This window comes from Erithacus rubecula (assembly GCF_903797595.1).
Source record: "Erithacus rubecula genome assembly, chromosome: 4".
NCBI lineage: Eukaryota > Metazoa > Chordata > Aves > Passeriformes > Muscicapidae > Erithacus > Erithacus rubecula.
The window spans coordinates 60,964,496-61,036,584 of record NC_136686.1 but is presented as its reverse complement, the minus strand read 5'-3'; positions in this window follow the sequence as shown (position 1 = coordinate 61,036,584).

The window sequence follows — 72,089 nt, the reverse complement described above, 5'->3', positions numbered from 1 at the left end:
ATAAATTGTGAATTGAAGACTGTGGAGTTGTAAATAGGAAATCAGAGTCAGTAAACACTGTAAAGTATATATAGTGAAGCAACTGGTAATTATATATTATCAGGGAAGTCTAGTGATGACTTGAACATGAGTTGGAAATAGAAAAATCAGTTTTGTATTCTTACCACCAGCCACGACTGTTTTTTGTGTCTCTGGATAAACTGCAGAGGCACAATTTTTCATAGGAGCCAAGTAATAAAATGGAGATTAGAGAACTGCTCCACTTTGAGAAACTCTGTGAGGTCAAAACCACAAAAAATTTGCGAGTAGTTTGGAAGGTGACACCTCAGGTCAGGATTGTGCATTTTGCATTCTTAGATGCTTAGAAGGCAGCCTGATTTTAAGTACTTCTCATTGTCAGGCCTCAAGGTAAAGTTTTCAACAGATAATTATGGCAAAAATTGCCCAACTCTTTCTCATTCTGAATTAGAATCATGTGGAGACCAGAAGTTACCTTCAGGAAAGGATTTTGAGGCATTAAAAAGTGTATCACTGGGAATCAGAATTATCCCACAGAAATGCTGGTGTTGTTTGGGAAGAATAATAAGAAGGGATTATTGTCCTTATGTTTTCTGGTTGAGAAGTTCTCTGTTATCAGATTTCATCAGGAAAGTATGTTTAATCACTGATCATGTCACTGCTTAACTTTCAATTTTGGAAACCAGACTAGTCTTCTGATTTAGTTTCTTTTCTTCAATAAGAGATGTTCTCCAGTCCTTTAATCATATTCCTGGACTTCCCTGAGCCATTTATAATTTTTCATCATCCTTCTTTAAACATATAATTGGACACAATAATCTAGCACTTAAGGCTTCATTGCCAGCACAGATATAACATACTCTCTCCACATACACTTGGCATTTTCTCTACTAAGACTTTCAAGGACTTTTGTATTCCACAATGAAAACTCATGTTCAAGTAATTATCCATGCCGACCTCTAAGTCACTCAATATTTCTCTCATTCTTTAGAATTCCCAATCCTGAAGAATGACTTACATTCCTTCTTCATAATTATGTTCTTTCCACTTGCCAATGTTAAAATACACATCATTTTCCCACAGTGTGTTTACCAAGAAACTGAGTTCATTCTGCCTATGGGACATAGTCTTTTTGCTGCTACTGATTCTCTTGATCTTGGTGTCACAAGAAAATTTTATAATAATATATTTACATTGTCTTTCCTCAAGTGATTAATTTAATAAGTTAAATAGTATGTATTCAAGAATTAAAATCTACAGAGTGACATTAAAATTATTACTTTGACAGTAATTTTTAATTTAAAACATATTTAGTTTAACAATTTAAATGTGTCATACTATCAGTCATCAGCATGTATCATCATATATGTTTCCTATTTTTTTGCTAAATATCTAATACTATCAGATCTTCCTCTTTTCTATCATAATTTTTAGGTAATTAACTGATAATCTCAGTTTCCTTCCATGTCTGTTGTAGCTAGCAGAGCTTTCTATCTCAGCAGAAATTTTGACATTTTTGCCACTTTATGAATTCCCAATTATCTGTCACATTTAATTACTTTCTCCCAATAGACTTTGCTCATAATTGTTATCATGTTCATGAAGCTAGCTTATAAATTTTAAATGAACTGTAAATATGGTGGAGGTTGGGATGCTTCAGACATAATTGATTCCTTATAACTTACACTCTACCAGTTGTTAATTTTTTCCCTGAGATTAATGGCTCTTTCTATGTGAAGACAATGTACATTGGTTATCACATTTTTTCAGATAAAATTTTGTGATTTTATAAACTGTGAAAGTATTGAGGCCTCCTTGCATTTGACTTCCCATGTGTCTTGGTAAGAAATTAAATCCCTGACATTAATACATCTTCTTCAACCTCCACTTGATGTATCAGACTTCAAGAAGTAGTTCATCCCATTCTTTAGTGTGATTTGGTGATTTGCAGCCACACATTTACTGCTTCATTCATTACCACAGTAAGTCCTAATTGGCAAAGTTTGTTTCATAATGCTGGTAACTTTGAAACAGTTCCAATTATTTTTAACATATTCCCTTATTTTTTCCCCACACCAATTTCTTCCTCTATAGGTTATAATCATCAATGGGATGACTCCATTCTATATGACTCGTTCTATAATGTGAATTTTATGAGTAAAGTATTACAACCCAAATCCACTAATTTTGAAGTAGGAAAAATTCAGACATGAGAAATTCCATTTTCTCTTGTTTATTACCTAGAGAGAAATTAAATAGTTTCTCCATTTTGTCCATCTGAGGCTTGGTGGTGCAGGATCCTAATTTCATGGTTTAGTTCTAAGGGCATAGGTGTACATTTATATTTTTTCACCTCTTCTCATGTTTATCCCTCCTGGCTACTTTAACCATACCATTCATGGAAGATTGATTCCAGGAACCTCTAACAAGAGCACATCCTTCTTTTGCTGTCTGTATGAGGAGGTTATTACTTCTTCTGACCCTTGACTGCTTCTGCTCATGACATGGGATGAATCTCTGGGAAATGCTTTAATGTTTTTCTCCTTCAATCCCCTTGGAGGTCTCCAGAGTCTTTTGCAATTAGTCATGTATTGTGCTATCATTTGTAGCCATGATCATGTTTTTAGGACCACTTAGAGCTGCAAGAACTTTTCCTGGCTACCTCCAAAGCAAACTGGAGTAATTCCAGTCTTGTGATTGCATCTTCTGTCCTGGCTCCAAGGGAAATCACAACATTCCTTTGATGGCCAGCTCATCAAAGGCCTGACAAAACACCAATGTCAGGTGTTTTCTTTCCTTGGGTCACTGAAGACCTTTCTGAGTCCTTTATAAACAGCTTCATGCCTGTTTGTAACCCCCCAATTCCAATGGTGGAGAAGGTCTACAAAGTTCTATCTTCTAGGTAAAATATAGTGCATTCTCTGCTGGTGTGTTCTAGTGAGGCCATGGGACACAGGTTTAACTGTGAAATAGTAATTACTAATTGAGTGATGCCTATTCTGAGCAACACATTAGGTGAGTTCTGTGGTAAAAATAAAAAGTGACAGGAAATCCAGACATAACTATATAAGAGTACAATTCAGGTAAATGTGGGTTGTACTGAAGACTGACAAACACATACATGAATAAGTGGTACTTGAAGGATCAAATTAAGATAATCTTGCTTCTTCAGTTTTAAATTCTGTATTCCCTCATTTAATAATACTAGTGATACTAAACTGTAGATTTTATTTATTTAATAGAAATTAAATATAGTTATTAAAATAAGTGGTTGTCATAGTTGGTATAACTTTAATCAGGGTCACACCTAGTAATTTTCTTCTAGAATCATTCCTTTCTTCTGTGGAGGGGGGTCAAAATTATGAAAAGTACTAACCACCTTGAGATCATTAAAACAAAAAAAAAAGTAGAGAATGAAATTAAATATTTTCACACATGAACGATTCTCTGTATAATTCAGAACTCCCTTTCACCATATAGAGTCTCTAAGGCCCAGCATTTCATATCCTTTTCTTTCATTTTTGTATGGCTAAAACAGTGCATTGCACTGGAGAATACCCGGTGATTCATCATTGCTGGTTTAATCAGGGAACTGCTCTTTCAGATAAACTGTTTGCCTGAAATGCTGTCCCTGATGTACTATTTAGTTAGATTGGAAAAACAGTGGCAGGTTCTGTGGCCCTTTTCAGGTTAAAAACCTGATAATTTTCCATTTTTTTCGTAAGTCCTTTTCTAATAAATTTCCATGTGTGCTTCTCACATTACTCACCAGCTTAACATTTTGTCCAAGAAGGTGGCTTAATTACTTGAGGAGCTAAAAAGCTGAATAGGTGTTCAAACACTCAAAATGTTATTCTAACAATATCAAATTTTACAGGATGCTCTCTAAAAGTAGGCTTCCTCTGCCCAGTCTTGCCTGAAAATGCAGGGGATGAAGAAGAAGAGGCAACTTAAGGGTACAGGTTTCTAAAACTTTCATTTTGTTCCATAGATAAGTAAATCTCAATGAGGACAGAGTTTTTCCCATCTTGGTGCATGCCCTGTCACCTTCTTAGCAAACTACTGGCTATATAAATCTAACAGAATACAAACTTCTTTGGTTTATGTTGCTTTCCCTTATGTCCAAATTTTATCTGCTGATACATACTCACTAAAGCCTTATACTGAACACAGTCCTGATTCACATTTTCCTCAAAAGAGCATCAAGTGGATTAAACTTCCCCATATAATCTTATTTCTCTAAAGTTCAAAATCCCCTATGAACACATAAGTTTTCTACTTTTACTGCTGTAAGTGGTTACAGAAATTTCAGTTAAATGGCTAAGAAAGCATTGGTCCTAAAATGATTAGTGAGTTAAATGATGTAAGGAAGAGCTTGGAGAATTTCCCTTGCTGCTTTTGAGCTACATCTTGGTTCTCAAGGCTGGCTTAGTAACAAGAAAATGGATGTGATCCTCTAGGTAATGAAGCTTTTAAGCCAAACTGTTAACTAGTGAAGTCTGGGAAACAGCTTGTCAAGTCAAATAAACCCAGCTGAATTCCAATTGCACACCCATATTCTTGCTTTCACTGGGACTGATTTTGTTTTAGAATTTAAATCAGTCCTTCTTTCCTAGCTCAGCTTTTAAAGATTTCTTTCAAATTGGTGTAAGTCCCTTATGTAGACATTTTTCATAAGTTTTAACTCTTGACTAAATTGGTTTAATTTGAGACAGTCAATTAGGAAATTAAATTGCTTAAAGGAATAAAAAACTCTTTAAAATATATTTTCATATAGAATTTCCTGTAAAGTTGGACAGTAAGCTATTAGAGAGCTTCCAAAGGAGGGTCATGAGGACAGTGAAGGGTCTGGAAGAGCAGGGAAGCTTTAGGAAGAGCAGCTGGGATCACTTGGTTTGTTCATCCTGGAGGAGATGAGCAGAGACCTCATGGTAATTTTTAACACCCCCATGAGGGAAAGTGGGGGAACAGAGTCAAGTTGGTCTTGATGATGCTGATGGGTCCCATCCAACTCAGAATATTCTATGATTCTATGAAATCTCACTTAAAATTATCCAGCTCTTGCTGAATGAACAATAACTAAATGAGGTGTAACTTTGTGGCACCTAGATTTAGTCACATATGTGAATGATTTAGGATCATGATGAAAAACACTTGGATTTACTTTTATTTTTGTTTTAGATAGTCCAGAAAATACAGAAAATATGCATCAAGTCAGAAGCACAAAACACGTGCCAGATCTTTCATGCTGTGTTGAATAGAAAACAAGCATTAATATCAGGCAGTGTGGCTTTCCCCAAACCTCCAGTAGCATGTCTGCCACCCAAATTGAAAAAATGTGTGTGTGGATATCATTTTAGACAGCAATGCTTTGCCTGTAAAATATTATTGCCTGGGAATTGGTTTCAATGATGCAAATAGAAAAAGTCATAATAATAGTAAATTAAAGGGGGAATTAAATTTTTCTAGGAAAGTATCTAAGAGATGCTTAAGTCTCCTGTGTCATCTCCTTCATTAATTTTCAGTGAAATAGTTTTTCTTGAATATAAATTACTCTTATCAGCAAATTAAGCTGTTACTAAGGAATGGCAAAGGTGCACAGAAAGGAACATAAAGCCAGGAAAATAAGAGTCTTGTCATCTGTCCTAATAAGATGGGGTAGAAATTGGTCTAAACTAATATTAGTTTGATTTAGTCACAACTTTATAAATGGATCAGAAAACATATTGTGAGTTATGTGGAGAGATGTCACACTGAAATTCTGCACAGAAATTAACTAAAATATTTTGTAGGACTAAGTTCAGGGAGAGATGGCACTCACTAATCTAGACAGAATTACACCAGATCTGAAAGTGATAGACCAGAAGTTATCAGCAGAATATTTTTTAAGCACATTGATTATTATAAGATTTTAGTATTATACACAAGAGGAAACTTGTATTTTTCTTAGTGTTCTCTGAAAGCCTAAGTATCCTCACTGCACTGTTACCTATAGAATGAACTTTAGACACCAGAGTGAAAATAATTAGGAAACTTCTTTTCATCTCTGGGCTTTGGGTTTTCATTTCACTGTCTTTGTTCCCATTGACACTGCACTGAGGAATGTTGTGAGACCTCAATGAGCTGTGAATCTGGTGCACCAGTTCTAATACCCTTACAAGCATATTCTTTGCATTAACCTCCATAATCCCCTCTGAATAGGTTTTTTTTTTTTTAAGTCTTTGCCTCCTACACATTCCCTATCTGTTCCAGCAGCACCAGAAATACACTGCTTGTCAAAGTGATCTGTCAAAGTAATGGTAATGTAATCATGGACTAATAATTTCAGATTGCTACAAGTAACACTGTTTACTAGAAGTCTTCATTCAAAAGACAAAGGACAAAAAAAAAAAGGAAGAAAAAAAGTTAGTTAATATGATAAAATTGGGTGATGACAAGTTCCTTCCTAGCCTGCATACAGCCCTGCTCCTTGTCAGGGAAAGTACTTTCCACAAGCTCCCTCACCTGGCTTTGCTGGCATCTCACTCACTTTCCTGGAGGATGTGTGGGAGTTGCTGTCCTGTTTTCTGCAGAGAAGCTCAATACAGCTGCTGAATTTTGTCTCCATGGATGAGACTGCTAAGCATTCTATGCCTTAGAGTTGTGCCTCAACAGGAAAAAAGGAATTCAAAAGTGTACCAAGAAGAATGCCCTAATGTCCTTGTAACACTGTTGGTTTTCTCTTCTGCCCCTGTGTACAGTTATTCAGGTGCTGAGGGGCACTGGATGACTCAGACTCCAGGGAGGAATGCAGGAGTTTCACACCTACTATTTAAGGCAGCAACGTAAAAAGTGATCTTGATACCTTGTGCTCTCATTTCTCTCACTTCCTATTTCTCTTTCTCACTCATTTAATTTCCTCCTGCTTCTTTCAGCTTGATAGGGCATGACTGGCTGGGAAGTGTGCATGAAGGGTGCACATGAGGTGCTGAATGTCCAGTGCATAGATCACTGCATGTCAGTGAGCAAAACTCACTTCTGGATGTGAATAAGATCTTTGCACAACAGAAATACTGCAGCAGACATACTTTTAAATAGATTTGTCATGTTGATAAAAACATTAAAATATACCCAAATATACTATATTTCAACAAGAAAAACATATGGTTTTATACTTTTAATGTAATACTGAAATACAACTTCTGTGCTTGTATTGTGACTTAGTTCAGTTCTGCAATTCCTGCTAATGTTATGTAGTTATGTGTTGTTAATTTTTAGTGTGCTTCCAGCTGTAATCACTCCCACATAAAAAGTCAGCTGCTACAAAGCTGGCATGCTTCTGCTGTTAGTATTATGAATCCTAACACACTCCACATGGACTACTCCCCTGCTATTGTTGAATATTTGTTCACATCAGAGCTGTGTGTTTAATTATTTTTCCAATGCATCCATAAAGCTTGAAAAGGAATCCTTCTGGAATGAAGTAGTGTGAGTTTTTCTTTGTTATCACCAAACCTAACAAATTCTGGCTCAGATTCTGTACTTGGACAAAAAAAAAAAAAAAAAAAAAAATCTAATTTATGACAAAAAAAAAGAACTAATTGAGCATATTTGACAAAAGAAAAACAGTTGTGGGCTTACACAGAGCTCACAAAATAACTTTCAAGTTACAAAATAGCTTATAATTGTAGGATTTCCCTATGCTCATGGAAGAACACAGGTTCAACATCCTTCTCTGCTTCAGGAATTTTAAATCTAAGTATGAGAATGTTCTCAGTCATCCTGCTTTATATCTGAGATTGGGCTATTTTTGTTCTTTTCTGTTTAAATTATTTCATTTTGTGTAAACTGCTTGGATATTCTCTAAATCTGAGGCTGTATATCACATCTCTAGGATCAGTACCCTAAATACTGTGTGGCAGATAAATTATCTCACAGTCCTGTCTTGTGCTTCAGTGAACATCTGAATGTTCTGTATGGATGAATTGAGGTAAACAGCTTATAAATGTTACCCAAGACAGCCTGGCGAGTTAAGAGTTCAAATGACTGCTCTTACATAGACACTAAATCTGTAATTGCAGCCTCTTTTAACACTTTAGCATGAATTCCTCTTAGTGGGAAGATATTCAGATGTGCATGAAAATCTGTTGACTTTGATATCCACCTGGAATATAGGAAACTAGGTTTCCACTCTATGTTTCAACTATAAAGAAATGTCAGCAGAAAAAGTTGAAACTGAGGTTTTTTTCCCTCTAATATAGGCATAACTCAGCCCTATGTACATTCTCTTTTTTCCCTCATATGGTTACGAAGTTGTACAGCAATGTCATGGAGAACAGACAACACACAGGCTCTATTCTTGCTCATGAATCCTCCTATGAAACCCTTCATACAAATATAGAATGGTTTCTTTTTATCAAATTTAGACACACAACCCTGAAAGTTTACACTCTGTTCCCCCACAATTTCACTACAGAAATCCATGTGGACTTAATCTTATCTGCCCATGGGGATGAAGGGGATGATACAGTTTACTTTACTTCTTTTTTTTATAGGTTCTCATAAAAGTAAGCACTGTGTCAAATGTTTGAAAAACCTGGGATGCAATCCTGTTGTAACCTATATTGGTGCAGATTTGGAACCACTTTGCTGGTGTTTCAATGACAGAACTGTGCCTATAAATTTCTCTAAGTGTCTGAAAAAGTATGTTGCTTAAGAAAGAAAAATACAGTCTAGTCGACTAATCCTCCACTGTTGTCTCCTCTGAAAGAATTCTTTGTTTGCCTATATTATAGTAATAATTTAAGTAATATTCAGAAACATTCTTAGACAGTTGAATGTGACAGTCTTTATTTTCAAGCTCTTAGAATATTTCCTGAGATTATTTTGGAAGGTGTCAATTGTCCACTCAGAGAAATTCCAGGCCTGTTCAGAAGCTGGAACTTCTTGTGGACTAATTTTAACAGAGAGAGCCAGTTTATTTAGAGGAGGAGACATGGATTAACACAGATAGAAGTTGTTTTGGGTCACACAACCTCTGTTTCAAAAAGGATTCCATAATGTTTAATTTATTAAATAAATGAACATGATAAGGTCATATTCTACATTCAAAAGTCAATTTTAAATTTGCCTTCCTTCATTTTCAGAAAATTTAAAGAGAAAAAACCAAAAAGCAACCCCCAGAAGTTTGGTATTAGGTATTTTCTAAAGAAAAATGATTGTTTTATAACTGTGTGACATGCAAGACTTTATTTCTACACAAAAAAGCAGGGTCCATCCATTTGCAAAGCAATTTACATCACAACACATGTCATGGGCAGCCTGTGCTGCTGCCTACAGAGGTGTGAGAGTGCTGAGACTTCCACAGGCATCACATTGGTGTCTGAAAGACAGAACAACACCCCTCAGTGATCTCCTGGATGAGTCTCAGTAAATGTGCAGGATAATGTCTGAAGGATAACAGTTCCTTCTCTTATCATTGTATGAGATAAATTTAAGAGAAATATGTATGAATGTGTTTAATTTATTCTAGTTTGCCACCTTCTGTTGGATTTCCTTACAGCCTTCCATTGATAAGGCAACAGTGGGAAGTGAAGGGAGAGTCACTGAGAGAGGTGCTAACAAAAACATTTCTGTAATGCTTCAGTCCCACAAAAACACATGAACAGCTCATAATTCCATGATCCATTCAGCTGTTCCTTTTAATAATGCACAGTCAGAGAAAAAGTCTTAATTTTGTGTTAACAACTTGGCTTACATCAACCAGAAGAGGAAGTCGATGTATTTTTAGGAATAAAGTTGCATTTTGGTTCCCCCAAGATGAGTATAAAATATCTTTGTGAACATCAAATGTCTGATTTACAGGCGTAAAAAAAATGCAGAACTCACGATCTGTTGAAAAAGTGAGTCTTTTCCTGTTGAGTAAAGAAGTGCCCCTGCACTGCCAGGACATCAGCAAACTTCAACCTTGCCTGGTTACTCCACCTGTTCTCACAAATACAAATTATGTAGCTCTTTTGTGATTTTTATTGTGTATTTTGTTATTACAAGGCACTGTCACTGTACCTTGGATGAAGGTACCAGCGCCTTTCATAGAGAAAGGACTTTTTGTTATACTTGATCTTTTCTGATACTGGCCATGCGACAGATAATTTTAAAAATTGGAGCAGTGGTAAAATATTTTTGATCTTTTTGATAATTTTGATCTTTTTGAAGTGATATTTTTGAAACACAGTTTTAATGGGTTTGAAAAATGGTTTTTAGTCCTTCTCTGAGTGTCAAAGCCCAGGACAGCAAAAAATTGAACTAAATTGCATATATTTGAAAAATGTGTATTCAGGATTCATTGAAATGATCTAAAATTCCAGGTATCCAGTTCTAGTTGACTTAATTTGGAACTTAAACCTAACCTTAAACTCCTTCATATTTAGTTGCTGTTGGTTTTTTTTACCTTTAAAGGGGATCCTGCCCAATTCCTCAATACTCCCAAATCCCTATCAAAAAATGAAATAAAAAATTGGATGGGCCAAGTAAAAAAGCTGTAGTTACAGCACAAAATAGTAGAATGTAATAACTTTCCCTATTCCAAGATTGTCTTTGTTTTTATGCTATTTTTGACAAGGCAATAAATGCTTCTAACCACCTACCAAAATTAGTAAAATTGTAGGATTGTAAAGCAACAGTGGTGCTGAGAGATCTTTGCAGCTTTTTCTCTTTATGGCCTTTATCAACCTCCAATTTTTCAAGTCGTATTGGAATGCCAAAAATGAACTGAACAGTTCCCTTTTGTGTTTTATTTCCACTTGTCTTTTCATATAGTGCTTAATTTTCCCTAGAAAGCCAAAAAAATTCAGATGACAGACAGAAGACATGGACATTAATAAAGATAAATATTGCTAAGACAACTGATTGGGATACATTTTTAGCCAGCTCTAATGAAAGCCACAGCAGTCAGAAATAGAGATCTATGCTTACACAATAATTTATGGTTCTAATAATGCCACTTATATGAATAACATGTTTCTTATAAACTGGATAATAAACTCTATGCTAAGACCATAGCAGGCTGATGGCACATTAGTTCTTGCATTTTTAATCAAATGTGACTCTAGAGACTAAGCACTACAATCCTGATTTTACCTCCCTTCATGACTGGGCAAAGGCGGGGGGGGAATCCCCCAAATCATAAAGGGAAAGTGTAGAGCAATATTGCTTAGCCTGGAAGCTCACTGAATCTTTCATTTCTATGTCTTTGCATCACAGGAAGGAGAATATGAAGGAACTGTCATTTAGAAATGAATGACCTTTGCATTGAAGTAATAAAAGCAAGGTTCCTCAGAATCCTCCCAGATGAAAGATGCTGTATAAAAGTAGGATTGTTAGTGGTGGTTTGCTGTTGCAGTGACTGCTTAGTTATGAGCTACAGAGAAGCTGAGGAGGGATTTAAAATATTTGTGAACTAGTTTGCCACAAGCATTTTTGGATATTATTGCTTTGCAAATCCAAACACATTAAATCCATTAATAAATTCTTTAGAAAATATTTCTGGAAAATAATGGCTCTGGAATTTATTTATTATTCTATAAGCCCATGTATATCTGTAAGGAAAAAATACGAGTCGTTTAGAAATGGAACACGTGTTTTGTGGAATTTTTCATATGGAAACAAATAAAAAGTACTCAGTCCCATCTTAATGCTCTGAAATAGTTTTAATTCTGGTCCTAAGCTGCATTTCCTCAAATTTAAACTGACATAAATCATTTAGCTGTAAAGTGAAGTATCTTTTCTTTACAGACTCTTTACTGAAAATCCACTATTATTAACTAATTTTCCTATTTCACAAAGTTCATTGAGAAGAGTTTGATCAAACTGATAAAACATTCTCCAGGAAAACCTTGATTCTGATGAAGATTCATTTAAGAGAGGAAGGAGGAAAAAAAATGCAGCTTTTGAAATATTGCATTAGTAATTTCTTCATTATTGCTTTAAATTTTAAAATTTCAAAACAAATGAAGCAAGTAAGACCATGAAAATAGTTCAATATATGTAACTGAACACAAGGTGACAGCTAAGTGTGTAATCCACAGGGATATGTGCCTTGTTAGGGTTAAAAATAATATCCATAGGTAAATAAACCTATTTTAGAATTTTTGTAGCATTTTGTAGCTCTAAACTGAAGCTAGAAAAATATGACTGTAGTGCATATTGCTTCTAGAAATTTCTTGCCTGACCTCTTAATGTCATTTCATTGTAGTTCATGGGAGCTCACAGTTTGTACACAGAGTAATTCAGAAATAGCCAAAAATTAATATTGCTTTTTCTTAAAAAAGGGAAAATATGTTTTGCATTTTTTTTGTACTTCTTATTGAAAATATTTTTTTTTAATCAGTTGCTGACTATATAAGAATTCTTAAAAATTTCCAAACTGCTGTGGATAATCTGTCATCCTCCATCTAAGCAGCTTTCTGAACATATGAAGTTTTTTATATCATGATTGTCTCCTAGAATCTCATGATTTCACATAATAATCAACAATATAATTGTTGTAATTGTTACTCAGTTGTTACTTGATTAAATTGTTCATTTCTTCCTCTGTGCAGTAGCCACTGTGCAGTTCTGTAGGTTGGTATCTTCTGAGCTCTCTGAAGCCTCACAGAAGCATAATTTGGTTAATTTTTACTCTTTTCTATCAGATACCTGCTGCTCTTTTCCAGCATCTTTTTTCTGCTTCGTTACCCAAGCAGCACTATGAAATCTGTATAGAGACAATAAAGTCAATTGGTCAGAAAATGGTTCTTAATTTGCCTAATGCTGCAGGTAAGACCAGAATATTTAATTACAGGATTGTCAAAGTGCCATGCTAGAAGGACAAGAAAGCACAAAAAGAAAAAAAAAAGTTTAAATATTTAAACTCAGTTTAAATATTATCTCTCAACTTCCATTACCTCTTCATTCTTCTTAAACCAAAATATTTTACCCTAGTTCATTCATGACTGTTTCAGATTTTTTTGTAAGAGTAAATAGTATCCCTATATCTGAGCTAATCATGTCAGCAAGTGAAGTATATTATTCATAAATTAGAAAAGATAATTTATGGGAAATGAAAGTTCAGAAATTGTGAAATTTTCTGTTTCAGCAGGATGCCTTCCACCATAAAGTAGGTTATTTTGCAGGCTGTAGAAAGGCCAAACACATGGGTTTGGATTGAATTCCTGCACCAATAATTGCCATCCTATGTTACTGAAAACTCCCTGACTGGAGATAATCATTCATTTGCCATTATTTTCCTTCTCTTTTGTGTGTGACACATCATTACTGGAAGCCTGTTCCCTTTGCTTCATAATTCAGATTCTTGGCACACCATGTTGAATTTTATGGTTAAGGGTGGTACAAATCATTCACAGCTGTCTGTTGGTTAGGTGTTCTTTGGGCTTCAAAATAGACAACTTGGTGCTGCTTCAACCCAAAATTGAGGATTACAAGTCTCTGCCTTAAACATGCCAATTTTCATACCCAATTTTCATCTTTCTTTACTATTTTGGACATGTGGTGGACACTTTGCAGGCAATGTTGTCCAACCACTGATGCCTGGAGCCAAACTGGATCTGAATTAGTAGTCAACAGATATAGCCCCAATGGGAACATTAGTTTAATTTTCCATTATTGTACTCTTTCTTCAATAATATAGACTTTTATTTCCAATGAAGGTAATAACCATAACAATAGAATTGAATTAATGGCGTTTTAAATTTGGAATAGTGCACTTATAGCACTTATCCAAATAGATGATTCCTCTCTTTTTTTCCTTGTGTTGGCAAATTGTAAGCACTATTTCTAAGCACAGATATGATAATATAGCATCCACTTACCATCTATGAATCAATATTTTGGCATCTGTCTGGGTGTTGAAAAGTCCATTTGGACTTACATATCCAGGATATTTTGTCAGGCCTTATTAAACACATTCCAGCTTGTCCTTTCTCTGATGTTCAGTGGAGCTGTTGGTTCCTCATTTCTGTGCCTGAGATCCAACACCAGAAGCAGTAAAACTCTGGATCATTTGGCAAGAGCCCACAGCATGCAGGATGCCAGCTGAGCATAGCCAGTCTGGTCTGTGGCTGGAGATATCAAGAAATAAAACCTGCTTAGAGGCTGGCTCTGTCAGATCTGTGCCTGCTGCAGAATCTGAACTAGTAGCAGTCTGAATGGAGATTTATGGCCAATATCTACTACCTTGACAATCTTCAGGAAGTGCAAAGGAAATTACATAAGGCCAGAAATGACTTCTCAGTCAATGAAATGAGGTCCCATGTTCACTCTTTCTTGGTGGCTCCTGGTTGAGCTTGCTCAGATTACATGTTAAAGAACAGGCTGAGTGGTTTTGTGGGTATTTTAAATTCTCTGCTCTACCAGCATGGTCTGTGATATAAAAGTCAACTTGTGGTCTCTCTGGTTCTCATATCTTCTGGAGTTATGAAAATTCTTGGGCTGAAACTTAGTTGCTTGAGGTTTCTGTGCCAGAAGAAACATCTGACTTGTACCTTCTTTTTAGAGAATCTCTGAAAAATTTGTATTCTGGGGGACTTCTGTGTAATTTGAGACTGGTGAAATATTTTGCTTTTGAACACCTTGTAAATTAGCCAAGTTAACAAAGTTCCTTACAGACATCTTTCAGGAACCTAAATAAGAGCAGTATATGCTGTTTCAAGAACTGATTACCAATTCATTTGTTCTGCAAAGCATCTCCTACAGAAACATAGTGAATTGTAGCAAATGTGTTTTTAAGCTCTCCTACTCAAAAAAGCCATTATAGTCAGAGCAAATATTTATTGACAGCATGATTTCTTTTGGTGCACGATTTATAAAAAAGACAAATTTCAATAGCAGAAGAAAAGAGTGCCTTTGTATATAAAGTGTGGAGAAAGATGTATATCACTCTAGGACCATTCCTATTAATTTTCTCAAGGGTACCTTTTATCATAGCTTTTCAGTACCTGCATTTGGACCAAATAAATCACTTGAAAAATTTCTAAAATGGAAAAGTTATTCCACTATTGCGTCTGTGTGCCTAGTGAGGGCTCATGCTTCAGTGAATTTCTTATTGAACTCTTCAGTTGGTAGTTGCCATGATTTAGAAAGCCATCCTTTCATTTAACAAAGCACATTTCAAATATGCTACGGTCTTCAGGATCATTATTAAAGATGTTGACATCCTGCTTTTCTTTCTCAGCAGATTGCTGACCTCTTAATGCCTGACAAGCTCTTTTGCTTTCACGGGTATGAGCATCCTGCTTTAGACCATAAAGTGTAAAATATTCTAAACAGATGGACATAGAAGTAGAATGATCTATTGAAGTCCAAAAACCTGAAATTTAGTTTTATTCTTCTGAATTGGAAAGTATTTATCAATTTAATCAAAAGTTATGTTTATTCACAACCCAGTAAAAAGAAAGATAATCTGGCTGCCATTAGTTTACACAATGTGCAGATCATTCAACTTCTAGAAATTAATCAAAGAGAAAGAAATAATAAATTTGTAAACATATTAACAGTCAGTATTGAAGAAAAATGCAGAACTAGTTTGGAAAAAAGGACACGTATCAAAATATAATTCTTAAGGCAAAACATTCACAGAAGGTTTTTTTAAATTGAAAATAGTTTGAAAGTAGGGATTTGCAGAGCACTCATTAATAAAAATATATTTAGTCCCAACACATTGCAAAGAGTCTATTTAATTTGTAAGAATAAAAAGATCACTCTATCTCTCTCAAAATATAAATTTTTCATAGAAAATAGGTTGTGATGTATATATGGCAAACAGGTGACATTGTTATCAATTCAGAGTAGAAATTCAGTCTCAACATATCATATCCTCATTTAGAACTTTGGTCTAGGGGTCAAAGAGGTCTCCTAAGTATTGTAGACCCAGGATCTCGTGCTGCTTTTCCTTGTAAGTGCAAGTCAGAACAATGCAGAGAAACAAGAAAACATTCAAAAGTGGCGGGGGGAAAGAAAGAAAAAAAAATAAGAGAAGAGGGGAAAGAACAGCTTTGAAGCATTATCTTTCATCCCCATGTGGATCAGGATTACCCAGAAAATTATCCTTTTCAAGCTTCACTCTTACTCAAAGCAGCTGGATAAACAAACTTTTAAGTCATGAAAAAGGAGGAGAAGGTGTATCAGCAAACTTCTTTAATCATCAGAGTTGAAATTAGCTCCCCAATAATATGAGACAAAAGAGAACACAAAAAAATTATATTCCCTTTCTTGTTATTTCTTCTAAAATCTCGGAAGGCATATCTTTGTTTCTACCTGCCTGCAACTGGAGCTGAGGATTGGCATAGAAAATTCAGTGACACTTTGGAAAGAAGTATGTCAATCATTTCAGAATTTAGATGAAATCAACATGGGATTTAAAGTTTACATTCTCATAAATCCTAACAACCATTTATGTATTTATTTTATATTGAACAAATAATTTCAAGTTCTCAACACCATCCCCAAAAAGAAGAATGATAATAAATGGTGCCCTCAATGAAAAAATATTTTGGGACTATTGAAAAAACTCTGCTTCTTAAAATGGTGTTCTGGCCCAGCCCTCAGCTGATTCATGGTGTTTTACTGTTGCCATAAATATGATAGTGCAAAACAGAAAAGTTCAAAGAACAGCTGCATATTTGTGCCCTGATCCAGTGATGGGACAAAGGCAGTCACCAATCAAAGCAAATGAAGGATGGTTAGTATATTCTAAAGGACTTGCTCAGATTCTTGAAGTATCAGTCTTCAAATAAATTACTGTGATAAACCTGTAACAGGGACCCTCCTTAACAGTTATATCTCTGTGAACAGCAGAGAGAATGGCAGAGCATTAAGCTAACAAATGTTCCACATTAAAGCTTCAGGATCAATAACATTTTTAAGATGTTATCAAACAAAGAATTCAGTGTTGGAAGTAACAGCTTCAGCTGCAGATAAAAACTGCAGCAGCCTCAGTGTCTGCAGAACTGCAGTTGCAGAGCCAGAATTCCCATTGTTCCTTAATGCTTATATCACACTGTATTGAGAAGATGCTCAGTAGGAACTAAAATTAATTGCAGATGGACTTAAAAGGAAGAAAAGATACATAAAGTTCCTATAATAACCCTATTCTGCTTTGTGGAATGAAGAACTCTCACAAGTGTGGAACACAGGTCTTTCTACTTGGTGCTCTGAAGGGAAGAAGGAGACACTTCCATGGCTGGGTTGGATGGTCACTGGAATGCTGAAGTGTGGGTGACACGTGCCATCACTGCCTACCAGCTCAAGGATCCAGTATTGTCACATTAGTGAAGCATTGCTGCTTCAGTCCTTGGGAGGAAAGCCCTTTCCAGCTGCTGGAATGAACTGATGGAATAAGATTAATTAGAAGCAGAGAACAGTGTCAGGTCCTTGAGACAGAGACAGCTGAGCAGCTCTTGAGATGAGATTACATCCTTGTCTGAATGAATTAGAGGTCTGCATGGAAATGCACAAAAAATTAAATTTGTGTACAGTGCACAAAACCCCCTGCAAACTGTGTATGTAATCATTTGGGAGTCAGCTCTGGATTTAGACACCCAGCTGGAGACATTTTGGGTTCCTCAGGGATGTCTCCATATATGGCCCAAATGTCTAAATTCACTTTGTAGTCAGTGGAGACTCATTCATATACTTAGAGTCTGAAGAACAATAACGCTGCGAAAATGCATTTTCAGTCAACATTTCTGCCTAATCAGCATCCAAAATTTATCTCCTTCATGAAAAAGATAGAATCTACTGTAGCATTAGACTCTCTCTGTGTTCCTTTTTTAACAGAAAAACAAAGAAAAATTGAAAAACAAAAAAAAATTTCCTATATCTGAAATTTTCTGTAATCTGGAAAACTCCAAGCAATTATTTGCTAATTAATGATATATAATGATAATAATTAATGAAAATTAATCCATCTTCACTTTATCTTCTTTCTTTCCCTTCTACATTCCGCCTTCCTTTCATCTTTTCATTCCCAGTTCATTCTTTCACTTCTTTGAAAAAAAGATAAAACATGTTTGTTCAGACCCCAGTTTTCAGTAGTCTGGAAATCTTTCTGCAAAATTTTACCTTCTTATTCTTATTGAAAAGACCTTTATCTGATTAAAAATTCTGGATAATGCCATGAAAAATAGTTCAATTAACTAATTTGCTCACTGAATGATAAGAGATACTGGTGATTTTCCTTGTCATAGGGTTAGTACCCAGGAAGCAGGGCCAAATACAGCACCTGAGAAATGCATGTGCTGAGGAGCAGAATGGTTCAGTAGTAAAATTTTAAAAATTCACATTCACATTTCTTTTCCTAAGCTGGAGAGTAGGAAGCCAATAAATTTTAGAAGCTGAAATTAGATCCATTTTGTTTCTCAGGTACAGTGCTAGACATGGATTTTTACCCTGGGCATTGATTCACATTCCTGACTGCCCTTCATTTTCTTCAACTTTGAAATGGAGACAGTGAAATCCTCTCAACCCATGCAACCCAACTTTATTAAAGTAATTTGGTGTATTAACTGTTGTTGTTTCCAACATGAAAAAAAAAAAAAAAAAAAAAAAATGCGAATTTTTTTTTTTCTCACATTTCTCAAATCTGACCCTGGTGCTGTATAAATTGAAAATGGATAAATGTAAAAAGTCACATTTACAAACTTCAGTCCTCTCTCTTTTCCTCTGGATGGTATCACTAACTTTTGATCAGAAAGTAAGCACTTACTGTTTCTTATTATAAAGGAAACTAACTTTTGCTTGACAGTAAAGAATGAGATTTAGAAAATTGCAGTCTCAATAGTCTGTGTTAATTTTCTTAATTAAATTCTGTCTCACTTTAAAGGTTACAATGTCTCTTTATTTACAGAACAGCTTATTCATTCAGCTCTTTTTTTTCCCTCTTGAGCTTGTCAGAAGCTGTTAATGCTGATACAGTTTGACATTTTGCCCAGACTGCATCAAACCACAAACCTGAGAATAGAATGTAGCCATTAACAATTTAATAACCTGTTGCGGTACTTAATTTTTTTCCACATCAGCAGTGTCACACTTGATAATGGTTTGTTTTTTACCTTTGCTGAATGAGAGGAGACTATTTTCTTTAGATGCCATGGTTTTTAAATGTGCTTCAGAACCGTAACTAGTCAGAGGTTGAATTTTTGAGTGCTGGCCCATTGGAAATGTCAGAATCCATAAATATACTTGAGTTGAGATTTAACTGAAAGGCGAAAGTTTTGTCTGAGGAATAGACATGAAAGTCTTGATTCAATATAGTAGATAAGCACAGGCATAATCTGGGTAAAATGAAAGCCTTTGACATCAGTGTAAATGCTTTCACACATAAGGGTATGATAACATGGTTAAATATAAAACTTCTATACATATCTTAGTCTTGGCAAAAATCATTAAGGCCTACAGAACTGTTTCATTGATTTCAGCAATCTTTGACTCTTCCATTGTAACTGTAAATATGAAAAGTTTGTGTAGAACAAGGCTTTTAGAACAGTTTCCATTATCAGTGAGGAGCAGTAATTTTTGGCTATAATGATAAGTATCTCAGGCAAATCATGGCTAAGATAAAGTGCATGTTATTTCTAACAGTGTATTTGCCATAAAGATTGAAGCTGACGTGAATATTTTCAAATACTTTGCACTGCAAGAGTGTGTGGGGGAAGCAGAAATGTCTGTAGAGTCAGACAAGCATTTTATCAGTGTTTAATACAGCTATAGTGGAGCAGGCAATGGTGCAGCTTTCTGCTGCCTTTGGAATGTGCTTTTTCCTGATGATTCTTATGACAAACTTCTTTAGACCATTGGTAGTCCAGCACAGCCTTTTGCACCCAAACATAATCCAGTGATCACAGTCCATTCTTCAAATATTGAAGCTGCTGTAGTCTGAAGGAGCTCATGTCTCTGCATTGTTTCAAATGCATTTCCATAGAATAACATCTGATTTTGGTTATACCTCTATAAAATTCACAATAACCTAATTGGTTTTCATGGAATTCTTGCTAGTTTATAGTGGTCTCAGTGCATGCTCTAGCCACACTAGAAGCAAATCTAAAAGCTCTTCTTACCTTTAAGGCTGTGAAAACTTTAAATACAGCTTTTTAGGTATGCTTAAAAATTTCCACTCCTTTCTAATGTCTGGCTCTTTGTGTGATGCTGAATGCTACATGAAAGTCTGCCATGATTATCCCTGTTTTCTTTAACTAAACATTTGTTCCTTTGAAACTTTTTTGTTATTTATGCTGGTTGATAATCTACTTCCTTTTGTCTTTTTTTTTTTTTTTTAAATCAATATCAAAAATATAAGAAATCTTCTTTTGAATTCTGCTGAGTGGGTATCCTTCTTATACAAAGAAATCTTGCTTCTTTGAGAAGTAAAGAGTGCTAAAATTTCTACAGAGAAATAAGTTTTCTTTCTTTGCTAGAAGAAACTAGGGAAAAATCCTGTCAACCTGAGACATAATATTATAATAAATTGTCTATTTAGAATACTTGTTTAAGCTTACAAAGGGGAATAATTTTTGACCTTTATTTTATTGTCAGTGTGTTCCTTCATATTTTTGTGCTTATTTTTTTGGTGTTCTGTGAAACACACTGCAGAGAATCCCCGCAATGTTCATTATAGAATGGTTATCTTAGATGTGAGACATGCAGAAGGTCATGCTGGTTTCCACATTTCTTTGGGTCTCCAGACTTGCAAACTTGTGGACTGCCATCACTGCTGGAATTCTTGCACTTTCTGCTTGCAATCAGTCTTTGTAGGGGTAGTTAGCATAGAAATAAACAATGGAATAAACTCTCTCAAGAGATAAAAAACCCTGAACAGTATTGTTCAAAGGATTAAAGATGAAGGTCATAATTTCTTTCAGTAAAGAAATTCCTCACAAATTGAAGTATTGACCTACAAAATACAAATTTGCACTCATTTGCATTTGTGCAAAAACATATACTGGATCCTGCCACAACGAGTTTTTTATTAGAAAACACTTCCACAATGTCTGAAATGAGATGTTGAGATGGCATGAGGACATCCCTGTGTTTTTACTAAAAAGACAGTTCTAGACAGAAGCTTAAACTCATGGCTAAAAATAGATAGAAGATTAAAATTAGATTAAAATTCTTCAATTCACTTCTTCAATCACTATTTTCCTATCTTGTGAAAATACTATAAAAATTTCCCCCAGATTCCTTAAGCATAGAGGGTAGCTCAAATAGCTCAGAAAGCTATGAAGCTTCAGTTTAAAGAAATTTCTTTTCTTTGTTGGTTTTGTTGTGGTAGTTTTATTCCCATGTTTTCCTTTTAGATTCTATATTATTTACCTTGAATTCCTGTTTCAAAGAAATCTAATTCAGTGTGCAGGTGCTGTAAATATTTGGATGATGTGCCTGGAAAGGCACTCAAGAATGTACAGTGCAGTTCTGGTATTTTAGTATCATTGTTTTTGGTGTTCAGTATGAACCCCTTCAATCACTCTTCAAAAAATTGAACCTTATTTTACAACTCCACTTTGTCTGAGAGACACTGGATCTCATTCAAGGCTGTAGCACAGTTGATGGCTGCTGCAGGACCAATAAAAAAACGATGTGTGCTTTAGATGTGTTTCTCTGACAGCACATTCTGTCAGGATTTAGCAAATTTGTCCATTGTTTTACAACTCAGTTTTGTGTAACACACAGGACCTTGGCCTGAAATGGGATGAACATTCTCAGTCTGTTTTTTAGATTTGTGTGACTCTGCCTTTGCAGCACCTTGATGAGGTTATAGAGATGCTGTGTTCTGATGTCAAGAGGAATTTTTGTGTCAGCTGAGAAACAGCAACACCTCAAGAACATTAGGAAAAATAGACAATATGATGTATCTACTCTTGTATAAACCGTGACATCTAGAGTTGCCATTAGTATTCCCTAATACACAACAAAGTTAAAGGTTATCATCTGCTGCAGATTTAATGGATTGCATTAGAATTACAGCAAATGACCCTTGCAGCTCCTTTAAACTTGATCGATCACAATGTAATTGTCCAGGCAGGCTAGCAATTAATTTTCATTAGTCAGGGAAGTCATTAATGCTTGCTGTTAGGGAAAATGACTATTAGATTGGAATGGAAGGGATTCAATCATTTTTTACAATTAAAAATGTTGGCCTAATTTGCTGGTTCCATATGCACAGAAGCATCATTGTGGCTCTGTTGCCATGTGCTGCTCATGCTGTGATGAACTGATTCCAACAAAGAGTGGAATACACCCCTTCTCATACCAAAAGGAGAAGCATTTATTACCAAATTTCCATTGAGAATAATATTTTTAAAGATTGCTCCGTCAATATTTTTTCTTTTGCCTTTAAAGATAGGTTGGAATTTAATGCTATGGTGAAAGGTTTGCTTCCTCAAGTCAAAGTGCTATTTGCTTTTCCTTTGACATTTGGGGATTTTTTCCTGAATAAGACAGAGGAGTTGAAAGATCCCAGGATCATTCAGCTGCCTTGATAAATACTAAATTGCTTGGCAATGACAATTAGCTGTGATACAGCTGCCCAACATCACAGGTTATTGAACAATGCTATTCATTCATGGAGTACAATACATTTGAGAACTTAAAATATTTTTTCAAACTGTACCTTCAGTAACTCCTAGTCAAATATGGAAGGAGAAATTGAAACAGAAAGTCAAATGCATTAAACTCCAAGATTAAATTTTTGTAGATGTAGTCTTGTCCAATTTCACTTTAATAAATTGGTGTTGTTTTTCTATATCTTTGATGTCAGAATGCACTTTGCTAAGGTGTTTTTTGCTATTTTTAAAGCACTATGTCATTCAAAACATCATCTTCAATACCTCTGTAAATGTGTTTGGTGGAACATTTTTAAAAATAACTTGAGTAGAAGAAAAAAAAAGCTACCCAGGCTTTATGCAGACCTTCTGAGACTAAATTTCACCTACATTTTAGGTACCTAAAGAACAGCTCTTTGGGTTCTTGTACATACTGCTGATCTTTGTAAAATAAATACTAGAAAGCAGTGGTATTCGAATGTTTTCATAAAATTGCCTATCTCAGTTTAGGTTAATAAATCAGGTGAACATGATGTAGCTCTAAAGGCTTTCAAAAACACTTTCTGCTTTTCCTTGACTAAAGGAATTTAGGCATTGCAATGAGCAACCCACTTTAAATTTATGTGCTTGAAACTTGCAAAATTTGAGTAAATTGGCTCCTATCATGATGACTAAACCATATTGAAGAAGATATATTAATATTACTTATTATACTGAGAAGGACTTAGACAATTTAAAGCCAAGCATGAAAGTGTAATATTCTCAAACGTACCTAAGGGAATATGCACAGGGGTAAGACTAAGTTTTTAGGCTTCAGAAGTTCTGTAAGCTTTTGGAAAGCTACTGAGTAACTAAAATTCCATTTATTTCAGACATGGATAAGTTGACTGATAGTGCTTTATTTTTTGTGTATAAAGTATGTGAAAGAGAATTAAGTACTTACCTTCTTTTGTAAATGCCTCTAAGAATCTTATTTTCACCTTTAACGTTCTAGAATAGGCTTCTGATAATTTAATTTGATGTATAAATAGGTTTTTCAATAGTCAGTGAAGGCAAAGAGTTCATCTGGAATTCATCTGATTTATTTTGATGTCAATGCCATGCAGAGGTAAGTGGTGTCCTAAAATATATTTTCTCTGCTAATTGGAAGGGAAACTGGAATGACTATCTCAAACCTAGATGTCTATATCACACATGTGTAAACATACATTAAGAACCCCTCTACTGGTGTTTATAAATCTGACCTTTCCTTATTCAGGAGCCTGAAACAATTTCAAAAGTTTCCAAACACAAAGATGCCTAAAAGTCCTAGAAGTGATTTACTTGATCCAAGCTTCAAAGTCACTTTTGCAAAGGTTCCCCTTTGCTAAAAAGTATTTGCTTTCTCACTTGGAGGATTTTCAATAGCACTTTCATTGCATAGAGTATATTGTTCTGCACCTTGATGAATTGCCTCTTTTATAAAACAAAAATATGTTCAAGATGTGATAATCTATTCCTGTTTTTAGGTATGTGACAATCTAGGTTCTCCACTTTTAGAAGAATATTTTCAAAGTTGGGATGTAAATCAAAGTTCTTTCTAGTTTTCAATGATGGCCAACATTTCCCTTAGACAATGAAGTTCAGCAGTTCTGAATGTTGAATATTTGGGAAACTGAGCCTCCTTATGTCATTAAATGCTCTACTCATACATTATATGACTAGGCATTTAACTTACTTTAAAAAATGACTCTTCTACTCTTTTAGCTTGTGTTTTACTGAAAGCTACCAAATAGTTACTGGTACAGCCAAATGGATAAGAAAAAGAAAATTATTAAGAAGAGTGGGACTGTATTGTTTTCAATTGATGGAGTGTTCAGAAGGATTCAGGCTCCTCACTCTGGTATATCCTTCAGTTTGAATATGTTTCTGCTACCAGATTGATTGCTGTAAGTCAGACTTCCTCCTAGCATTTATCTGTCACTCAGAAATAAATTCTCAAATCATTATGCACATTTTGCTTTAAACATTTGTGGTTTTTAAAGAAAAAATTGGGGAATGAATGCTGGCATTTCATTCAATGTATTATATGGTATGCATTAATGGTAAGGCAGTACGTTGTAATCAAAAGATTCTGTGGGAGATGGTGTGGGCAGACTTTTTGACTGGATAAATCCTTTTCTATTATTTTTTTTTTTTCATGAGATGAAACACATATAAGCTGCCATAAATCATATTTCACAGTATTAAAAAAAGGAGTGAGACCTTTGCCCTCTCACTGTTTTTACTTTTATTGTTCCTAATTTTTTTCTGTTTAAAGACTTAATTCTTACATTATTTAACTACTTATTGCTCTTTACAGAGGCACCATTAAAAACCCAGGCCTTTGGTATTATTTTTGATCTGATTAAAAATGTAATTCTTACTTATTAGTTCTCTTTAAACAGTAACATTATTTGAAATTGAAAGCTTTTAGCTGTAGGTCCTTGGACACTTGTCACAGAAAATCTTGAAGACCCTACTTGTTGCTCTTTTCCATTTTCTAAAGATAGGAAAAACTAAGGAATAGGACTAGGTCTAAGACTGGTGTTTTTCAGGTGCAGAGTGTTGCACAGTCCTCCTGGGCTGGACACAAAGGTAGAGACAAAATCTGAGGATAAGCCACAAGATGCAGGAGAGTCCTGAAAGCTTGATGTAACATTACCAAAATTCATGTTAAATGAGCAGAAAATCAACTCCCAAAACCTGTAGTACTCTTCTGGTAGATGAGTGTATAAATGTACAGAAACATCTAAAACAAAAGTCTGTCTTTTCAGGCATTGCTGAAGTCTTGAGCAAAAGCCCTGGAACCTACAGAACCATGGATTCTTTTCCTCACTAATTCTCAAAATCCTTAAGCTTCGGGGTTGCATTCAGATACTTCTGCACCAACAAAAGAAGCACAAAAAATGAATTAATTCAATGAATCCACATTATAATTGATAGCGTATGCTCTAAATTTTCAAATTCTTTAGCTCACTCTTTGGCACTATTTAGTCTGTTTTAAACAGACAATTTCAGAGTTGTAGAATTGCAGAGTGGTTTGAATTAAAGGGACCTTCAAAGTCCAACTCCTTTGCCATATGTGGGGACATAATTTCTTAGATCAGGCTGTTCAAAGCCCCATCCAAGCTGACCTTGAACACTTCCAGGGATGAAACATCCACAACTTCTTTGGGAAACCTGTTCCAGTGTCTCATCACTCTCACTGTAAAAAAAAAAAAGTCTTCCCTATATCCCATCTAAATGTACCTTCCTCAGTTTAAAACAATTGTTTTTTGTCCTATGACTATAGGGCAGGAATTGAGTTTTTGACCTTTCCTACTAAATGATTTGCATGACTTTTTTTCAGTGATAAAGTCCAGGAAATAAAAGACATCAAAGTCAAGCCATACAAAGAAATAGCATCTCTTCTTCTTCTGGCATACCTTCAAATAATTTCCATCAATTATATACAATCAAGATGTTAAAGCTTTGAATAGGTACATATCTTCATTTAACATCTCTCAAATATGTTTGGGCCACTTTGAATTAATACTGGAGGGAAAGAAAATGATAAACCTTAAATTCAGATCAGAATTTTATTTCTGGAACATTAACTTTTCTTCCTTTGTCACAAGAAGCCAGTCGTTTTCCATTCTTGTTGAAATAGGAATAGAAGTAATGTATCACTATTGTAATTACCTCAGTTTACTTTGAAAATATTTAAATATTCCTTTCATTACTGTATGGACTTGGATATTTAGTTTCCATTGATATTCAAAGAAAACTAAAGAAGCTACAATTGAAAAATAGAGCATCAATGAGAAACTTTGAGTCAGTTTAATTTTTTCTCAGAAAGTCTCTGCTCCCCAATTTCTTTCTACTGTTCAGATCTTCTAAAGAAAGGATATTGAAAATATAGTTTCCATCTTATTGCAGAAGTCTGTTTCTTCACAGATCTTCTCCACTTATATTTTCTTTTTGTGGGGTCTGCTTCTTGTGTGGTCTACTGCTGCTGAAAGTTGGGATTTTCTCTTCTGTGTACTCAGAAATATCAATAAAGGAAAACTGTATGAAGTCAAAGAGTTGCAAAGCAGAATAGGATGTCTTTACTACATTGATTTGGCCCCTGTTTTGTATAGGCAGTGTTAGAGTTTTTGATTGCATGGTTACCTACTATTCTTCCATATAACTCTGAGCTATGATCTTGAATTAAAAGCCTGTAACTATTTTTTCTTCATTATCTTCACTTCTCACTACCAAAGGCACACAGCTTTTTCCAGAGATTCATTATTTCTGTCATTTTTTAGTGCTTCACAAACATTAATTTTCTTTGATAATCTTTAAGCCAAGAGAATGATATTTTGCATATGTTTTAGATCAGAGGGGTGAGAATGGAGAGATTAAAGGTCAAAAAAATTTGCTAACATATAATGAAAAATTTGAGATGCACATGGCCTCATTTTTTCAGATATATGACAGTAAGGAATTAAAAAAAATAAATCTCCTCAATTTACATTGCAATTTTCAAGCTTATTACTGGTTCAAATCCTGCTCTCTGGTCTTGCAAGGGTCTTTCAGCAAATGGAGAATATTGTGCTAGTGAGCACCAGCTGTGAGTCTGAGGTGAAGCATTTTCTTACACATACCTTTGTGGCAGAGAAAAAGATGCAATTAATTATGAGGGGTGGTGTCCAGCTCCCTTTTCCTCTCTGGATGACTGCACTTTCTATATGTGAGTATGTTCATCATTTACTGGAGTTATGCACACTCTTTTACAAGAGTAAATGCATGAAAACTATCGACATGATAAGAATTTTCAGACTCTTCCTGGAGAAACTTAGGAACATTACTTGGTTTAGATAGATAGGTAGAGATAATATTTATACTGTTGAAAGCAGATTCAATAAATTAATTTTAACCATAGGATTGAAGTCTGTGAATGAGAGGCAGAAGAGAAACAGCAGGGAAGGTGCTGACCTGCTAAACCCCTCATGTCCTGTACGAGTTCATACTGAAACAACCCCTAAACACTTATTCCCTTCTGCATGGTGAGATTACCAGGGAGCCTAGTTTCATATCTGGTGTCATTCCATAAAAGCTCTGTGACTCTAGGTCACATAAATTCCTGTAAATTCAGGCTGTGGCTACTCTTTTCTTCAGACAGAAACAGGTTTATTTCCCTTGCCAGATTCTCTTCCTCCTATTTCAGTAGAAGATGTGGTTATACAATAGAATGAGTTAGGCTGAAGGTCATCTAGTCCAAGCCCCTACTCAGAGCAGGGTAAAGATCCCAGTTAATCAGGTCACTCCTGCCTTCATTCAGAAGAATTCTGATTATCTCCAGAGGGAAAGATTCCATACAGCTTTTGAACAGTTTGTACCATATACAGTCTTCACAGATGAATTGAAATTGTGTCTTTTTAAAGAGTGAAATGCCTTTTTACACAAACTGATTTAAACTACAGATGAAATATATTCAACTATTTATGGTAATGAAAATTTAGAGATTATTATATTATAAACAAATGATTACTTCGTTTTTAAAATTTGTTTTCAGTAAGAATAGAAAAAAATCCCTTTCAAAGTATAAAAAAAAATTTAATTAAAATACTGTCTCTCTTTGTTTAAAGCTTCTAGCATAGCCTTGAGTATAAGTGTAGTGAATGTTTTTAAACCCCCAAGACAGTGAGCTAAGATTTTTAAAGGATTAAGTTTGAGTAGAGGCTGGCGCTATGAAGGAATGTCATCCAGATGCTTTGTTTCATATTCACTGCATGCAGATCCATTATTTGGTGCATCAGATGTGAAAGGTTAGCCACATAGGTCTGAAAACATTATCTTTTTCTTCTTCTTTAAGTATTGCTGGTCATAATTTGCATTTGAAAAACTTTCCTGGACGCTGAAAGCATTTGTGAAAATAGTCTCATTTAGAAATAGATTTCTGTTCTCAACATGTGCTTTTATAATATGTTTCAGCATTATATTTCCCAAGTAGATATGCCCAAAATGTTGTCAAAACAACTCATCATGGCAGCTTGTTTCCCATAGTTGTTTGTATCTCATGGTTTCATTTATTTCTTAGGCCATGAACCAACTTGGTCTTCCCAGCTTGTCCACATGTCCAATACTTGTGCATTAGTAGCTTTTGGTTGCTATTTATATTTAGACACAATTTCTTTCAAATAAGGCACTAGAAAACTATTGCTACTTGCTGCATACTTAGTGCATTAAAAGTTGAAAGAGCTGTGCAAAATAATTTTGCTTGAGGATTAATCACATCTGTGACCCAGGGGATAAGGGATCCTCACTTGTCAATAAAGCTTATTACTACTTATACCAGCTGAGCCTGAGTGTTTAAGTACCTGCCTATGAAAGTCACTTTTGCTTGGTGGGAGCTGAAACGAGGATTTCTCTGGCCCTTAGAGTTATATTTTACAATGAAGAACATAGAAAATGGTAATTTTCTTACTCTTTACACCTGTTAAATCACATTTTATGTAAAAATAAAATAGAATCCCCTGTAAAGCTATTTTTCAGCATGAGCTACTGCTGTCATTGCAACCATAGTGCTGCAGGAATGGGACAGGGAATTGATTCATGTAGCTGTGACTGGGAGGGAACACAGCCCTGTGGTCCACAAGCCCATTTTTCTATTAAAGTCTCATCTATTCTAGAACTGTAGGTTCAGTTCACTGCATAAATCAGAAACTCCTTGTATCATTTCCCCTCAACTCCCTCTCCATTTTGAACTATAGGCCACTGCAAATTCCCTTCAGATTTCAAGGATACTTTCTTTCTTGCCCATTTCCATCCATTTTCTCTCTTTGATAAGTCAGAGTTACCTTTCACACAGCATTTGGACATGACCTAATTTCCACCTACAAGAGGGATCTGGGAGCACATGGAACTCTCCAAAACTCCACACTATCTATGCACACACCTGGCTGCCCTGGCTGCTTCCTTGCAAAAGCACCAGGAGCTGCTGCTAGGACATCCCCTGGCCTGGATGCAGCTGGGGTGGTAGAGGCAGAGGGATGCCCACCCCACAGGTGGGAGAAAAGAAAACCTCCCTAGCTGTAACCTGTCTCTGAAACATGAGGTTTTGGTTGCCATCATTATCAAACTGGGAGGATCCACAATATGAATTAATGGCCTTAATCATGTTTATGTGTTAGGATGCAAAATCTAAACTGCAGCTGCTGGTGCTGCTAGCCAGCCTAAAACCTTTTGTACCCTTCTAATTTTTGTCTGGTTTTCTCCAAAATTGAAAGATTACAATAAAGAAATGACACTTTGAATGTGAGCCATTGTTTCTCTTTGTGTTCTATCAATAGACAGCTTTTATTCTTTTTGTGAAACCACCAGACATTCTGCACTCACAGGTTAGCAGAACAGTAACCTTTGAAAACTTTTAGACTGACATTGGGTAACTTGTTCTTTCTCTTCAAACAATGGAAAACACACATTAATGCTCTCAAAGGAGGTTATTTATTATTCCAGTGGTGTAAATGAGGGCAGGATTTGGCCCACAAGCAATAAAAGAGGGCTAGAGCATGTAATTCTTCACACCATTGTGAGGAAAACTCTGTCCAGCAACAGTAAATTATCTGAAATTCTTTCAGGATATATGAATGAGTCCATGGTCAGAGAAAGCTTGTGAGGTTTAAAGCATAAAAATGACAACTATAAATAAAGGTGGAAACCCCTCATCCCCACTGAAATGAAAAAACATAATGTTCCCGAGGCACTCGTGTCTTTGGAAAATGCATTGCCTGGCTGACTGGAGGAAAGGGAGGGAGGAAAGGAAACCCATCATCCTACTTAGGGCTTTGTCTTGCCAAAGTAAAGTTTAATGCTCTTGCATAAAAGGACACTTTTCTCTGGGAAGATGCATCTTATATGGATGTGAGTTTGCTCAATTTGTAAAACCATCAATCAACAAATACGTGCATATGTATTTCAATGACTAAGTTTACCCAAGTATTTAACAAATGAGAAAATAGAGAGAATATCCATATCATTTACTCTGTAGGGTGCAAGGTAGGAACAAAGAGCAATAAGCATTTTTACAGCAATGAGGTAGTGCATATAGCTTATCCTGGGAGTTTTAAGATTTCTAGCAAAAATACCTGCTGTAGTCTGGCCATTTTCAGTATCTTAGTAGTGTCAGCCTGGTTGCTTTTTTGTTAACATTACTCCACTTCGTGGGCATAGTAATGCCCACTGTAGATAATGTGATAAAATAGCTTCTCAAAATATGTGTCTTGGAAAGGAAAAATCTGCTATCCCTGTTTTGATTTGGCATATTCCAAAAGCTTTGGCACCATTGCAACAACAGTTTAGAGGATGGAATTAAAATCCATTAATGCTGTGAAAACAGTTCCATAATCTTAACATACAGACTAATGCTGTGTTGGGTTTAAATGCATTATGATGCCATGGATATGCCATTTCTTGCCATCTCATTATGCAGGAATGAAATTCTAACTTTGCAACAAACTATACTGGAGTTCAAGTTAATCACAGGGAAGAATTTTGTCAGTGATTTCCCATTGTTACAGTAACAGAAGTGGCATGTTAGTTTTTAAATCAAACCAATCAAAGTCACAAAAAAAAAAAGAAAGAAAAAAAGAAAAAGCAAAGAAACACTAAAGAGTGAGATAATTGATAATTTTTGTAGATTAACAATAATCAGAGATAGACTTCCAGTGAAAATTATTCTGTCTGTCTCATTTGGTCACAGATGGTCTAAGCTGACTCTGCAGTTGCCCTGCAATCCACAATCCACAGGGATCTGTGTTCAGCACCTCATGGAAATGGGCAATGTACTTGATTTAAAACTCTGAACCATAGATGTTCACATGCCATGCCAGCACAACTCCTGGCTCCTTACAAAACCACGGCCCATGGTCCACTGAGCCTGTGACAGCTTGTGATGAGAGCTGCTGTGAGCTAGGTCAGATGTTAAGGAACTAATAAAATGACACAGCAGGTTCACATTAGTATAGTCCCTATTTCAGCATACATAATTTTTCAGCTATTTGTCAGTATAGAAGTTGTATAAAATTGTGTTTCTTCCTTACTAAAATGTCCTTGTCTTTTAGCACAGATTCCTTTTATCAATCATATCATATCATATCATATCATATCATATCATATTATATCATATCCATAAATATTTATATTCATATATCAGAGAAAATATCTTCAATATAAGAGGTAATGTTATTCTATAAGAATGTTTTAAAAATTATTAGAATCGAATTTTTATTCAGAGTTTAGTCTCAAACAATAGACTGACTATAACAGGAATAAACTTCACTCAGATTTGGAGATTTTTTGCTTTCCTCTTATTTACTGGTCATTGTATAAATATGATTAAAGAGTAGAAATCAGCAGGAAATATCAATTGTTTTTTGTCTGCCACCTGAAAATTTTACTGGAGGTGTCTCCTTTTTCTTTTTCCTTGATCTACTCCCCAAGGTAAAGCTCTCTTCTTTACTGGGAAAGGCAATATTTTGAAAAGTAGAAAATGAATTTAAATGTTAGCTTAAACATATTGATTAAAAGATACTGGATGAAAATTAGTGACAGTTTCATACAGCGTGGGTACTTTTTGGTATTCATTATCTTTTGATTTAGGCTTCAAGAAAATGCTGGAAGGCACTATGATTATACTGACATGCTGATTTTTTTATCTTTTCAGAAAACAAATATAAGACAGAGAAGCAGTATATGATACACCAGCTATAAGTAACATGATTTTAATAATGTGTTATTATTCTAAAAGGTCTCCTAAACACAGAGGGTCCCTGTGGGATTTTTATCACTGTTTAAGACATCTCTCTTAGTTTCTTTTCTTTACAGAAAGTCATTGGGCTGAGAATTCCAAGTGGCAGTGGGTTTTCCTCTTAGCTGCACCACTGAGTAGTTTAATGCATCAATCTTTGTAATAAGTGCATATAAATCAAATTTAATTTTCACTACCATATCACACTGAGATTACTGTTTAGCTAGTGCACATGATATTCTTTAAATACTAACATTTCTGGAGAAAAATGTTTAGCCAGTGCAAATCAAAATTATCAGTATTGTAAATATTTCTCTTAAAACTGGATGCAAGATAGCAATATTATGCAACGGAGTTTAGTAATGCTGAAGCCCTTTTTTATTTATATCAAAGATAACCTTTCTAACGGATTTTTTTGGATAATATTTTAGACAAAAACATATGTTGGCCAAGTAATTAGCTTATCACACTGAAATTCTTACTAAAACAGACCTGCTCTTTTGATTCATCTAGTATAAATACTGTGGCTAAAACTATGGAGGTCATGAGCTTGAATATTAGAATGCTTCTAATTTTGTATGCCTCTTAAATTATTCTATAATGTAAATACAGAGTAAATAAAATAAATAACTTCTAATTTCAATACTGTGCCAAGAATAATTTTGCAATTAGTTGCTAGTACAGAAACAAAAATGATGAAAGAAAAGGATACAAATTTCAAAAATTAAGTTTCAATTATGTGGAAAAAAATTATGTATATAAGTAATTTTGCAAAATTTTACATTATGGGGAAAATATAATAATATAATAAAAACATTAAAATGTATTAGATATAGAAATAGTTTTATATATATATATATAAACAGAAGTATAATAATATGATCTACTTTTGTCTCTTAACTGGAGACAATTGCTGTGTTGAAAAATTTATAAATCAGTTAGATAAGAGGCTGAAGAAAGAAAATATTGTCTTCAGTTTCTAGACACAGCACAAGGAAAAATAAAAACTGAGTGCAAGGTTTCCAGGTGCATACACAGAACAGGAAATCAACAGCAAACTGCATTTATCCAGGTAGTTTGTCAAATCCCACATGACCATTCAGTGACAGTATATGTATAAATGAAAGCAATTTGCTTAATTTCCTACAGAAATGGATGTCAGAGGTGGGCACTTTGTTCCAGCTACCACAATGTGATGCTGGTGTCTTTCTAGGACAATGCACACTATGCTGACATGATTCCACAGAAAAATGATTTCTCTGCTAGCAACACTCTGGTTTACAATGTAGGTTAAGTTTTGTAGATGAATAAAAGTCAAAACAGCCCAGAAGTGCATTAATCATGGAACCAGACCTTCAAATAGTGCTACTTGTGCACATGCAGGGAAGGAACCTGCCCCCACACGAATTTCTTGTGGGTATTGGCTGATAACATGATATCTCTGGTCTCACATGCTATGATTAGACAGGCTTTCCTCTTTAAGCACTTTAACTTCAGAGGCTTAGTGCATTATCTGCAAAAGCTATTTTGAAATAGACCTAATTTAAAAGGATAGGTTTTAGGAAGGAAATAGGAAGGAGGTGTCTTCGGGAGGAGGTCTGAATCCCTGACTTCAGAGCAAAGCATTAACTTATTTTTTCAAATGCATCATTGTTCTTGAAGACCCTATATCAAATAAAGAGTCTTCCACACTCTGCTGCCGAAGTTTATGGCTCAAAAGGAACCATCCCCAGGCTGTAACACAGTCCATATGGCTGGCTGTTTGAAGTGTGCTTAGTGCTCCATTAGGGATTCTCGATTTGTACTTCTCAATCTGATTTCGATAAGACACAGGTTTCCTTTAGTGGCCTGACCTGGTGCAAACACATAATAGATTAATTCTATAATAAATTATGGTGGCAGTAAAGCTTTCTGGACCATTTTGCCTTTTAAGTAACAATTTTTTTTTTATGTACTCTTATAAAGCTGAACCAATGTTTCATTTGTAGCTTACTTTATGTATATACAGAACTACTTGAAGCTTGGGAATGTAATTTTTTGCTGTGAGCATTACCTCTGAGTGTATTCCATTTTATTGTGTTTCTGGAGCTACTGACATGTTGAAGAATACTAAGAGCTTTACAAAACAACATTATGCCTGGAAATGCGTTGAACTTCTTTTCAGGAAGCTCCAGCTGGTTTCTATCTTAATGGTGGCATAACTACACTATTTCTATATGCAAAACTGCATTTCCGTAAAATCCATTATTATCTTCCACTTGTATGTGTTGTTTTTACATTATACTGTTATTTTCAACCACCAAATTTATTTTAGATTTATTATATACTTAGCATTTCCATAGTTCTGCTGCCATTTCTAAATTCTCTGGTACAGAAAGAGTAAAAGATGTTATTTTAGGCATTGCTGCTCGTCAGATTTGAGGACCCCTTGCTGTCCTTGTCTAGGAGCCTTCTAGTTATTTCAAGGGAAGGCTCCTAGAGATAAGAGACAGAATGAGAGAAAAGCACTGTAGTGCTTTTAAATATCTTGCCAATGGGTGACAAAGGGTGTTAATCTGTCAGCTTTTATCACCCTTCCTTTTCATGCTCATGAGCTCCATGATATCTCTCCTCTTTTAGACACCCAAATCCACTTCCTTACTTTACCTCAGGCCTTCTCACCACTGATTATGATGGAGAGGTAGAGAAGGAAAAGACTGGGAATGATTTACAAGTGACTAAATGGTGACTCTTAGCCAGAAGTAACACACAAAATATGCAACAATGCACAAAATTTTGGTGTCTTTTTTTGTTTTTTAGTGTTTCTTTTAGGTCACACACCCTGGAAGACACCTGTGAAGGTGCTGTGTAATAAGACCATTCCACAAACACCTCAAAAAACACCAACCACGGAGACAAAAATCCCACTGACCCAAGCAGTGTTCTTGGTAGCAAGAAAATGTTGAGACGACAATCTATTGTTTCATCAGCTGTCTGCCAAAATTTATCTAAACGCATCAGTAAGATTTATTTACACATCTACATCCTTACATGCAAGGACACCAGGAGGCAAAAAAAACGTGGAATGAATGAAAGGGAGATGTTTACATTTTGGGTTCTGTGGGAGGACATAGAAAATGTAGATATAGAGGAAGACAAGGTGGAACCTGAATCAACAGGAGAATGATCTCAAGTACAGCCAGATCGTGCACATGGTATGAAACTTTAGGCTCCCTGTAAGCAAGCAGGAAATAGAGAATAAGAATTAAAGAAAAAAAGATGCATAAACAGGAAAAAGAAGGAAAGAAAATATATAGAATATTAAAATCAGTAAATTAAAGAAAAAAGATTAGATTATGTACAGGAATATATGAATGAAATCTACCAGAGCACAAGGTTCCAGCAGAATTAAATGGAAAAGACTGATGTCACATACAAAATATTTTAGTTTACTTATAATGAACATGAGAGACAGGAGAACATAAGCTTTTTATTATTAGAGAGGAATAAAATAACATAAATCCAAGCACATAACTTAATATTTTCCAATGAAAATTCATAAAGAGAAGCAAAATGTTGTTGCATTAAAGACAATTAGCATTTTAAATTAATTTAACCTTAATGACACGATAAAGTTAATCTTTAAATAATCACCTGAAATTATCTTTTTCCCAGATGAAAATGCTTCTTGTTTATTGCCCAATGGCTTTTGGAAAACTTTGACTTTTCTCATTAAGTAATGTTTCTTTCTTATTTGATCTCTTGAAAAAGCTTTTAGTTATCATTGCAAACAAAAGGACACTGGCAGTAATAAGGAAGGATTTTTGTGGGATGCATAGTAAACCCATATAGGTAAAGGAAGGCTGAGAACATCCCTTGCCAAGTCCTCATCTTACAAAATGTCATTTCGTGCATGAGCAATCACACGAACCCATGGTATTTATCCCAGTACTAAGATTTGTGCAGAGGAAAAGAAAATGCTTGCATAGCTCTTTTAAAATTCTGACTGTATAAAAGAACCCCAAAACCCAATCCAGAAAGTGCTACTCCACAAATCATCTCCAATATAGACTAATATTATTCTTACTTGCACTGATTAGATTAAATAGATTTACTTTTCGAAGTAACTAAATATATATATTCATAGTACGAAATAGATATAACTGCATAGATACTTTCCCCAAGTTTAATGCACTTAGGCATACTTTGCCAATTAATTCCAAACTTCAACAGAGCTGTCTGATGATTCAGCATCTACTGTGGAAAATTACTTTTCATCATCCAGATTCTCAGCTCTGTTCATAGCCACTCTCTTTGAGATGACTTTGCCTTGTGCCTGCAAAGTCATCAAGTGAAAGAGAAGAATAATCCCTTGAACAAGATAGTATAAAATAGAAATTCTTTCATTGTTTTGATTTTTGAGTGTCAGATATCGAGGTGGGCAAAGCTAAGTGCTTTCAAAAATTTAATTTTCTTATCTTGAAAATATGAGATCAAGGAAACACAGCAAGAAATTTTAACTAAAATAGAGATCCATTTAAGTATATGGGGTAGTTAAACACTAGGTAAGTGTTTTTGTGAGAGTCAAAATTATCATTACAATGGACTTCCTGCTGTGGCACATGAAACAGGGGAATTTGTGAAACACTTCTCACCTCCTACATACAAGTTAATTATTTCTGTATGTTGGAGACATCACAGCCTGATTCAATCTTGCCTAAAATGCGCAGCTAGTGAAGTAATAAAGTAGGACAGGAATTCAGGTTTTCCATGGAAAGGGAGTGATTGTCTCTGCTGGCCCTTTTGGGGACCTGGGCCAGATGAGGCAGCTGTCTCAAACTTCTCACCTTTGACCAGGTATATCTGGCAGGGCCTAAAAATGTTGCCATAATTCCAGACCAGTTTCATCTAGAAGTACAGAAGTCACATTTGTTTGTACATTTGTTTTACTAGGTCTCTTCTCATCTTTTCTCTCCTACGAAAAAAAATTACACATTTCAATTCAAAGAAGTCCTAAGCTAAAAACCCTTTTTGGTTCATATATGCTGTCAAAACTGAAGGATTGATTTTCTCCTTGTTTCAGTTTGAGTTCACAAATACATATTAATTGAATGAAACATTCTTCTGTTAAATTATTTCCTCTAAGGAATTCCAGATGATAATTGCAATGATTGGGCAGGGGTGTCTAATTTTTTAGCATGAAAATTTGGGTCACTTAAAGCTTCCTGAGTGATGTCATATTGATTCTTTCTATCTTTTAATATGTGTATCAGCACTCCATTTTTGCACATATTTGTTCTAGAATTTCTTCCCTCCCTCAGAGAGAAGTAAGATAAAAAATGTAGGATAATTTTGATTACCTCAATATCAGAAGTTGTTCAGAGAATGCATCTGCAAGCTAAAACATTTTTAAGATGCATTATTTGAAACCTTTTTCTTTGGAACTGATTTTAATCCACAACCAGCTCTTCTGGGTGACAGGATATTCATGGGACCATTGTAGGGACAATCCTGATTGGAACCAACCTCTGTAACTGTATCTTCCCCTGGGAGCAATGGAGGAAATTCACCTAACAGGCAAATTTTGAGGCATAACTCTCATTATGGATCAGGCTTGAAGATTGTCCTTATCTCTCAGCTGGCTCCAGACCAGCCCAGAAATAGACTCACTAATCAGAAATAGTATGTGTCTTAGAAAGCCAAAGTCATTACAGTCATTACAGGACTTTGCTGAATCTACAGCTGGGGATAGCAATGTCACATAGGACAGAGCATCTTCAGGCTGCTGACTGAATAAATGGGTACAACAAATGGCTACATATTCCTGGAGTTCCCTTGGACAAGTAAATTAAAATTAATTATTGATCCTGCACAATTAGTCATATCTGTAATCATGTATCTAGACAATTTAGTAATTACATTTTAAACAAAATAAATATTTCCCTTTTTAATGTTCTGGTTTATAAATTTTTATGGGTTTTTAAACCCAGGATTATTTTAAAAAGTTAAGCATTAAAAAGGAGTTGAAATACAGACTCATAAGTGATTTGAGGAGGGGGGAAATGGGAAGTAGAATTTCCATGCACTCAGAAATCTGGTCCCAGGTATGGTTCTCAAAATTATTTCTTTCATAATCAACATAAATCTTATCCATCCATTTGCACTGAGTTTTGTTGAAATGTTATGGTTTCCTGAACTCATTGATATAATATTATTATCATTATATTAATTGGCTAAAATTTTGGTCTGTTTTATATCCAAGTTGAGACCAACAGAAATTATGCAAGTTTATAACAGTATTATAGAGGACAGAGTTTATCCTAATCTGTTTTGGTTCTTTTTTCCTAAACAACATTTGGCATCACCAGGTAATGATGAAAGAATCTGGAAAATTACATTTGCATTTTGGTGATTATTTATGCAATTTATCTGGAGCCCAGAATTCTTTGTTTAACAAAAATGCCGATGAATTCCAGAGCAGAATTAAGTATTTAGTACATGTTTGGCAAGGAAACTCTGAAAAGTGAACAGTTTTTTAAAAATGGCTGAATAGTGAAGGTTAACTTCAGAGAAAGTGAATAGAACTGCTATCTTAGACCAGCTTCTCTCTTCAAAATCAATAATGTCCAGTGACCTTCTTAGAGAAGTCCTAAGTTCCCACAGCAGTGATTGAGTTCACTAATAGCTGAGGGTTCCACACACTTTCCAAATCAAGAGCACAAACACTTTAGACCTGGATCTAAGTGCTAAAATTCAACCTAAGTATCTTAAAGAGAAGAAGAAATATCCTGCAGAGCTACCTTCTTCTGACATTTATAGATTCCTGTCCTTGATTAGCCTTGCAAAAGGAAGTGATCACAAAATATAGTCAAGTATAAAAATATGAAGCATTTTTGTGCTTTTTCTTGCAAATCACGATCCTAATCAAAACTGAAAATGAAAAGGAAGAAAACTAACCAGAAAAAAATGGAAATACTTTACTAACGAATCTATGAAATTTCCATCCAAAAATTTCAAATTTAATTCTAATATAAGATGAGATGGCATTTCAAGATGTAAGTACAAGTTAAATCAGGTTAGATTTTAAGTCCATCTAGGCCAGTACCTGTCTTCATTAATGTCTGATTCATAGGTGCCTACAGGAGAATCCAGTATTTCTCCAGAAGAGTCCCACAGTCTTAAGCAAGTTTTGCACTGGGGACTTCTTTAACCAGCAATTGTCTTATGTCAAAAGTCATTTTATGTACATTTTAATTCAATGAATAGTGACACCAGAATTTCCTCATCACTTTTTATGTAGACTTGGTGGATTTTGTCCTTCTTCTTGTGTTTTACTTTATTTAATTCTTTCTATCTAATGTTCTCCTAATCTTTCCACTTTTTCTGTCTTTCCAGGAGGAGGGAACTTGAGATTTCCCTAGACTTATGCTCAGGATTTCTCCTTGCTTTTTCTCTATCTGTTCCCTAATAACATCGATATTTTTTGCCTACTTCTGATCACTGAGACCTTGCTTTCATAAAAATACATATCATACTTCTAAGATCTTGCCCCGGGGGATAAGAGACCATTACTTTATTAGCAAGGTCAGAATTGTTTTTCTCATGTGCACCACTAATGAATTGGTGCATCCATCTGCAATGAATTTTGTCTGCCATTCTAATGTTCAGTCACTTTCTCTAGTAAGGGTCTCGTGCAGTTCTGCTCCACAGATTTTTTTCTGTACTGCCATGAATAATTTAGTACCATCAGTAAACTTCATCATCTCAGCAGTTACATCTTTCTAAACACGGTTTCTGATTATATGAAAACCACAAGGAAAGACACAAACTTTTATGAAAAAATCAACCTGCAATTTTATTAATTATGAAAACTGATCATTCACTCCTCTTCATTTTTTAAATTAATTATAGAGCTGTGTGAGAATCTTCTTTTTTATATCATTTTAGCTGTCTATCCTGTACAAATTTTGTTGGAGTGCTTTTTTTAAAAAAAAAGTTTCTGAAATCCATGTAACACATAGAGCAGATAGGTTTTGCTGTTGCAATTTGTAATTGCCAAGGAAATGGGAAATTTGGCCAAGCTTTGTCAGCTCATTAAAAAATGGTATGACAAATTTTTTTGGTTGTCAAACCTTTTTTATGGTCTGGCATTCAGAAATCCCCTGATAATTAGATCCTGGAAAAGAGATAGAAGCACCTAATCTAACTGAGACAAGAAGAAAATTTGCCAAGAGCATAATCTCTTGAGACTGTATAATGAGAATATGGAGGTTCTGGGAAGGTCATCAAAGTCAATAATGAGTTAACAATGAAAGAGTTGCTACAAGAATGCTGCAGAGGTCACAACAAATTATTCTCAGACAGCAAAAAAGTAAATTTGAACGCTAGCAAAATATTTTCAGTGGAGCAAGCAAAGATCAGAATAACACTGGGGAAAAAACAGAAAAGGTAAAAAGTAACACGAGGGAATGCAGTAAAGGAAGTTGTCAAGTACAATAGAAGGAGAGGGACTTGGCATTAGAAGATAGAACACAGTGGGTTGAAGGAAATAAGCAACTAAGAAATTTATTAGGGAATAAATGACTAAATGTGAAGGCAATCAGCTCTGCAACAAGTAAGGTAATTAAACATTAAACAAGCAAGAGTGGAAATTTAAAGTATTTGAAATCAATTACAAAACTAAGCAGTTCATAATGAGTCAATTTAGGGAAAATATAACTGGGGACTATAGAAATAGCTGGTTCTAATCAGAGAGTTTCTTATATTGGAATCCAAGAGGAGCAAGACAGTCACCAGGCAATAGTTTCTGCAGGAGAAGAGGGAATGGAGTCAATATATGGTGCCTGTGCCCTCAGTGCTGACAGCCCTATAAAGGGTGAGTCCCAGAAGAGGGCAGTGGTGCTCCACAAAGGCCATAAAATGATGGTGGCCAAGGGTTTTAGTGATGGTCTGATGCCCTTCCTAAACAAGAACTTCCTGCATAAGACTGGACAGAGGAACAGGGTGCAGCACAATCATATTTAAACCTTGGATCTCATGGAGGTGCAAGGCTCTCCTCTAGCACAGAAGTTAAAATATTTAAGCTTTCTATTCTTTTTTATATTTATTTTTGAGGGCTAGTACTTGGAACTGTGGTGAACATTGGGCTTCCATACCACAGTAGTGCTTATCTCATTTCTCCTCCTGCTTGTCTAGAGAGACTTGATACAAAATGACTTGCAGCATTTGGCCTTCATGGGAGAAATGGTTCACTGGGATTCCTGGGGTCCCATTATAAGTTATAGCAGCTGTAATTTCAGCCACTTTATGGAGCAGTCCATTTGTGCCTGCTCCAGTTCCTAATGCTACCAGCCAGTCTGTAAAATGATCCTAATCTATTACATTTAAGTCATTTGAGTCATCTTTTTGAAGATTGTTGAGTGGGGAGATACCCATAAGGAAACAATGTAAGTTTTCCATATACCGCATATGTTATATGTCTGGTGAAATGTACTGCACACATTTAAAAAAGTGACAGTATTAAAAAACTGACAACTTTTCATGACCTTTTGTATTATAATGTATTTTAAACATATGGTAGGATTCTGTTCTTCTCATGGATGTGTCAGATACAGTATGAATATTTCATGAATTGTCTGTGCATGTGAAAAAAAATGTACAAGAAACAAGACATTCAAGAAAACACATTAGCCTTTTACATTTAAAGTGGGAAAATAGCTACTGGTTAAGTATATTATATTGAATATTTATAGAGAAACAGTGACTATTTATTGAGAAGCAGTGAAAATCAAGAGGAAAACAGTAAAACCAAAATTATGGTGTATTAACATTCTTTACTTTTTGCTCTAGTTTTAAAATACAAGCTCTTTAAATCTATCTTGGCTTAGCTACCTTGATCTTCATACCTGTCACCATACTCAATGAAATTTAAGAGTAATTATAATTAAGTGTTTCTCATAGCTCAAGCTATTTTATGCTATCCTAGGGGATTCCCTCTGCTAGACATACAGCAACAAAAAGTTGGAATGTGCTCTCTTGTCACTGCTGTACAGAATCTATTTCCTACATTTTGCTCTTCCAGATACATATTAGTCAATTCCCAACAAGTTTTAGTTAGGCTGCTTATACTGAAAAAAGTGAAGCAAGATGCAGATTTCTGCACTAAGGAGTACTGAAGTTTAAGATCAAATTTGCTTCAGATTAATATGCAAATAATTTGACTGAGTTTTTGGAGTTACTGCAGAATTTATGATTTAGAAAAAGCCCATAAGGGAATAAAGATGTCATTGTTTTCATGTTTCTTTTGAAACTATTTTTCTCAAATTATCTAAAATGTAATTTTGATATACTGCTTGACTTTCTTTATGGATCTAGAGAATAGAAAGTATCTGTAATTTTTAAAATTGAAACATGTAAAAAATTATTTTAAAGACAAATATTTTGGGATTAATGTAAGAATGTCAATTAGTATTGGGTTTGAATGGCAAGGTTTACAGGTGTGGGATGGAGGCTACAGTGGTGGGGGGGTGGTTTTGTGAGAAATTGTGAGAATTGTTGAGAGAAACAGCCCTGCAGATCCAGGTCAGTGCAGATGGAGAGTGAGGAGGGGCTTCAGGAGCCAAAGCAGAGATACCCCTGCAGGTGGTGAGGTTAGAGGGCTGCAATACATGGTAAGGAGAATGAGTGTAATGAATGAGGGTAAGAGAAAGCTGATGGGGAATGTATTTGTGTGGTTCAAATAATGTCAGGATTCCAGTTGGATTCAGCCAGCAGAAAGTCATTTGTGCCAGAGAAAATCCAAACTCAGCAGGGTGAGGGTGGGAGTCACCTGATCCTACTGGGATGTTAACCCTCTTCCAGAGGGCTGGAGTCGATGACTTCCAGAACTTCCTCAAACCCAGAACCTGCTGTGGTTTCAGGGCTCTATGAGGTGATATCCCTATGCAAAAAAATAAATAAAAATTTTTTTATTTCTCTCTCATAGTGTCTGAAAGCATGTGGATGGAAACAGACACACTGATGCAGTCTTACAGACAGCAAGGTATAAATTGTGATAATTGCAATATTCATATTGGGTGGAATTTTCTCTAAAGATAATAGCAAAAAAAATTCAAAACAATTGAGTAACTTCAAACTTTAATAAGACATTGTTGATAATGAAAAGGTGTCATTCTTTTTGCTTCAAGTGTAGTTATTGATTCCAGATGGGTTCTTAGCAAGTTTCTTAACACTTAGAATGCTTAATGGACAAATCACACTTGACAATCCATGTTCAGCTATAAAATGACTGAAAAGCCCTGCAAACCTTCTTAGTAATTTCTCAGTGTTTAAAAACAGAGAGACTTTGAACACATTATGTTGTTATGTTTATTCTTCTACCTCTAGTGCCTGTAGCTTGTGTGTTTTCAGGAAACACCTACCATGTTTGGAAGTTTTAACATAGAAGAAAACATAAATTATAATCCTTGAAAAGGTCTACTTTTTAAAAATCATTTTACTTTGTTTAACTCCTGTAGTATAAATGTATGTCACCTTTTATCTTGCAGTTCAAGCAACAAGATGACCTCTGCTGCTAATTAGATGTAGATCACATTGATAATTCTTTTGGAATTTATTTTCCACTTGTAATTGCAATATAACTTCTATTAGCTTTATGCTCTTCATGCTTTCACTTCAGCTTCTGTGTTCTTTCATTTTCACAAGTTTAATCAGTTTTCTATTACTATTTTAATTACTGTAATACAGTAAGAATGTGTCAGAGACTATAGATTTATTTTGTTAATCAGAGCAGGCTTTTTAATAATGGTTCTTAGTGACTAGCTGCATTTGAATTTATCACAAGATGTGCTTTTTGTAGAGATTATTTGCAAAGTCTGGCTATTTCAATTATGCAGATTTTTCAACTCTATATTATTCAAGGCTCTATCCTGAACTTTTTTTAATAAGTTTTTAATATGTGGGATATAAACCAACCTGTGTTAATGAAATACATTGATATATGCACAAAGTATAAGACCTCACAAAACTGGATAGAGAATGGAAGAGTTCACAGAGAGCTTGTAGAGCATCTCTGAGAAGTACTTGGAGATCACAGTCTGAAAGAAATAATAGATAAAAAAATATCTCCAAAGTAGTCACAGAACTAATAATGCTGGCAAGGTAAACACAGGGATAACACAGCTGTGGAATAAAATAAAAATATAAATGACCCAACTAAAGATTGTTGGTTTTCTTATCCAGAGAGAATCATAGGAACTGGGAAGACACAGAAATGTGTCACAGGTAAAACTTCAGGAGCACATCAGCTGAGTGGGTGAGACCCTCCCTGATTCAACAGGAGTGAAGAGGTTTTGTCCTGGTTTTGTCTGAGACAGAGTTAATTTTCTTCCTTTTTGCTGGCAAAGTGTGTGGTTTGGATTTAGGATGAGAATAATGCTGATATCACACTGATGTTTTGGCTGCTGCTGAGCAGAGCTTGCTATAGGTCAAGGACTTTTCAGCTTCTCATGGTTGCCCTGCAGGGTTTTTTTTTTTTTGTCTCAGGTTATTCCCTTCCAGAAGCAGGTACTTAGAATGCCATCAACTGCAGGGGAAGATACCTGAGGGAAGCTAAATTTAAGCTTTGTAAAGAGAGAAGCAGAAAATATTTTAAAAAAAATTCTTCCCCAGTGGCTGCAATTTTTCTAAAGTAATCCTAAATTTAAGTAATATCAATAGAATAGTTTTAAAATAATTAAGAAAAAAACAGCTTATATGCAAATTGTTTTCAATGACTTTCACAGGAGATACTCTTGGCAAGGAATTGAAGAAAGCAATATTTAGGGGAATAGCTTAGAAAAATCCTCTCTTATCCTACTTAGGTATCTGAGATACTTGTCTTCCTTGATCTGAACATCTAAATGCTCATCCCATCTGATGTTCAGTCACATATCCAAGTACCTAATTCCATGTAGCAGCCCAGCCTTCTGTGTGAATTCTGAGTCATCCTGGGGAGATTCATGCACACCCTGCAGAGCAGGAGCAAGCACAGAAACTTTTCAATTTCCTCAGTAATATCTCGACTTCCTTTAGACCTGGGTAATATCTCAAACTTCCTTTGGACTATGCAGTGTAAACTCACAGGTTCATTGTTACCCCTTTCTTAATTAAGGGTTACCATTGTGGGGGGAATTACCTCATGCTATGAACATCCCTTTTTAATCTCTTCTCAGAGTGTGCATGGGACTGCAGCTATGTAATCCTTTGGCTGCAACCTTGAAATGTGCTTTTGGCTCACTTTATTGTAAATCCATTACATACAAAGAATAACCATAACACTAAAATAGAAGTTACTAAGGCAAATTTCAACTTTGTGTGTGTAGGGCATATCCATTGTTAAGAACATAGAAATATTAATAGTTTAAGTGTGGAAACATGGGAAAGATGGAGAAGGAAGAATTTTGCCCATTTGGCAGCAAGAAGAAAAAGGATTAATCCAGTCATATAATCTAACTGTACATTGACATTCACTGTTCTATTTTATGTTTCTGTGCTTGGACTGCCCTGAACATAGGTAATGCTTCTGAAGGGTTATAATTAGCACACCAAGGTCTGCAAAGATTTTTCTCAGTGAGCTAAGGTTGGACTGAAGAATAAATTAAAACAGAGCTGCACACCTGAGGAGCTTCAGGCATTTCTATAATTTCCATATTTATATAACTGGAGATTCTGGTCAGAACAAATGAAATAAAACTGTTCTTTAATATTTTATTATCTTCAAGAAAAGTATTTATTCTTTTTAAAATAATGAGCTTTTAAATAAGTTCAAAAGAACAGTGGTTTTCTTGGGGTGTTTTGCCAATATTAATATTTTTGATAATGCTAAAATTTAGCAGATTGAGTGCATGTTACTTATCCTTACAAATAGTAGGGACATTTTCTGTTTCTTGCTTTGTTTATCACAAAATAAGTAACCATTCTTTGTCTATTATCCTTTATCAGAAAACATCCTGAAAATGTTTTTATCTTGTTTTAAACTTTCAATCATTTTAGAACATTTGAAGAGCGAATGATTGTTTTATGAATCAAAAATATCCTATAATGCTCAAAAATCATTAGACAGTTATAACATACAAGGGCAGTCCCTGATCAGTGAAGCCCAGTCCCTGAAAGCAAAGACAGCATCAAACCACTGTGGTGGAACTTTGAACCTCAGGAGAATGATTGAAGATCTTGGCAGGTGTCATTTACTGTGTCACTCACCTTGAAGTTTCCCTGGCCAGACATGTGGTTATTTTACTAGCAAATTTCAGACTGCCAGGGTAGACAAATGTTCTGTCTCTGCAGCTCACTCAGCGCATACATCCAAATTTATATTTGCCCCCTTGGGCGAAAGTCGGTGCTATTATCCATCTGTCCTGTATTTTCTCCTTGACCTCTTCATGCTCACTTCCTGCTCCAATGGGATAGTTTAACTACCTGTGCAATTTCCTTTTATCAGCCTTAGAAATCTTACATGCACTTTCCAAATTCAGAAAAGCAAGAAACTGGAATCAGATCTACTAGATGATAAATAATTCTGCAGTTAATGGCATATTTCACATGGAGCATAAAGGACTTTAAAGCTATATATGCCTTAATTTAAAAATGTATATATTTATACATAGTGTATAAAAAAGTAAAATCTGTAGTTACATGTAGCTGTATTCTTAAAGCAAACTGTCAGCATTTGGCAAAAAAATAAGCGAACAGAGATGGTGCCCTGCTTTGTGTTAAACTCACACCAATTATATAAGTTCTTTTACTCACAGAATTACATTATTCTTTTTTGAAGAGCACAGCATAAAGAGCTATTGCTCATGTGAGACCTGCCCTTATTTCCTTTTGGTGTGCAGGGCTTTGGTGAATCTGTTATGATCACCATTTCCTATTGAACTGTCATGACGGACTTGGAGAGATACCATCCAGGATGCAGGTGTTCAGGGTCAGAGACAGAGAAGGAAGTTCAAAGGCATTCCCTCCCACAACTCCTGATGCTGCAATGCCAGCACACTGTGTCACAGGAAGTCTCTGAAACACCCATGTGAGGGTGTACTCACCCAGTGAAACACATATTTCATTGCAGATGAAAGTCAAAAAAACAACAAACCAAAAAAGGGCTTCTTTTCCTTTGGTAACTGAAAGAAAGCAATTTGTTCACATATACTGGGAAAGCATGCTCAGTTGCAATAGTGTTACACTTTGTCTTCTATAGAATAGTCAACGTCATCCTCCTATCCAAATTTTCTCTCTGAATTGCAATAAAAGTCATTGTGCAATAAGATTGTCATCCTATCTTTTATCTGATTGCATATAATAGCTGGGAAACACTTGGAATTACTTACATCCCCGTTGTTATCAAGAAAGCTAAAATTCTTTAAGATCTCCTGGGGGAAAGAGAGTTGGAATTAATTCTCCCTCCCTCTTCTCCCTGGAGACACACATAGCTTGTGCGGGTTTAATGAAATTTGCTAAGATTTCTGCATGTGTCATTAAGCAATGCTGTGGAACAATTACCACGTTGTGCTGGTGGTGTACAGCTATCAGTCAGGGCCAAACAAGCAGGCAGCTTCCCAGTTCACACCAGCAGGTGATCTGTGTAAAGAACCCTGCTCTGAGGAGGATTGTTTGGGCTGCAGTGTGACACAGATGTAAGAACTTGTTGGGATGTCAGTTTAAATGGAAGCCATTATGTCATCCAATAACAATCCCTATTGAGGCCCTAGGCACTGGTGGCAATATCAGCACGTGGGTAGTAACCACATATAGTATGGGAAAACATGAAAAGCAGCAAAGTATCTGTAATAAATGACTTTTATGTAAGTAATATTTTACAGATTCTGAGCCCAGAGGGAAGGTAATGGTTACCTTGAGTAGTAGGATTTATTAGAATAAAAATAAAATAAACCATTTTTACCAAATATTTTATCAAAACATTCACTGTGCTGCAAAATGGCATGAAAAAAATCACATTAAACCTTCAAATGTTGTAGAGAGGCAACATCACTACGCTTTGTTAAAACTGTGGTTAGCACAGATTTTTTTAGGTACTCTTTTTCTGTGATCAACTGTGTGATCATGCATTTTATGTTCAATTTCCAAAGCAGCACCTTAATGACCACTGCCCAGGACTGTTGGCTCTCTCTAAATGTTCCCCAGAGTAACGTTTCACTTATAACCATCATTTTAAATGTAGCCTTCTGTAGCACTTTCCTTGTGATCCTCAACCTCTGCAAAGAGGTTATGCTTTAAAAACATGTGGCAAATGCTGGCCACCTGTTAAGAGCTAATGATGCTGAAAGCAAGCCTGTTATGTCAAGACATTTTCTTAGGGAAGGCAATAAAAAAGACAGAAATCTTTCAAGCTGGAGCAGCATTAACTTTAACCCGTTTTGGACTCCGCCCTTATAAAAGCTACTTCAAAGGTCGACATAATCCTCTTGAAAGAATTGGGAGAGGGTAAAAACGGGGAGGTTTTGGCATAATAATTGCAAATGTGCAATTTTCTGTGCAAGTTTTACACTCCTATCTAGAAGGGAGATTTATTTAATCTTCCTTTTCCTCTAGAGAGTACTGGATAATAAAAAGATCCATAGACAGATTAAGATTAATCTGTTCAGTAACCATGGGTCTGTCTTTTCTGGTACTCTTGGCATACAACATCATCAGCAAAACAGAATGGACAGTTTCCAAATCCACTTGAAAATGATACCACTCTGATGGCAGAGATATCCTTAAATTAGCAGACAAGAAAGACAGATTTTCATTTGCAGAATGAACTAAATGGATAAGACATTATAAACAAAGATCAAAAAAAAGGTGAAAAATCACTCCCATTTTCCCAGTCTCCCCCTTCAAGATCATACTTTTGTAAGACTATCAAGCAGATATTCAAATAGTGTCTGCTTTAACTTAATAAAAATGCAGGATGTGATTTAAAAAAAAAAAAAGTATGTTAATTTAAGTGTGCAATCAGTAGATTTTAAGAGAGAAAAAAAGAGGTGTGGTTAGGTAGAATTACATATTGCTGGAGAAACTGGAGCCATAATATTGTAAATTTGGCTTCAAAATACATTTTTTCCTTGTCTCCAGATGCCACTAGCAAAATGGATAGTTTTGATCCACAAAGAGAAGAAAGGGTACATTTGTGCCAACATGTGTTTGACATCCTTATTTTTGTTTGGCACCTTGGAGAACCAGTGTTTCTCATGGGACTCAGAGTTCAAAGTTAGGTGCCACTTCTGTAATTACATACAGATGCATAAATAGGATTACAGCAGGCAAATGAGGGGCTCTTTTACATAACAAGGTGCATTTGTCTGTATTTCTTACTAATCAGTTACAGGGATCACCATTGTTATAAGCTCAAGAAGAAATTACAATGTCAAAGAGTGTCTTGCCCAGTAACCTTTTGGAAACTTTTTTTTTGAGTAATCAGCTAAATAACATCCACTTGTGTAAAGGGTTCTTTTTCTTTCTTGGAGAATTTATGTCTGGATGTGTTGTCTCATTCTCTCATTTGAATTCATCCTGAGCAATACTTTCTTCCATGACAGGCCAAGTGACATTAGCTATGTTGTGAGGCCAGTTACATTATGATTGATAAATGCTTCTCCTCAAACTCCATGAATAATTCAGAATATAAACATGAGTACACTAGCTAAAATAAAGCTAGTTCAAAGAATTTTCCTTTCTTCAATGACCTTCATTTTCACACAGCCCCAAAAATTCCATTTTTATTTTATTAATATCATATTCAGTTTCAAACAGAAAACAAAGGCAACACATATGGCATGAGTATAATCCATATAAAGCTGCCCTTTGAAGCCCTAAGAGTTCTGCAAATGCTTTCAGTGGAAGTACATATTCATAACAATAGATACTTGGTTTGGAAGCTAAGAACAGTAGCATTTTAAAATTACATTCTAAAATTACACCTACTGAAACATAAGCAAAGGTGCATTATTACAGCACCAGCAAAGAAACATTATGATTACTATTTTTAGCTGAAAATGTGACACTTGAGCCTGCAATTGTATCTTGACTACAGCATCGTTCACAGTATTGAAATGTTACTCATTAAATTAGAACTCATTAAAAAGTTTTACATTGCAGTACTTTGAAAACTGAAGTGGTAAAAAAAATAGAAAAAGGTGGGTCTTTAGAAACAAATTATTTGTTCAACACTTTTATAAAATACTACAGCTAATAATTTGCTAATATCTACCTCATTTTTCTGCTAACCTCTTTTCTCAACTGGGTTTCAAGATGTTTTGTATGTGCCATTTCAGTGAATTTTATCTATTTTCTGTGGGCAGGAACAGTAAGTCTGGAAAGTTCCTCAGCCTCAACATGAAATCAAATGTTCCTTTTTGTCTGGAACCATCACTGACAGAGGGAGAGAGGAGGTTGAATTTTCATGCTCTGCACTGGATGTTGTCAAAATTGGCAGCTCCAGCAGAGGGAACAGTGAGCCCCATCTAAACAAAAAATCGAGTGGGGAAATCTTCAACATCAGCACATTTTGTCAAAATGTTTTTAACAGGAGTACTATACACAAATATATAAAACAAATATAATATAAAATACATCACGCATATATAGAACATGCCTTGAATCTTTAGCTAAAATAAGTGTTAAATGCAAAATAGGTTTTAGCTAAATGAATAACACTTGACTTTGTCTAGAAGGAGAGAATCCTTCATTAACTGCTGAATTCTTGCATAAGCAGTGTATTAAATTTTCCACTGAAGTTAGTGGAAACTATTCTGTCTATTATGTTGAAGTGGCAATTTAATGATGTAAAACTGTAAGAACATCAGCAACAACTCTGAATGAATGGGAAAATCCTGCCTCAGTCCAAGAAATGAATGCTTTTTCTGTTAAATATTATTTTAAAATCAATGGAAGTACTATAAAAGAACAAGCAATCATCTGATAATAAATTTGAGATGCTTGAGATGCTTGAGAGTCTAAATTTCACTTGAGCAGAATTTTAGGCCATCTAAAATGCAAATACATACATGTAACAATGTGATTTCCAAAAATCCTCCTCCAAGTTTCCTATCTATGTGTGCTTACGTATTTTCTGTAAGGTTATTCTTTCCAATAAGGGGAAAGAATTTACCATCTTCTAAAAGCATTAAACGTCTTCTAAAAGCATATAATTGTCTCAATTTAATGTTTAGAATACTTAGGCATCTGTCTGATTTTCCATGGACCAGGTGTCCAAATCTAAGTAATTTCTGTGTTCAAAGCCTCTATACCTGGCTAGCTAGGTAAACCCAGGAATATACTGTGGGCCTTTGTACTGGCCTTTCAGCAGTTCTAGTTTTATCATGTGCATATGTTTGTGACTGAAAATTGCAGTGAAAATCTATAGCTGTAGTAACTATTTCATGATTTCAACCACCTTACATAAACATGAGGCCTTGCCTCATTTTGTGCTAAAATTTTTAGAAACATAACATTTTTTTCTGCAATATTCTCTAACTAAGGAATGCACATTTTATTGCAGATGTAATAAATCAGATCAACATTTCTGTTGGGAAGTCATATTTCATAGTAACAGTAGCATAGAGACCTGTGGTAAAGTTCAGCCTTGTAACTCTTTCTCTCCTTGGTCTTTTTGTTTAACAAAACAGGTGTCATTGACATTTGGAGCCAACATTCATGCCTGAACAGCTACTTTCTAAACACATTTAAACAAAAGACAAAAGCAGTCATTACTTTGGAGTTTCTTTTTTTTTTTTTTTTTTTATGGATTCATACCTTCTGGGGACAAGAGATAAATGAAAGTAAAGTGAAACCTTTAGATGTTGTCTTCATCAGTGTTGACACTCTTCCTTGGGGGCTGACAGCTGCTAATGAATTAATTTTAAAGATGACACACATGAAGAACAAAAATGCTGGTTTGGTTTTTCTTCATTCTTATAAAAAGAATAAGAATAGCAAGTAGCATTGGTCATTTTGTGAAAGCTAATCTGTACTAATTTGTGATCAAATGAAAACATGAAGAGATTCATAAAGAAATCTTCACATATTCCCAAAAAATTAAATTAAGTTGTGGCTTTTATGTGAATTTGGACATTATTCCTCTTCATATAAAAGTATTGTACCTGTAATCAAACTAGAGATACAGCCAGAATTTCAAATTTGATGAACTGATTGACCAGAACTCTGGTATCTGCTGCATTTGCTTAATACTTAACAAAGTCCTTTTATTTGGTTCTATTGTCCATTATTAAACATTAGTCTTTTTTTCTTTTTCTTTTTTATTTAATATTGATATTGATTAAATGTATCTTAACACTGCTTTTATATTGAGAATTTTACTTCTAATATAAGGAAAACATTTATAAAGCTTTTGCTTTTCAACAGAATTTGAATTCTTTGTTGAAAACACAATGGTCCACATTCACAGCTATTTGGGATTGTCACTGAAATTCTCTCAGAATCATAATTCCAAATAAAAAGTAACTTAGTCTTGAAAATTAGTACAGTTTGTCCCTGTCAGCTGAGTGTGATTGTTGCCATGAATCTGACTGTGGTTCATTGACCTACTCTTATTGGTAACATCTGCATATTTTAATGTACACTGTTCTTTAGCCACATGAAGGACAGATGATCACAATATATTCATGAGAAGAATTGTTTATGGCTTTTGGTTGCATTACCACAATATCCTTAATGGCCAGTACTGATTCCAGCCTTGTCTTCAAAACCTTTTTCAGAAGCCATGCATAATATGCAAATATTTCACACAGTCAAAGGACATGCAAATATAAGGGCTTTTATCAGCTGAGTATATAAAGGTGTAAAGTAGTAATTAACTTCCATGCATTATGAAATGAAAGCATTCATAAAGCTCTTTCTGTATGATTTCCATAAAAGCTGCATGGAGCTTAATAAAGACCTTATATATCCATTGTCCTCTACAAAAGCTCCTTGAACACTAGAGGCAAGATTGGAAGGTAGGGACCTGAGGAAGAAGCCTGTACTCTATCTGCACAAGAAATTGCAGTTGATGTCATCTCAACATTGCTGTATTCTGGAGAGCCAGGCAGCTCTTGGTAGATCTCCTAGATCTTGTGAGTAACAAGCACAACTCTGGTTTTCATCACTAATACTTCAGTGATTTCATTCAAACAAAGGGAATCATTTATTTAAGGAGAAGACAGACATGAAAATACAATGTAGTATGTTTTTCTGAAGGCATAATATACTTTATTAGAGAGCTTGCCTGATGTGGATAAACCATCTTCTGAAATAAAGGTGCTCTAAATTTTGTTACAAAGAAATATGAGTCAGGTGGATACAGCTGGAACTGAAATCCAGGTAAATATTGAGGACCTTTGGCTTTTAGAAAACAGGACGTTTTGATAAAAGTAGTGGAGGGAATACATGGGATAAGTGTTCTCAGTTTTTCTCTTATTAGCCTGTCCATTGATTAGACAGAACTCAATTTAATTTACAGATTGGTAAATTGAGAATCAGCTTGTACAGTTCAAGTTGTGGTAGGTATGTTTATGTCTTCAAGTCTCAATGGTGATTTAGATAAAAAGGAGGTATAAAGTTGAAATACCATCAATAAAAGAATAGTCATAGTAGGGAATTAGGGCTAACAAATAATAAATCCAGAAATTAAGCAGACAGCACAACTTTCCAAGGTTATAGTAAAATACCTAAAAATGCATACACATGCACACACACACACACACACACACACATATATACATAGTATAAATACAGTGTGTAGCTGAGACACTAGCATAGGATAAAATTTGGTGTAATTTTTCCAGATTGTTTTCTAAAAATTATTTATTTGAAACACGAGCCTAGGTTCCTTGTCTTTCCTTTTCAGGTGGTATTGAACTTGAATCAGAAAAAGAAGACAAAAGTTTTCCACATTAGTCTCTCCTCATATAATGTTTCTATATGTACTTTTTTTTTTTCTCTATTCTTTGCTTTTTAATGAAATTCAAGAAGAAAAGAATGAGATAAAAACTTGAGAAGAATTAGTTCTGCTGACAGAAATTGCTCACAATTTACTTAATGTCTTTCTTTTTTTCTGCAGTGTAAATTGTAAATTCACTCATCAAAGGAAAAGGAATGCTTTCAGGTTCCCACCCTTTTCTGAAACAAATGTTGTATGTGATTATTTATTCTGTGGACTCTGTTTCCAAAAGGGCCTTTCCTCTTTCTAATACTCTATTGTTGACAGCAGATCCTGCAACTAATTTGACACAAAGGTGCCATTTAAACAAAAAATGTTTCATAGGGATAGTTTTATATATATTTCTGGTTTTTGTAGAATGCAGTTTCTATGTGCAGATACTGACTTTTATAAGTCTATTATTTCTTTACTCTCAGCTCTGATCTACATCCAGTGTTCCTGCAACTTTTTGCCATCATTGGAAGGGAGTTGCAGCTTTTCCTAAGCAGGCACATTTGATGTAAAATGCTGTGTGCTGGACTTGCACATTTGATAGAGATTATTTTGTGCCCCTTTTTATTGCCAACAGATATACCAAGTAATAGCAGCCATTATTAGAAAGAATGGAACATAAAATAAACTTTTTATTGCTCTAGAAAGACTTTGTGATTCTTACCTTTCCATAGTGATACATGAGATTTCTGTGTGCTTTGACAACAGATACCTCATAAAACATTGATTTTTTCAAACATCAGGCAAGTATATGCCCTTTTGTGGTTATATCTGCAAGAAAGAATCACATATAGTTTAAAAACTAAGCAGTTAGTTAACTGTTTAAAACAGAAGTTCTTTTCAAAACAGCTGTATTCTTGTCAGCTGCAGGAAAATTTACTGCTAGAGAAAAGTGTCAGGCATCACATCTATTGCTGTTAAGCTTCATATAAATGAGATCACACCTTCTGATCTCTTCCTAGCAATAATGCCAGTGCTTAACACTTTGCTCAGAAGTTGTGACAGGACACAGTTTGATTTTACAGTCACACAAGCAATACTATAATCTCTCCCCTCCCTGAAAAAAAACCACATTGAAATGTAGATTGTTCTCAGACACAGATGTACTGAATGAAGGGGAAATGTTACTCCAGAAAATGGAAGTAAATGAAATTTTGCTCAGGAGACACAGAATCTTAATCCTCCCTTTACTCAGTTTGGGATTGAGCCTTTTGTATTGAATAGACATGATGCAGAAAAATTGCTCCAAATTTCTTGTCTTCAACATTGAGTTATAGCATTAACTGTATATTCATCTTGTTTCCTACATTGTGTCCTTCAAAACCTAGAGCATCAAAAGATGTAAACTAAGATCAGTCAAAAATGTCTTATTTCCTGTCTCCTTTTCACTCCAAAATTTACACCTTCATCCACTGCTACTCGTGCTCCTCAGAATTCTTTTCTATGTGCTAAGACTCAGAGTTTGAAAAATAGTTCCCTTTGCTGTTATGTTCAATGTTCCTGGTGTTTAAGAGCCCCAAGACTTATTTTCTTATTTCAAGTAGGAGAGAGTCCTTTTCACAAAGACTGGAGGATTGTACAGTCTAAAAGACAGCAGCAATGAAACACTAGGACATGGGAAGACATTAATGGCAGTAAACAGAAGGTTGTGTTGGGCCCTTCTCTTTGGCCTTATCTTACCTTTCCATCCTGTACTATGGGAATGTAAGCACCAGTTTAGCTATGAAATCAGGAAAGAAACATATAATGCATAAAGCAAGCTGCTGTTCAGAAGTCTTTCCATCAACTCCTGCAGCTGCTCTGCTGAGTTTAACTTCCATTTAGCTTGTGACTGTCACTTCCACAGTTTTGCCAGCTGGGAACAAATTTTTGCACACTTTGATGTTGGAACTTCAGGTGCCACAGAGCATCCTGCATGATCCAGGGCACAGAGCACAAGAGAAAACACCCCTGTTGGACCCCATTTTACTCCTGCCTCTCTCCCATTACTATTGACTCAATTAATTTTCCAACTGTACTGTGCAGGCTCAGTTTCTGAGTGCTACTCCCTGCATTTTATCTCTAAGCCTATGCTTTCATTTCAGTTTTTAAGGACTTAATAAAAGGCAAAGGCTTACTTTCCACTGAAGAGAAACTGGAGGAGGGAAATGTGTCAGGAAATATCTATGTGGCATCAGTCCTTTCCATGTTATAAATAGCACACATCCTTAGTGAAATAAAGCATTTACGCCCTCAAAAAGAAATCTGATCACTCATGGATTAAAAAGGAGACATCTCCTAAACTTGCCAGAAAGTCGCTGATGAAAAAATAAAAGTTTTGGGGTGGAGATAGAAGTTCATTCTTAGGTTAGATTCCAAATGCAGTGTAAGATCCTGGAAAGTATTTTATATTTATCTTTTCATAGCTGGGGCAGTATTCTTGCTGCCTGTATAAATCTTTAATCTTGAAGACTGTAATTCCCTCTTCCACACAGATCTTGCCATTAGTTGTTTTTAGCCCAGTGACTTGTGTGTTTAGCACTGCATATTTGTGGAACAATGAGATTCATAGTAATCTTTTTTGAACTTAGAAACAAGTCAGAGATAGTTCTAATAAAATCAGTGCCAGTAAGACAAAGATGAAAAAACCTCCTGGGTTTTAATGTTAAAAATGTACCTTCAGTAGTATTAGCAAATGAGAAATAAGATAGATGGGTGACTAAAAAACAGAGGATCTCAAGCTTATAAAGGGATTCAAATTTAGATTTTCAGAATACTTTATGTAGATTTCTTACTAAATCATTTCTGCCAGAGAAAATCAAATTGCAAAAGGCCAGCAAGACAGCAACTGGTGTTCTGTGCCCAGGGATGTGATAATGGCTGCAAAATTGCTTAATATTGTCTGATTTTCAAGTCTTGTGTGGTTTCCTCTGATTTGCTGCTGGTAAGAGAAAGTGTATGTACATTAGAGAGCAGTTTTGATGCAGATATTAAAATGAATCTCTTTCGTTTTAGTTGGACAATTTCGTCTTGGGTGAGTGGTCAAGACAAGTCCAGGTCCTTTTACAATGTCATTTTTTACTTCATCTGTGATCTTGGGCCTTTATGCTGTTGTGTGATAGCAGATAAAGATGATACTGATGTTTTGTGCTTCACCATCACATCTATCAGCACTCAGACCTAATGGACTTGAAGAACAAACTCAGTCATCACTTCCTAAAGAAGAGGAATATATATCCATATATCCAGCAAGTGGACTTAATATGTAGGTAAGGATAATGCAAAACTAGGCTATAAAACTCTCAAACAGTGTTATCTAATGCTTTCTATTATATAAGTTTCTGTAAATCTGAGTTAATTCTCCTATGGTCCCATTAAAGTCAAAGAAGAGATACACAACAGACAGAACCTGTTTCCTCTGGTCTGATCTACACATCTATCTTGGGATTGGAAGAGCTGCTCTTTGGAGTCAGTCTTTTATCTGCACTGACTGTGAAAGGGACTTAGGATCTCTGCTCATATACTTCAGCATTTAATTTTTAGATATCTAAGATATAACACATAAGTTTCTTCAATTATCTCTGCTTCTGGCATAAAACTGTTGGGTTTTATTGCTTTATCATCATTCTTTGAATATTTGTCATTTTTACATTGTTATTATAACCTCTTCTTTCACTAACATATGGAATTCTCCAGTAATGACCTGAATCTACAGGGAGATATGCTAGTAAATGCAATTTGCTGCAATATTTCAGTGGACTATTGTAATTACAAAATTAATGTTAAGCAGTTTTTACTCAATACTTTCACTGCTAATTTCAGTAGTCAGAAAAGGTTTTCTGTGCTCAAATCAAACCTGAGACACCCTCTTGACCTCTTTGTCATTGGAATACAAGTGAAATTACAGACCACCAATTAAAAATCATTTAAGTGCACTGGTTTATTTTGCTTTGTGGGGTTTTTTTTTGTGTGTGTTTTTGCACAGTCACAGTCTTTAACACATGTGGTTTTGTAATTGCAATATGCTGGGAAAGTTCAGAGTGCTCATTGGCCTTTTAGCTCCTACTTGCACCTGTGTTCTCATACATTCAGTGTTAATAACTTGGGCTGTGAGTTGCACCAAATAACTGGCTGGAACCTTGCACTTGTATTTCCTTTGAGTTTGCACCATGTCAAATGTTTTTTTAAGTTGCTAAGACCCAACAATAAAATATCATAAGAACTAAAGGACAACCAGTCCTCTCAGACTGATTTTTACTCTTTGATTATATTTTTTCCTCTTCATTTAAATTATCCATTCCTTAAAGCAGAATCCCATGATGTGTTTGTGTCCTGGCTAGCTTGTGGAAGGTCTGCTTTAAATAAGGAACTTTAAATTTAGATTATCAGTAACAAACAACCATAAATACTTCCCATATTTAATAGATTTTCCTTGATTAACCAAGCAATAATTATTAATCTAGTTTTAAAGACAGAAATAGTAGAATGCCAATGAGTTGTGGATCAGTATATGTACTTGGGGTGTAGGAGACCAGAATATTAAAATCAGAGTTGTGTGTGCTTGCACAGCATATACTGGATAGATTTTATTTCTTTCTCTGATCAGATATGAGACTGAAACATTCCTGCATATGCTTCTTTTCATTTGATTGTCAGTACCAACTGTATTCATAAAAATGCAATTTAATCTGTGACCAGATGACTTTTTCTGCCTATTTTTCTTCCTTATTAATGTGAAATAATACAATTCTAGGAAAATTGAATGCTATTTTATTTCAATATTCCAAAACATGTGACTCCTAAAGACCATACCGAGACTGTATAAACACTGTTTTAAAATGTGAAGATACATATTGTATATTGGATATACATATAATTTTATCCCTCAGTAGATAAAGTCTCTGGAAAATCAGTTTATATGACACATTTCCTTTTAACCCAGTTTACCCTAGATCTTAATAAAGGAATTCACACTACATATGGACTGACCAATTTCTTAGTCCCTAGGTAATTTCTGGTAAAATTCAGTTTTCCATCAGCAAGCTGTTAGAATGTTCACTTGCTATTCTGTGGTCCTGTAAAAGTAGCCTTGATGAAGACTTTATTCTTCACAACAAATCTTCCAACTGCTTCTTTTTAACCCTCTGTCCTAAACACACTCCATACAGCAGTGTCATATGGGGAGTGTTTTCCCTCTGTAAATATCCAATAAAACTACTTTTCAAGGTATTTTTAGTGCAAAACTAATTATTGCTTCCTATTTTTTTCACAGTTTTATTTTATTTTAATTTACCTGTGTCATGATTACATTTATTAAGACTAGTTTGATTACATTAGACAGTACTGCATTTTTTCAAAAAGAATTAATGAAGTTTTGCAGGAACCAAATCAACTCAAACTTTACAAAAGGATGTAAAAAGGGTACCTCTACACTGAAGCACAGAAATGTTTTTAAATGGGTCACACAGTCTCTGCCATAACCACTCTTGGTTAGTAAAATTCCTTTGTACATATTGTGTAGTTGTTGATTTTCTGTAGCATTGCAGTACCTATAAAAAAAATTCCATGAAGACATAAGTTAAAAATGAAAACCTTTAATCCAAATGAAAGTTTAAAAAATTAGAAGATATAGCAATATTAGGCATTAATAAATTATAATAATTCAGGCATTAATAAATCCTAATGCAAGAATAGGACACTAAAGAAAATTTAGATCTTATGACCTACAGAAACATATATAATGCAGATATACTCTGATTTTGATCAGTTTATGAGTCTTATCCTGTGAGCATACTTCATCCAAAGGCAAAAGCTGTTTGCAAAACCCTTATGGGCTTTTCCCCCATAATTGTGGCTGCTCTTTATTCCTTCCAGCTTTCAAAATGCCATTATTTCATTAATTATATGCAAGGAGAACATATACAAAAAATCACCCTCAATGTTTAGTTTTAGTATTGTATCTTATATGGAAATCAAATTACTTAACTTTCATTGATAAATATTATTTAAGAAACCAAAGCAGGGAAAATAAGTCTGGTCCAAATCTTCATTTTATCCCTCCTTTCCCAGTGAACTGCATTCTTCATTAACTCAGATCAGTTCAGTTTTGTTTGAGCCTGTTAAAATGTGGAAACTGAAATCCTAATCTTAATTGCCTTTCTGTTGCTGCTTTTTAGATAAGACTGTAATTTATCCTCCCCTTTTGGAGCTGAATTAAGTGCATTGTGAGAGAGTCTGTACTACTTAGTGAAAAAAGCACTGGACCAGACTCAGGGAGTTCCTATTCCCAGCTTTGGCATTAGAGTGAGTGAAAAACACAGATTTTTTTAACTCTTAAATTAAAAATTCTTTTTCACCTGTCAATTTTACTTTTGTCATTTTGATTTGCATAAATCATTTGTCACAATTGAAAAACAGAAGCCTAAGGAAACACCTGCATCATAGGCACTCGTTGCTCCTGGTTAAGTTGCTGTTTCCTCCAGGGTATTCCAGTTCAGTTGCTCGTGGTGGATTTTAAGGATGACAGTGGTGTCTGGCCTCCTGGATGATTAATGAAGAAATATAATTGATATTCTCATTCTGCCCAGTTTTTGACATCTCCCTTCCTTTAATAAACAACTTATCCCTGCGAGGAGCTGGGGAGTGGTCAGATCTGCTCTGCCCTCACACTCACTGTGAAATGGATACACCTTCCTGCAACCTGTCAGCAGGCAGGACTCAAACCTGATTCAGATCTGCCTCTCTCCTCAGCAGAGCAGGACTAGCTCCTTTGAAGTCAGTGAAATTCTTCTGGTTACATGTATGGGAAAATGAGAGAAGAAAAAGGCCTTTTGTCTTTCTCAGGGCAGCCGTGCTGCTTAATAAATCATTATATCAGCAGTTGTTTTTCACTGGGGAGCAGCACAATAATTGATGCCACTGTCCAGAAATCCACAGAGGGTATTGATCAGGCCAACTTGTTAGCATTGCTGTAACCCTATTGCACAGGACTGGAACAAATGGTATTGGAAGAAATGAGAATAAACTCACATAGTCATTTACAAATTGTATTTTCAAATATTCCAAATACAGTTGAATTACCATTTCTGTTTGTATTTTCTATGCTATTCCTGTAAATATATATCTTTACTCACAGAGGGCACCACAGCCAAAATTAACATTTCTTCCTACAAAGTAGGAGACCCTGTAAACATCTTATTCTGTTTACTAATTGTAAAGGTTAACAATTTAGACCTGAATGATCAAGTACATGCTAGGCAATTAAAAAAATAAGAGGAACATGTAACATGTGTCATCCTTTAAAAACAGCAGCTTGGGGAAATTCCTGACATGAGAAGAGCACAGTTTTCTAATTCAGTCATATTTTCCCAGGCTTTTCATTTGGAATTCATCTGAACTGGTTTGTAATAATGCTTATAAATAAAAGTTAAACAGAGCATGTAAATTCTCTTGAATCCATCTCTCCACCAGCTTATCTTGAAGACAAGAGACTATCAAGATTTCCTTTCAAATTTCTAAAAACAGTATCCCAATAACTGCTAGTACCCAGCAAAATGTAAAAGATAAGCTAATCTGTCAATGTTCAACAATATTATAAGAGAAATTTTGATTATTAAAAAAAATAAGTGTATGTAACCTGTATCTTAGTAAAAACAGAGAGAAGATAATAAAGCATTTAGTAGTATTAGTAGTATGTTTAGAAGAGAGCTGTGACTTTTTGACCATGTGGTTTCATTGGAAAGAGCTGATATGGCAGCAATGAAAATGAAATTAAGCAAAAGAGGACTCCTTTTACAGTACAGAAAAATATATATATTCTTTCTATAGTCCAGCATTTAAACCTCTTCCCTTGAAAAAGTGTCCTGTCTGCCCAATGAGGATGTTACTGTGACTCTCTGTCCCATATATGTGATTCAGGTGTCAGCCTTTTGCTACTTTTCAGGAAACAAGAATTTTGAGCCATTCTGCCCCATCCAAATTTTTTTTTTTTTTTTTTTTTTTTTTAAGATGTAAGAAGACATGACAATCATAACTTTAGAAGAAAATTTAGCACTCATTTCTCAGCTAACAATAGAAAATGAAGCAAAGAATATCTATCAATACATGAAATTTAAGGCCAGGAAATCACAGATCCCATTGTACAAATAGAGCCGGGGCTTATAGGTCTGAAGGAAAAGAATGCCCATTAACCAAACTTTATCACTGAGCATCCTGGAGAAGAGATTTATTAATTCCTTAAAAATTGTTATTCCAATACACAAGCCAGAAGATAATCCTTGCTTGATCCTGTCTCATTATTATGGAGCTGTGACAATTTATAAGCAACACCTGATAACTCACTGTCCTCCCACTTCCCTCCTCCATTTGGCTGTTTGCTCACCTGTTACTTGGTACTGGACTCCCCATTTAGAGATCTCAGAGACTGTTTATTTTTGTTCATTTTAATGAAAGGTTATAGTTTATTTTTGTTCATTTTAATGAGACTCTTAATAGGAGACTTTTAAACAGGATTTCCGAGGACTATCGGAAGAAACTCAGAATATCTATTTCTTCTGCAGCAGAAATAAATGTTATAATTAAGGACAAAAATGCAGAAAAGCTAGTCAAGGAATTCATTTAGTAAACAAAGAAGGAATGGACAGTAATCATAACTCCAGTTTTCCTGGTATTTTGATATATAGCCCACCTGCAAGTAAGAAAGCCAATGGAAATAATAGCAATTACTGTCATAAAACTTTTTTGGGTGCTACAAGGAAAATAGCATTTTTACTCACTCTCTGTGAAATCACTGCCTAGACCAGTGTGTTGTATGAACAAATAGTTCTCTGTATCCTGAGTTTTAGTGCATTCTGACAGTTCGTGTTCCTGATTGTAATGGAGCTGAGTAGCTTTTTGCAGCTGTTTGTTCAGCAGACCCCAAAGCTCTCCTCCCAGAGTCATTACTAATTCAAACAAGCCACACTCAAAACCAATTACATGTCTGCACCTTGGAACAACACAGACCTAATTGTAGACCTATGTGCCTTCTAGGCTGAGGGAAAGAAAAATCTAAAACATGTCAGTATGGACTATCCCTGCTCCATATGAAACCCTGGGCTGTTTTTACCATGGATCCCAGAGGCTGCACCAAGTGGATACAGAATTCTTAATGGGAGAAAGAAGTGGAGCAGGTGATTTGGAATTGCATGTGTTTGGAGCTGCCTCACATCCAGCTGTGCTGGGAAAGTGGTCTGTGTGTGCTCCCTGGAGATGCTGAACACACAAAAATACTTGGTCTTCTTATGGATCAACAGTGAGGCTCCTCACAAAGTAATTAATGGCCAAGGTCTCCATTTCTGACAGCTCACAGTAAAATTGCAGGCAGCTGGCACAGCTGGCACGTCTGGGCAGAGGGGATAGAATAGATATGGCCTTCCAGAGGAGTGGTAAAAGGACCACTTTATTGTTTGTACAATAAAAATAGTCAAAAATACAGCTGTAAGTAAAACCCAGTAATAAACCTAAATCTAAAGATGTTTTTGTGGTAAATTTCATAGAGGAACAAACCTTAGGAAAGAAAAGAATAATAAACTAATTAACAACATTGTGTGATATATGAATTAATTAGTAATCTTTGCACCTAACTTGTTCCTTCAACTTCTGTTATGTAGAACGTATAAAATGTGTGATCATGTTGTTTATTCTTTTTTATGTTCTAAAAATAATGAAAATATAATGGTGTAGTCAGAATGGAATAACTTGCTTGTCCATTAGTACACAGGTGACCATCACTGTCAGTGACCCCAGTTTTTCAGGTTTATACACTTAATTTCATTTTGGTAGAATTTGTGAGGAACATGCACTATTGCAAGCAAGAAGGTCTCTGATTTTGGACTGTTTGGAAGACAGAATTTTATTCTTTTGACTTTTCTTCTGTCTCTGGTTTGGTTTTTCACCTTATCACAAACTCTATGATAGCATTTTGCCTCTTGGTTTTTTTTACTTGAAATTCATTTTGTCCCAGTTACTGATAGTGTTTGGTGAAGCTTTACAGAAGGATTTCAGGTTATTCCAAAAATGTTTTTATTGGCCTAAAAGTGTGCTTTTGCTATACCCCTACTGGCCATAAAAATCTGTGAAACTATCCTGAGGTTTTCCATCCCGGATTTTTTACCTTTCTTGCTGCAAATGACACAGTTTTGAGGGCAATGCAGAGGTGATGCTTGCAAAAAGATGTGCTGTTTATAGAGTCACAGGAGTCACATTTGTGCACGGACAGGAGTGACAAAAGTGCAGACTGGGATAACTGCAGAAGGGTGGTAATTAGAGCCTTTGCCTCCATAGCAAACTGCAAACATAAGTTTGCAAGTGACCAAAGGATGAACTCTCTTTAGAAATGCAGAGAAATATTTCACCATCATTTGCTGCTGGTTTGGAGAGAATGCTACCAAGAGAGATAAACTTGTCAAGCATGTTAAGTTCCTTTGATCTTGTGCCATGGCATAAATGTACAGCTTAGTGATTAACTTTCTTCTTATTAGTCACTTTATTACCTCTTCTTCCTTTCATATCCTGCTATGTACACTTTCTCTCCAAATTTATTGAAAGTGGGCTTACTGAAACAGTGCTCAGTTCCTGAACTGTTCAAAGATTAAGATTCTAAATTTGGACTAGGGGAAAAATCACCAGAGAAAAGACATTTGTCCTACAAAAAAAACAAAAACCAAAAAAAAAAAACCAAAAAAAAACCAACCCCCCCCCCCCAAAAAAAACAAACCCCAAACCAAAAAAACCCCCCACAAAAACAAACAAACAAACAAAAACAAAAAACAAAAAACAAACCAAAAAACCACAACCAAAATAAAAAACACTGGAAGAGAATTGGTCCTCTAAGAGTTGTTTCTCCATAACCTCTTTGCAGATCCTTCCAGAATGTTTTTCTGATGTGCCACATTAAATCTAACATTGAGTTCACATTGATATCTCAGTTGTGGATCAATTTTTACGCAGTTTATTACCAAAGCCCTCATAATAATTCATTTTCTACAAAAGCTGCAGAAGCTTTGTAGTCAGTTGGATGAAGTGCAAGAAGAACCTCTGTAAATTAGCTTTATTTCTTCTGCCTGCATAATGGCACTTTTGTTTTCTGTTTCAGGGAAAAAGAAAGTGGTCTGGAATCAACATTTCTGGTTTACACAAGAGCACTGCTCCATGTTTATATTTCTTACAAAATATCTGCTAACTTGCAGACTACTTGACATACGTGGTTATTCACATTCAATTTTTCAAATCAGATTTAGTTCAATCTAGCAGAGAACATGGAGACTCCACTATTCTTGTCATCTTCTCCTTCAGCAGTGGTTCAGACAGTTAAAGGAAACAAAACTTGTTCCAAATTTGTATATGTTGACATGTGAAATAGAACAATACTGAGGGATGATGTGGAATTCAAAACTGATGCATAAAAAATATAAAATATATCTCAGAAAGAATAAGTTAAATCCCTTCATCTAAAGAATGAGAATTAACGTTGATACATAAAGATTGGATAAGAAGATAATACTAAACCAATAGGGGGGTTTTTATTTGGATTGTGATTTAACAGTGGAAGGAAGTTCAGTTTCAATTCTGGCCTGTTTTTATAAGAACTTTGAGAGGGTTTGCTGATATTAAATATCCAGTCTTGCCAGTGTATGTACATATGATAAACCTGATTATATTGAAAATAAGTCTTCAATTGTATTGATTGATTCAAGATTCTTGAATATTCCTTAAACAGTGAATTTTCTCCTACTAGGTCTGATCTTGAAACTGTTGTAATTCAATACTTTATAGACTTAGTAACTTTGTAGTAACAATCATTAATCAGATTCAGATTCAGACAATGAGGGGAGCAACTATTGTATCGCCACAGGGAATAATAAATCCTAATTCCCTTAATTTTTTTAGTGACATTTTCTTCTATGAAGAATTTTAATTAACCTATTGTTTTATCACTGACAAAAAATATGTGGTCGAATTTTTTTAAATTTAGAGAACTGAAAGTAGACAAACTATGAAAGAATTTTATCTGATGAGTTTAATCAAAATAAATGCAATTCAGAAGAATCTATGAGTTTTGTTTAATTTAATATTCTTAAACTGACAACTTAAACTTGATGATCACCTACATTTTTTAGAAATTTAGCTAACATCCTACTAGGTAACTCTGTTTCTTTCAATAGCTTCTGAAGTCATTGGTATGGAAAATAACATCAGCATCTGGGAAATGGCAGAAGGATATGCTAACTGCTCCCAGCAGTAAGAAAACAGGGCATATTTAAGAGTTGATAAAGTGGGGAAAAGAAACTGGAGTAGAAGGAAGAAAAGGCAAAATGTGGATAAGAGGATATGAGAATACAGACTGATGTGAAGATAAATTTCATCATATATTTCAGATTGTTCATTGGATTGCATGCAGTAATTTTTTAGTAGGCTTGTACTAGACAAAGGCTCATTTTTGTATGTCTCATAGAAAAATCTCCATCTTTGTGATAGTTAGTTTGTAACAAAATTTGGAGAATCAGAATACTCTGTTTTTCAGAATGCTCAATTCCCAATGAAAATAAAGAGAAACAAGAAATTTCAGCATTAAAAAAGGACCCAGAATCCTGGAGAACAGTCCCAGATACATGAAATCCACATGCTCCTATTTCATAAATCTATATCATAAAACTTTAAATGGATTACACACAAATTAACATGCTTAAGGAGGGGACTTTCTTCATCCTTAATCCTTTAGGAAGGATATGTATTTTTCCCCATCATGTCCTTGCTTGTACACCACAATTGTAAAGAGTCATCTGTTGAGTATTCAGTGCAATAATAAACCAATATTATCACTTCCTTTTGCAGGACCAAAAACTGCTATCACATTATGGACATGCTAACTACATGTGTTAATAATTTACCACCTTTCTCTGCACAGCAAAGGCAAAGCAGATTTGAGAGTGAAATGAGGGGCAAGGGGAGATAATTCATAAAATCCTCCTTATTAAGGAAGAAATGGGACCTTTATTGTGGGCAAAACTGTGAAGAAAAGCATTTCTGTGGGGATGTGTAAAGAGTAGAGCTATATTAATGATGGTGTTTCTGTTCTACTTCATAATAGTGATAGAAATGGGCTTCATAACATTAAAATACATGAAACATTAGGTTTAAAATGCATGTGTGTGTGTATATATACTGATAAGTCTACACAAGAGTGTGCTGTGTATCCTTGTTCCCCAATCCTGTTCACTGAGATATCTTCAACCCTTTCACCACAATTGTATGCATCCCCTTTTCAGACACATAAAACAGGAGAACACACTTGGGGGAAAGAGGAATTTCTTCAGACTCCCCTAATGTTTCACAGATTGGATTTCTGTGGCATTTTCCTGACTTCCTTTTCTGGGAAACAAGGTACCAAGTAAATGGGATGTTTTAACTCTGCATTTATCTGACAAGAATCTAACCTGCATGGCAAATTGTTAATGTCTAGTAGGAGTTTGTTCCAAGATGTTTTATGTCAGTTCTACTATACCAGAGCAGGAGAAGCAATGTGCCATGAACACTGCAGTGTTTTAGGTCCCCTCCTTCACAGGATCAGATTAAGTTCACTGCATAATTCATGGTTGTGTGCTCCATGATTGCCATGTGAGAGTGGGTCTCTTGGTTCACCTCCACCTCAGTTTGTTATATCAAACAAGTCATATTTGCTTTTGAATTGTAATGGAAAACTGAGTGAAGAGGAATGCAGAAATACTTTCTGGGGACCTTTTATTCTTTAAAAGGAAGCATGAAATCAGAGTTTTGATTGCTCAAGTGCTGTTTACCATTTTTTCATCTATCTTGATAGTGCAGTAATTTAAGAGTTCTCAACATTTTGCTTCAGATGCTTAAAGACTTTGAGTATTTGTGTCCCAGCTGAACTTTTTAACTCATGCAAGGGGGACAAAACAGTGACCTACCTCTGAAATCATCTTTTTAAATCAGAAAAATGTGCACTGTATGACTGGAAAGAGAATTTTCTGAGTATCAAAATGGGAATTATGAATCAAAGCTCACGGGTTCCAGTTTCCTCTAAATGAATAAACAATTGCACACGACAGGATATGCATCAGCTGGCTAGTGTTTGTGAAATTTGGGTGCACCACTGTGCCTTAATATAATATGTAGTGTGCATGTATTGGATTATACAAACAGCCCATGGACTTCCTAAAATTATAAAATATTTTATTTTTGGAGAGCAAAACCTACATGTAAATTTAGAAAACAATGTTTGAAAGCTTGCTTTAGAAATAAGCATTCTGTTCTCTAAGGAGGCGTGCTAAGGAAAATAGCGATATTACTTCCATGTAAAGTAAAAATTTATCATATTGCTTTTCCCTACTCCCTCTACACCAGCAGTGCTTTAGATTCAAGTTACTTATACAGTTTTTTCCTCCAGTTCCATTCTGACTCTCACCTCCCAGTTACTGGGAAATTAGAACTGTTAGAGCAGATTCTTAAATGCAGAATTTGTGTCTCCATATAAACACTAAGGAATAAGCAGGAAGGTCAGACTAGACGATCTCCAGTGGATTTTCCAACAAGAAAATCCTGTGATTCACTGAAAAAATCAAAAAGTATCCTTGCCTGGATGTAGAATACATCCCCACAAACCTCAGAGCTGTAGGATTGCACACCATCACCTTTCCTTTTCCACAAACACTCATCACATTGATTTATCCATTAAAAATGGGAAGTCACCACACAGTTCTTAAACCTAACACTGTGTTAAAAACCAATAATGTAAAAACACAGAGCTCCTAAAGGGTCATTAATATTCAGATAAATAATCATTTCAGCTACTGATTTCAATTATTGATTAAGAAACAGATGTAGTCAAAAACTACTGACCTGCCAAAATCAGAACTATGTATATGATTCTATTTCACTTCTTGCACGGATTTTTCAGTACTTCATTTTCAACACCAAATAAATTATTCTTAAGAGAAAAAACTAAATTTAAGCTTACAATTTAGCAAAACAAAGCTACATTAGATTGCATTCAGACATCTTGGAGTATTACTTCTCTTCAGTGTAAATAACTGATGGTTTTCATGTGACTTGACACAGTTGCTGTAAGGAGTTCTGCAGATCTTATTTTTCTCTATTACCTTATAAATGTTGATATTATCACTTAATTTCAATTATCACTGCAAAGATATTACCTATAAAAATCTACTTTTCATAGTTATAGCAGACAAGGAAACAGACAAAGGCAGGAGTTACTAATGTGAAGTTACATTCTTGTAATGATTTTGTCAGTGAAGAGTATCTCTAACAGTAATTACCAATGAAAAAAATACAATAATTATATGTGAAAGCCTCCCTGCAATCTGAGATTTTTCTTCTTCATTCCAGTTAAATACAGAATATATGTCACTGCTAGTGCTTTGAACGTAATTCAGCCAGATGAGAGATATATGAAATAGTTGAAATATCCTAAACCTGTTGGTTGTCCTCATTTTAGCTCCATGTGCTCAAAGTTTTAATGATATAGCTACCATAAAATGAGATTATATTTCTATCATGTGAAAAACTAGGAAGCCATATCCAACGTGTCCAAATGTTTAAGACTTTGTAGACACTGAAATTCCAGGCTTCAGAGCACTCGCTCATTCTCATTCTTCTCCCTACTGCAAAGGCAGCAAGTGTTCTGATTTGAGGTCTTTGGCTATGTATTTATTTCCTTGTGAGCTCTATCATCATCCATGATCATAAAATGCCAAAAAAAAGTCACTTACTTTGCAGAGAAATGATAAATAATGTCCTGTCTTCAAATATTTGTAAATTATTAATTTTAAACTTAATTTTAGTTTCCAGAAAAAGACAGAAAATCCGTAACATATTCTCATCTGTTGGGCTGGTATGAATCCAGATAAAATCCACTAAAAATCAATGAAGTTTCTGTGATTTTTCATCATAGCTTTCAAGGAAGATCCTCATAGAAATCAGGAGAGATACACCACTTTACCAGCTGAAGAGATTTAGTCTGCTCTCTATCTGTACAACAGGACAGTTTAAAAACTGGTTGCATTTATCCATGTAATATATATAGACAATTAATATTAGACACTCAATGGCACATTCCTGTTATTGCTGGGGTAACAACATCCACAGTGGGGAATTCTCTCTTAATAAATAGTCTGCTGTTGAATACAAGCCAGTTAGCAGATTGACTACAAAGATGCCATCAATTTGAAACTAGGGGTTGCTTTTACAAGCTGCAAATGTCTTTTGACTAATTTCTGACTCATTAAAGCTTTTATGAATTTTGCCAGATGTTTAAGGCCTAAGGGAAAGTCAAATGTATGTGGAAAGATGAGAAAATAGGTGGAAATAAACACTGAGAATTGTGTTGAGTGGAAGCTGGCTTTTGTTGTCCCAGTTTTCAAGAAGGGCAAGAACGAGGATACCTGTCAGTCTCACTGAGTGCACAGTAAAATCATGGAAAAGATTATTCTGGGAGGTATTGAAAAGCACCTGGTGGACAACACAGTCATAAATCCAACAGAATTGATTAATCATTATCCCTTTGAAACTCATCTAAATGTGCTTTATCACAGAGTTTTAGTGAAATTCCTTTGAAATGTACATTATTGATATTTTCATAATTCATTTCTACAGCAGCACTGCTGTAGCAATCATGGATGCAATGCTGTAGTCAACTCTTCATGTTTAATTCTGCTGCTGCCATGGAGCACATAACACTCCTACTGAGCTTGAAATGCAAAATGAGTCGGCACTTGGGAGCTTGTGTTAGGAATAGTGGTCTCCTGATTTTTGTAGACAGGCTGTATTTTCAAATCAATTAATCTCAGCAGTGCTGCCATACTGGAGGGGCAGTGAGGCTGGGAGGGGTGGGGATGGCAGCACAGCCTGCAGGAACACACGCCAAGGAGAGGGGCTCACATTAAGGCTGTGGCAATGAACCTCCCTTCCTGCAGCTCAAGAGCACAGAGCCAAAATACTCTGGCTCTAGACTCCAGTACATTCAACATTTCCTCTTAAATGATCCATAAAGAGCCAGGAAAACTCTCGCCAGCACGAGCCAAAAAAGAATTGGATGAATTAAAGGATAAAGCAAAAGAGTTTCTGCAGTGCTACAGTGGATATTAATACTTCCATGCTAGGCACAGTTTTGAATTTACTACAGTAGCTTGATTACTTTCCATCTCAACTAAATCCAGTTAGAATTGTAATAAAACCTTTTAGTCAAAGAAAAGAGATTTAATATCACATGTCTGTTGCAGCTGACAAAAACCTGTGCTGGAGCAGCTCCTTCCAGTGAGGAGGAACGGGATTAGACACTACTAGAAAATATGTCCCTAAAGACCATCTATAAGACCATAGCTCTGAAGTGATGAATGTTACATTCCAATAACATATTTTACACTCAATAATTAATGTATAGCAACACAAGGTGATAGAAATACAATAATTACATTACATTTCTTAGTAGCATGTTCACTTTTGTCAAATATTTTCAGTCCAATGTGGGCTGTACTAGAAATTCATGTCAAGTATAAAAAAAAAATTCAATCTGCTTTTGACACAGGAAGTTTTGTGTTAGATTTTGGAGTCCTTCTTTCTATATATAGCCCTCTCTAATTTGGTCTTCTGAGAGAATTCTATTTACCAAGAAAGATATTTTAAGTAAACCACTCAATACTATGGGCAGCATGGTGTAGAAAATAGGAAATTAAACTGAAATGAGGGTCTACTTCAATCATCTTTA